Source organism: Desmodus rotundus, chromosome 5, assembly GCF_022682495.2.
Source record: "Desmodus rotundus isolate HL8 chromosome 5, HLdesRot8A.1, whole genome shotgun sequence".
Lineage (NCBI taxonomy): Eukaryota > Metazoa > Chordata > Mammalia > Chiroptera > Phyllostomidae > Desmodus > Desmodus rotundus.
The window spans coordinates 157,324,220-157,393,884 of record NC_071391.1 but is presented as its reverse complement, the minus strand read 5'-3'; the positions used below and the strand labels follow the sequence as shown (position 1 = coordinate 157,393,884).

The 69,665-nt window shown below is 56.3% G+C and overlaps 1 protein-coding gene and 2 long non-coding RNA genes across 4 annotated transcripts in view; 1 reads left to right on the top strand and 2 right to left on the bottom strand.

Annotated features, from left to right (window-relative positions):
- The window catches only part of LOC139440968 (uncharacterized), a 61,113-nt gene extending 54,780 nt beyond the window's left edge, over nucleotides 1–6,333 (bottom strand). Inside the window, exon 1 of the long non-coding RNA XR_011651301.1 lies at nucleotides 6,249–6,333. This is a non-coding gene — a long non-coding RNA (uncharacterized lncRNA). The remainder of the gene's footprint in view (nucleotides 1–6,248) is intronic.
- Nucleotides 6,334–26,279: 19,946 nt separating this feature from the next.
- Nucleotides 26,280–30,280, top strand: LOC123478976 (uncharacterized). The gene is made up of 2 exons (XR_006654411.2): nucleotides 26,280–26,513; nucleotides 29,940–30,280. It is a non-coding gene; the product is annotated as an uncharacterized lncRNA (long non-coding RNA).
- A 16,961-nt stretch (nucleotides 30,281–47,241) lies between these two features.
- On the bottom strand, nucleotides 47,242–68,516 carry SDC1 (syndecan 1). Of its 2 annotated transcripts, none has more exons than XM_024552488.4 (5): nucleotides 68,142–68,516; nucleotides 51,546–51,627; nucleotides 50,139–50,614; nucleotides 49,398–49,524; nucleotides 47,242–49,262 (listed from the first exon to the last, which is right to left on the bottom strand). In XM_024552488.4, exons 1-5 carry the CDS (start codon nucleotides 68,205–68,207, stop codon nucleotides 49,093–49,095), a joined length of 921 nt encoding a protein of 306 aa, XP_024408256.3. In that variant the 5' UTR covers nucleotides 68,208–68,516; the 3' UTR covers nucleotides 47,242–49,092. The 2 variants fall into 2 exon arrangements, with proteins under 2 accessions (XP_024408256.3, XP_053780810.1); XM_053924835.2 differs by lacking the exon at nucleotides 68,142–68,516 and adding an exon at nucleotides 56,978–57,001.
- Nucleotides 68,517–69,665: the final 1,149 nt, after the last annotated feature.

The following is a 69,665-nucleotide window of genomic DNA, read 5'->3' as shown; positions in this document are numbered from 1 at the left end:
CGATGTGAGTTCGCGTGCACGAACTCTAGAAAAGGCCAAACTAGCTGCAGGAGGCAGCTGAGTGGGTGCCGAAGGTGGGAAGCAGGAGTGTGGGTTGGCTGCAACCGGGCACGAGGGGGTTTTGTGGAGCAATAAAAGCAGTCAATATCTTATTTGCTAGTAAGTCTATGGCTGTTTTCATTTGGCGGAACTTATCCAACTATATGCTTAAAATGGGTGCATTTTACTGTATGTAGATGATACCTCAATAGAGCCTGGCAGGAAAAGATCTTCTAGTTTTACAACAGGATCTGAGATGCAACCCATATCTTGCTAGGTCATACTCTAATTAGAGAACACTTAACAAGTGCCCAGTACTGCCCTGGCTGGTGTGATTCAGTGGACTGAGTGCCAGCCTGCAAACCAAAGTGTCGCCGGTTCAATTCCCAGTCAGGGCACATGCCTGGATTGTAGGCCAGGTCCCCAGTAGGGGGCACGTGAAAGGCAACCACACGTTGATGTTTCTCTCCTTCTTTTTCTCCCTCCCTTCCCCTCTCTAAAAAGAAATAAAATCTTTAAAAAAAAAAAAAAGAAAAGAAGAAGTGTCGGTACTTAACAGAAATAAGACATTGAATGATGGGGGAAGATGAGGGTGGATTTGAAGAAATGCAACACCAGGGCATCAAGGAACAACTGGACTTAAGCAGACCCTGCAGATAAAGGGGCTCAAGTCTCAGTGCCTTTAAACTGCTTTTCCACCTGAAGTACCATACCACCTTGATCCCCCACCTGATCTCGTCACTCCCCCTTGCTCTACCTGAAAAAACCTCGTCCATCTTTCCTGAATAAGAAAAAGTAATCCTTTAATAAGATGATATTCTGTTTCCCCTGACGCAGCATGGGGAAGGTGCTGGCCCACAGGAGTCACCAGCCTAGGATGCGGAGGCATCCCTCTCCTCAGTCTGCTCCTGAGCCTTCACCAGACCATCAAGGACAAGGGAGTCCTTTTGCACTCTGGGTCTGGCCACCCTCTGCCGTCTGCGGCTGGCCACTCTATGCCCCGCCTCCTCTGCTGCCTTCCCTGTCCCTGATAGCATCTTGCGGCAACTTTCACTTTGGCGTGTTGGCTCCTGGACATGAGACCAACGCTGGAGAGCAGGAACTTTGTCCTAGCTACTACATTTTTCTCCTTCCTGCCGTCCCCTCCCACGAAAGCCCAGGATGGGATGGGCGTGGTGCACTGTACCAACGCTTCATTGATGCCTCTGTGCATTCTGCTGTTCACTCGCACTTTCGGAGAGGCTCAGCTCCATCCAGCTGCAGCCCAAAGAGAATGTCCTGGCCTTTTCAGCTACATTTAGACACAGCTAGATGCAAGCCCGGCCACCAGAGCCTCTCTAGAGCTCTCCTGTTCTCTTTCATGCTTGCTTTCTCCATCTTTCCTCTTTTTGCCTCTCTCTGCCCCTCCCCAGCTCAATGTGTCTCCTTCTGTCCCTCTCTTCCCTTCCCCTTCTCCCTCTACTGTCTCTAAGTAATATATATGTATATTACTTCACCCAGAAAACAAAAGAACAAAACATAAAAAGCCCTAATGCAGAGGACACCCTGGGCCGAGCAAGTCTAAGACTTCACAGCACAGACTAGCACTGCATCTGTTACTAGCAGTTGGGTTCAGATCCTGGTTTTCTGCTAGATTTACATCCTCACAGTGCCTGACCCAGGGCCAGGCCCATGGCAACCCCTAGAGGAAGGATGTGACCCTTGGACCCATGATGTCAGAGTGGGAAGGGGAAGAGGTCAAGGTCAGGGATGGGTCAAGGCCAGGGAGTGGCTGCAGGGAGGAGGACCCCTTGGGGCTGTTAATTCTCCGCATTCAAGAGCACGAATACACGGCACACACTCCCTGTCCTCCCCCCAGGCCCCTGCTCCCCAGTCTGCATCTGTCACAGAGGCTGGAACTGCGGTTGGTCAGGATGGGGTCCTGGTCAGCATCAGCCGGCTGATGCCAATTAAGGCCCAAGAATCCCCCGCCTCTCACCCTGGGCTCAGATCAAAGACCTTCCCCCAGATGACCATGAATCTGCAGGACCCAGGCCTGCAGCTAACGAGCTGCTCTGCCTCGGGCCAGCAGGGTCCTGGATCCTGTTTCATTCCAGGGAGCAGCCCGCCCAGAGTGAGGGGCCAGCGGGGCCTGGCACCCAGTGCACCCCGTCCACCACAGCACCCGGCTTCTCTCGGTGAACCCTGGGGTCACCGTCTGGAGGGGCCCCAGGATTCCCGCTGCATCGTGTGAGCTCCCGCCCCGCCAGCCCCCAGAGCTGCTCCCGGTGCCCATTGTCTGGCCGCACAAGAATTTTAACCGCTAACATCTGGGCTCAGGAGACTCCGGAAGAGCAAATGTCCTCACCTCCTTTGATTTCCTTCACACAGAGGGCTTTTTAAATTTTAATTTGAGGTGACCTCTGACCTGAGTTCCCATTCCCATAGATTCCAGATATTTCCTGTGCCCTCAGATAACCTCCCAAGCCAGCTCTCACCTGACCAGAAGCCCCTGCTAAGGGGGCACTGCCTCCCCCAACCATGGCCCAAACTGGGCTAGAAACACCCCCACCCCCACCTCTGGTTCCCTCCTAATACACCCCTCTCCTTCTCCAAGGGCCCCTGAAGCCCACCAAACCTCTCCCCAGGGCTGTGGGCCCAGCTCGGCCCAGCCCCCAGGAATCCAGGGAAGCAGGAGCCCTTGCTCCCCTGCTGTTAGGGTTCCTGGGATGACAGCAGAACTGTTGATGGAGCACCTGCCCTGCACAGGCAACCTGGCCACTCAAGAATAAGTGCTCCTACCTTACATGTGAAGAAAGCAACACTAGAAAAAAGAGGGCAGGGGACATCAATAGCACGGAGCTAGTGTGCGGGAGAGTGGGAACGATAAACAAGGTTGGTCAGCCATGAGCCGGGTGCCCTCTGGGAGGGAGGCACAGGCCTTGGGCACAGGGCTGCTCGGTGTTGAAGCTGCTGGAGCCTGGGTGGGCCCAAGAGGCTACAGGCCTTTCACCTGGGCATGGCCCACCTGTCTCAGCATGGCAACCAGCACTCGAAGCACCAAGCGTCTCAGCGCAAGCCCCGGAGGGCAGAGAAAGGGTGGGGTGGGGGCAAGCAGGGCCAGTCAGCCCCTCAGCCTCTGCCCCTCTTTCAGACAGTCTGTGGGCTAGGCTGGAGAGGTGCCTCCCTGTGGGTCCCCGCTGTGTCCCCTGACCATGCTACGCTAAGCTGTGCAGAGGGGCTACCATGGTGGGAGGCAGGGTGCCCTTGTCCCCGTCTACGAGGCAGTGACAGTCAGCAGAGAAGCCAGAACACACCGGTGTGATGTGGCCCCAGGACTGGAGCCCAGAGCTGAAGGGGTTGGGCAGGATCCTTGCCAGCGGGGACTTACCCCAGGGCCTTTCCCCATGCACACAGAGGCCTCCCATAGGCTGGTCACACAGCACTGGCACCGGGTCAGTACCCCAGCAGCCATCCCTGCAGCAAGGCCACCCGCAACAAACCGCTGCAGTCCTCCAGAACTGAGGGCCTTGACCATCCAGCCAGAGTCAAGGGCAGCCCGCTGGCCCTGCCCCCTCAGCCAGAGGCTAACTGGCATCATGGGGCAGCCTCACTGGCCCCAAAGCCGGGTCCCACTGCCAGCCCCAGCCTTCTCACCAGTGGTTTGACCACATGTCTCCCCATCACAGCCTCCCCTGGCTCCCATCCGCCCTCGTCATGCCCAGTGACTCAGCTGCCCTCCCGGGCCCAGCTCACCACAGCTGACATCAGCCTTGCCCTGCCCATTTCCAGCAAACCCTGAGTCTCCTCTTTCCTTTGATCCATCTTCCTCCTCAGAGTCAAGAGCTCTAGACCTGGAAGGATTCTGGGGAGCATTTGGGGTGACCTCACTTCACAGTTGGGGAAACTGAGGCCCTGAGAGGGCCGGGAGATGGCTTCAGTTCACAGGCTGTGGCATATTTAGAACTTGGTTCTTTGACAGAAAGGGGCTGATTTCAGGCTCCATCAGGATGTGGGGAACCATCGTTGCCCTGCCAGTAACTGAGTTCCGACCCATTACCCCTGCCCTGTGGGGCCTGGAAACCAGGACCCCAACTCCCTGGGTCTGTGGCTGCTCTTGGCCACTGACGCTCCAGGAGCAGCTGGAGGCCAAAAGATCGCCAAGCCCCTTCCTACTGCCCAAAGGAGATGTGGCCAGGTCTTCCCCAGGGAGATCATTTGTTTTGGAGACAGTGGTGAATAGCAGGAAGGGTGTAAATCCTACCAGGAAGAGGAAATTGTACCACAGAATCACAGAGGCCTGGAGGGGTGGTTGGGTGAAGGGGCCCTCCAAGGACCCAGAGCTGACAAAGAGGAGCAGCCAAGTGTTGGCCAGGCCCAGGAGAATGCCTGTGCTTCAGGTGTAGGAACAGCTCACGGGGCAGTGGTTTACAAAGTGTGGCTGCTGGTCCACCAGTGTCAGCACCACCTGGGAATTTGGTAGAGATTCAAAATGCCAATCTGCTATCCCCACCCCAGACCTGCTGAATCAGACACCCAGAGGTGGGGCCCAGCAAGCCCCCCAGAGGATTCGAATTCATGCTCAAAAATAAAGAATAGCCAAAGTAATTAGTAGGTCTGCTACCTGGTCAGGCCCTGCCCCTTCCGGCCCCCCAGTGGAGCTCACTGGGACTCCCACAAGCCCCCTTTGCTTGCCCTTGCTGTGATCCCCTCCCACCAAACCAGTCAGGACTTCTGTAGGCAGAACATCCCAGAGGGGTCTGGAATGAGTCTCATGGCCAGAGATGTGCCCTGTCCCATTTGCCCGCATTGTTGCCTCTGTATTACAAAGAAGATTCTGCCTTAGTTTCCCTGCCTCAGACTCCAGCTCACCATTGACCTTAGGACTCTTCCCGGGACCTTGGCCCATTCCAATGGGCCCTGTACCATGTTATGCACTGTGCTGGTCTCCTCACCGGGGCACCACATCCTGCTACTGTCCCTCCCAGTGCTACCTGGGTCATCTGTGGACAAACAACCACCCATAACTGTACCACGGCCACCCAGGGCCTCCATGCACAAACGCACAGGCTGTTTACGGGGAACAAGCGCAGCTGGCTGAAGGAGCCAGTGTGGGGTGAAAACCCAGCTCGCATTTCACTTACCCATGTGCCCTAGCGCAAGGTGGCATCCACCCGGCTGGGGCACCTTTCTGTGATTTGCACAGATGCATAACACGGTCTAGTGCTTGAGTGTCCCACTCCTCCTTCCCCGAGGCTCCTCTGCTTCTCAGCTGGGCCCTGCCCGCCCCTCCCCATGCATACACCAGCTGGACCTCCACTGAGGCCTCATTCTGCACCAACTGGAGCCCACCCTCCCAAACTGGCTGTGCCTGGTGGCCTCACATGTGCCCTGTCTTCTCTCTTTGGAGCCTCTTGGCTGGATGAGCTGTACCATCTTTCTCTCCTTACTGCTCATCCTCAGGGACTCTCCTGTCATGGACAAGATGACTTCATAACCAGCAGACCAAACATCCTCCTCGATTGAAGTTTGAGGTCATTTCATTACAGCATCTCCTAAGACATCCCATTCATGGAAGTGCTGGAAAGGCCTTCCTTACATGACCTGACTGGCGTGTTGTCCCTTGTAACTCCTGTGCATTGGGGCCCTGGGCCCCTCTGCCCCAGGCTCCAGGCCAGGCCCCGCCTGGGGCTGCTCTTCCCAGCTCCTCCCGCTAGTCCTCTCGAGGCTCAGCCTCTCCCGTCACTGCACGCCGAGCTCTGCTGGGCTGATTCTGCTCGGTGGCTTTTTTCCAGACAGCTGAACACACGCCAGTAGGCACCTAACTTTTCTACTTTAACCATTTGGGATTAAGGAAAGTCTTTCTAAAACATAAACATAATATATTCTCCACCTTCTGGAACAGATAAATGCAGGCATGATAAAGCCTTTTCTTGGGACCTCTAAATAACAGGTTTTAAAAAAAATAATTCCTTATTATCACTGTACAAAAATGAAAAATACAGATAAATGAAAAGAAAAAATTGTATCACCTGATACCTTATCAACCAGAGGCAATGACTGGTGATTTTTCATTGTAGAGCTAACTTTCTGGACTTTTTCCTAAGCAAACACACTTTCCAGTTTGGGACACAAATCCAGTGCCCCCCATTTATTGTGCTCACATGAACAGGAGGCCTCACCCCACATCCACCTCTACATACCCCGCCCCCCACAGAACAGGGGAGCACCTGGATCCCGGGCAGTGATTCTGATTGCAAATGGCAGCCGGAGAGAAGCTGGAACTCTCCGAGGCCCCGACACCCACTGCTCTGGCCCAGCACTGTGCTATCTCTATGGAGACGGTCTTGCAAAGCCTGCTGGGATCGTGCCTCTCGGGACCTGCCCCTTGCCAGAGTCAGGCTCCAAGGTTACCGCTCTTACATCTCACACTTCCAAGTTCAGCCACATTCTCCAGCTGAGTGTGACCATAGCAGAGGCAGCTGACTCCAGGGAGGCTTCTGTCCTCAGTCCCGCTGTGGGGCGGGCACATCGGGGCCCTGAGGTTAAGCCAGGTCATCAGCACTGACCCCCTTCTTCCTGGTGCCACCCCCTTGGGGGCTGGGGGCTGTCCGGACTGGGTCACTTCATCCCAAACTTCATCACAGGAATTCCACCTTCAACGTGAAGGGCCTTGTCCTCATCCCTTTCTTTCCTGATGTTCCTCAGCCCCAAGCAGATGAGCTCCCTGCGCCTCCACACAGGCACTCAGGGGAGCCTGCCTTTGTCAGGCCCCCAGAACCTGCTCCCTCCTTTCCCGGATAAATCAAGGTGCACTAGTCTAACCTGTGCGTGACCTAGAGGAGCCACTGAAGGAACGCTTCCCTGAACAAGCAACTCAGTTCTTATCAGTTGCCTAGATAAAAAACATCACTGACAGCATCTTGCATCAAAAAGAAGAAGAAGCTGTTTTGACCTCCCAGGCTGCTGTACACCCATTGTCTGGGTGAGGACATTGACAGCATGCACTTACTTCTGGACAGAACTCCGGCCTCCAGCTCTGAAGATCTTACCCCGAGCTGTCCTCGGGAATCCCTCTCTTTCGGGGAGGAACCGGCCCCCCTCAGCCCCCACCCCCGGGGCCAGGTAGCCACAGCTGACCCTCCAGCACTACTTCCTGGGCTCCAGGTGCAGCTTGATCACCCCTCAGCTCCGAGGAGGGGGGTTTTCTTTCCAGGCCAGCGATGACTGCACTCTGTCCCCCACTGCCTGGCAAGGGAGACATCTCGTCACCTCGGGGGCATGGCAGGAGCTGGGTTGGGACAGTCCCCGTAGTCAGAGCCCTCCTTGGCCACTGTGAACACAAAGGATGGGCAGTTGGCATGCACTTGTGTATTGATGTTCTGAGATTATTGGAGATGATTTAAAAAATGTTTTTCCCAGACTGGAAGGGGGCCAGGGGTGCTGGGAGCTGGTCCTTCTGCTCTCCAGCTTCTTTTCCTCTCCCCACTGTCCCGCCCCAGCTGCAGACCACGTGTTTGGCATCAGGGCACCCCTCTGCATGCTACTAGGAAGCAGAGCCAGTGCTGGGGGAGGAGGAGGTCTGCATCTTCCTTCCCCCGCTCCGTTTCTTGGGCCAGCACTTTGTGCTTTGGGGACCAGGGGTCATGGAAGGCAAAGACCTGGTGCCGCCTGCTCACCTAGCTTCTGGGAAGAAGAGTGCCCAAGCACAGAGGCTGGCCCAAATTCTCACGTTCAAAGCCAAACACATGCAATTTTGGGCCTTAGGCTGGGTGGGCCGGTATATATCCCACCTGACAAGCTCTTCGAGGCAGGAGGCAAAGTGAGAGAAAAGACATGTAGAGCAGCACCTCCCATGGGTCTGGAAGCTGGAGGAGGGCGGAGGATGGGGCCCCCCCCAAGTGGGAGAAACTCCCAGGGCGGCTGGGGCAGGGGCCCTGGGACACCTGCAGAAGCCATCCCCTCACGCCCCTCCCAGAAGGCTTCCTGGGGTTCTCACAGTTAGAGAACAAGCAGAGGGAACTGTGTAGACTTCTCACACTCTATCTGCCTCCTCATTTTCCCAGCTCAGGCCTCCCCAGATTCCTCTGCCTTCCGGCCCCCAGCCTCTCCCTGCCAATCTATCCGAGCCTGCTGCTTCCTTACTCTCCTCAAAACACCACTTTTATTAGGTGTCAGGGTTCTGCGCCCAGAACTGCACTGGCTCCCACTCTTGATGAGGTGGAGTTCAAATCCCATTGCCTGCATTTTAAGGTCTGTTTGTCTGGCACAGTCTAGTACATACCTGCTGCTCTGGCATAGTGAGTAATAGAACTCCTCTCATGCACAAACGTGTCCCAGTTTGGACAATACATGATATGCTCAACCTGTCTACCATCCACCCGCAGCCTGACACTCCAGGCTACTGTCACCTGTCTCTGCTTGAATCCTCCAAGTTCTTAACTCTGGCTGCTCTTTAGCATCACCTGGGAGTGTTTAATAACTGCTCCTGCCTGGGCTCACCCTAAAGCAATTTGAGTAAAACAGAGTCTCTAGGGATGGAGCCCAGGCTTTGGGTGGTTTTAAAAGACCTAGGTGACTCTGACGTGCAGCCAGGGTTGAAAACAATTGACCTAAGTCGAGCAGGTGTCCTGGAACTCTGTCCCTGAGCCTGTCTCAGACATTACTCTCCCTGACTTTTTCCAGAACTTGCTCACCATTTTTGAATCCTACCCAAGCCGCCAAGCCTAGTTCCAATGCTGCCTCCTCCTTCATCTCTCCCCTCCACCCTCTCTCCCCTCTCCCCCCACAGCTATGCTGTATTAAGCCATAATCGAGGTCCATGTGTTGCCTTCTCTGTAGTCTGTGAGTTCCTTGGGGTGGACCATATCTGATTCATCTCAGGGACTACAGGGCCCAGACCCAACTTGCAGTAACGGTCCCTATACTTGGCTGAGTGACTGTCACTACTGATCCTGAACTCGGGCAGCACCACCCACCACCCAGCCAGGAACCAGGTGCCTCTCCACGTTAACTTTCTTTTCCTGCGTGTGTGGCCTCCCACTCATTCATTCACTCATTTATTCTGCTTTGTGCCTGATGCCCTCTTCCCTATTCCCTCTTCTTGATTCCCTGCATGCTTGGAGAACTCACCGCCAACACCTGGGCAGCCCATCCGACTGTGTGGCACACAAATGGTACTCAGTATAGATTGATTGGTACCAACTGATTCATGGACAAACAAAACAAGACATATTCTTATAAGGGAATATTGTCCAACAAAAATGAAGCACTAATACATACCACAATGGAGATAAACCTTGAAAACATTATGCTGCGTGAAACAAGACAGACACAAAAGGCCATAAATTATACAATATCACTCATATCAAATGTGCAGAATAGACATAGAAACAGAAAACAGTTCAGGGGTTGCCAGAGGCTGGGAGAGGGAGAAGGTGGGACTGACTGTTAGCAGGTACGGGGCTTCCTTTCGGAGGTTAGAAATGCTCCGAAACTGGATCGTGGGGATGGTTGCACAACCTCATGACTGCCCTTTGTAAAAACCACTGAATTGTACGCTTTAAAATGATGAATTTTATGGTGTTTGAATTATATGGCAATTAAAGAGAAATATTGCCGGTGGTTTTTTTCCTCCTTGACCCTGTTCTCAAACTTTAATATTCACCAGAATCACCCGGACTGTTTGGTCAAAGCACAGCTTCCTGGGCCTCCCCTTGGAGCTGCAGACTTAGCAGGCGGGGGCAGGGCCCAGGAATCTGCATGTGGTGGTGAGATTCCAAGTGCTACTTCCCTGCGCCCCAAAGGACTTGGGTCAGAGCACTTAGGAGCCAACCTCAGAACCTCAGAAGACAAATAAAATTCTTGAACCTATTATTTCAGAAAAAAAAAAGAAAAAGCTGAAGATTTCAAACACAACCGAAACTTTGTTTTTCGTCTGCTTCTTATTAGAAACAGACTGGGACCCAAAGAAAGCCCATCAGGCCTAGGTAATGAAGTAATCAGGATCATAATAAAAGAACAGAATGGAAAAACTGCCTGGCCTCGAGCAAACCGCAGAAAAATTGTCTTCTGCCTCCAGTGCTCAGCCCAGCCGTTCAGATGAAAATATCCCACGAGCCACATGGAGAGCTTAATTTGGGAAAGGAGAGCGCAACCTTAGAAAGCGCCGCTCACCGCCCCTGCACAAATGCACACTTAGAGATAGCCACTCCTCCACAGCCAGGGCTCTAATCTTTGGTATGTGCTCCATGATTAGGGCTTTTTTTGGGGTTACAGGGAAGCAGAGCTGTAAATCGGTACAGAGCGTGATCAAAAGGGAGGCCTGCATGCAATTACTTTGTTGTGAGGCCGGCGTTCAGAGGCACCGGCCTTCAAGCTCTGACTTGGTCACGTGGTGCACTCTCGCGTACATACGTGCCCATGACTTTGGTCCCCACAAAAGAGGGAAGACAAAGGCTTGGGGTTTTATCATTGTTGCTCCTTTGTTCCAGAATGAAGTCTCACTCCAGTAGCTCACAAAGGACCCTCTCCACCATCTCTCCTGGCTGGTCCTGAACCATTGCAAGAGGAAGTCTTGCTAATAACCTTTTGCCCCGGAAACTAGCAGTTAATGTAATTTGAGAACAGACATCCCTTGCTTAACATAAATTCACTTAACAAAACTCCAAATTGAATAAGGGGTAAGTGAGCAGAAATAACATATGTGTTGATGCACATCTACCGAGTTCAGGCTACTCTGCTGGGCAATTTCACGTCCATGTTCACATTTCATTCAACAAGCCATCACCATAACCCCACCACGGAGGGGTCATGGTCCCCCCCAGGACTGCGAAGAAGTGCGGGCTGAGCGTGGTTATATGCATTTCTCACGGTCACAGGTTAGTAAGTGGCATTGTTAAATCAAGTGAACCACCTTCTCTCAAAGGAACAACACAGAAAAAAAATTCTGGGGAGCCCTGGCTGGCGTGGCTCAGTTGGTTGGAGAGTCATCCCATAACCAAAAGGTTGTGGGTTCGATTCCTGATGCTTCTCTCCCTCATCAATGTTTTTCTCTCTCCTGTCCTCTCTGTCTAAAAACAATGAAAAAATGTCCTCGGGCAAGGACAAAAAAAACTGCAGGTGTTCTATGGGCCCATCTTGTGGCGGCTGTCTTGCTCAGGCTGCGGTAAGTCGTGCACGCGTGGGGAAAGGAAACCCGGTCTGTCAGACGGTGTGGGAAGCATCCAGCGTTTTGCCAAGCCTGGCGTTCCGCCTTCACCAACGGGCTGTGTTTGGGAATGGAACTGTTAGCACAGATGTGACCTGGGGGTTGCATTATTGCCATTCTAAGTCACGAGGCTCTGGTCTGGGCCTCTGTCTACCGGTCCAGATTCATTCGTAGCTTCCTTTCCCTTCCTCTCTGGGTGCCAGCCGAATGGTATGTGGCTGTCCCTTGAGGGCACCATGTTACTTTCTGCCTCAGGGCCCTGGTGCAGAAGGGCCTCTGACTGCCCTTCTCCTGTCCCCAACTTCACTCATTACTTGAGACTAGAGGGAAGCTCCGCAAGGCCAGGAGCTCTAGCCGGCTTTTTCAGCTCTGCATCTCCACAGTCTAGCCTGGAGCGCAGTCAACGTTCAATAACTACCGTATTGTGCCAGCTATCATGCGCACTTTTCTCCCAGATCTTTGAGGGAAAATAAGGGTGTGCATTGCACATGGGTATGATGACTACGCACCATGGGTATAATAATCCCATGTATAATGCACACAAAAACATGGGTGCACATTATACATGGGTATGATGATTACACACCATGGGTATAATAATCCCGTGCATAATGCACACAAAAACATGGGTGCACATTATACATGGCAAAACATGGTACCTGTCGAGGATAAGAATGAATAACGAATAACATTTCCGACCTCTGCTCACAGCTTATTTCCTCAGTTTGGTCTCCTCTGCATCGCATCCCCCTTGTTAAATGCTCCGGTTTCTGGCCTACCTTTCTCTTTATCATGTACGTGCGTTTGTGGGATTAGCTGTCTGACGTCCGACTCTCCCACGAGACCTCCGTGACAGCAAGGACTACACCTGCCCCGCTCACCACGACGCCGTCAGCGACGGCTGTTTCGTAGGTGCTCTGTAAATGTGTGGTGGGTGAGTAAATGGCCCCGCAAATCTCAGGGAGGTCAAGTCCTTGTGAGCTAGTTGGATAATAAAGTACTCATAGGAGCTGAGGAAAAAGTGCTGAGGAATCAACAGAGGAAAAAAGCAGTAATCCGATTTTTAAATGGGCAAAGGAGCTGAATAGACATTTTTCAAAGAAGATCTACATGGCCAATAGATACATGAAAACGTGCTCAACATCACCAGTCAGTCGGGGTGATCAATGGGGATCATCAGCGTGGCTCTTATTCTTTAAAAAAAAAACAAGAAATGACAAATGTCGGCAAGGAGGTGGAGAAAAGAAACCCTGTACGCTGTTGGTGAGAATACAAATTGGCATGGCCATTAGGGAAAGTTGTATGAGATTCCCCCAGAAAACTAAAAATAGAACTACCACGTGATGCGGCAACCCTACTTCTGGGCGTGTATCGAGAGGAAACGAAATCAGGGTCTGGAAGAGGTTATCCGCACCCCTACGTCCATGGCAGTGCCGTTCACCGCAGCCAGGTATGGAATCGACCTGAGTGCCTGTTGACAGGTGAATAGAGAAAATGTGACATGTGATAATAATACAATACGTATATTTACAGTACCTAATATCTAGTCATAATGGAATATTAGTCTGACATCAAAAAGAGGACATTTGCAACACCGTAGGTGAAGCCGAAGGGCATAATGCTAAGTGCAATAAGCCAGGCAGAGAGGGACACATGCTGTGTGATGTAACACACGTGGAATCTTTTTTAAAAAAAATTTTATTGTTATTCAATTACAATTGTCTGCATTTTCTCCCCATCCTTCCACCCTACCCCAGCCGATCCCACCTCCCTCCCCTGCCTCCACCCTCCCCCTTAGTTTTGTCCATGTGTCCTTTATAGTAGTTCCTGTAAACCCCTCTCCCCCCTGTCCCCTCCCCACTCCCCTCTGGCTATTGTTAGATTGTTCTTAACTTCAATGTCTCTGGTTATATTTTGTTTGCTTTTTTCTTTCGTTGATTATGTTCCAGTTAAGTTGAGATCCTATGGTATTTGTCCCTCACCACCTGGCTTAATATGTGGAATCTTACTTGAAAAAAAAAAAAGTCAAACTCATTGAACCAGAGAACAGATAGGTGGGAGAAATGAAGAGATATATGGTCAAGAGAATAAACTTTCAGTTATAAAATGAATAAGTTCTGGGACCTAACATAGTTAACAATACTGTATTGTATACTTGAAATTTGCTAAGAAAGTAAGTCTTCAGCGTTCTCACCACCACCACCAAAAAAAAAGTGACTCTGAGGTGACAGATGTGTTAATTAACTTGATTGTGGTAATCATTTCACAACGTGTATTTATACCAAATCATCATATTGTACACTTTAAATATATACAATTGTATTTGTTAATTATACCCCAATAAAGCTGGGGGAGGGGAGAAATCATGTCTAAATGGCCAATTATTTTTCTCCAGAAGAACACATTCCTGATTTTAGAACAAAAACCAGTGGGAAAATGTTCATTTAAAAGTCCATCATCGTGTAGCCATGTTTTGAAGGAGTACACAAGCCCCATCAAGTTGGGGGACCCCCGTGAGATTAATTCTGTTTACTGCTCATACATTTCCTAAGGCGCCTGGTGGTGGGCAGAAGACCTGGGCTGTGAAAGCCTGGAGGAGTGTGTAAAATCTCCTCAGCGGCCAAAGCCTCTTTGGTGTTCCTGAGTTAGTTTGCAGGGCGTCCTGGCAGACCCTGATGGGAGCCTCAGCCGTGTGGCGCAGGCTTACAACAGGGACATGTGGCGGCCAGCGGCTGGGCCGGAACAAGCCATCAGTTGACAAATTCCCCCACAGACCACCCTGCCCCTTCCTCTTTGCTGGCAAAGGTCATGTCATCTGTGCCCCACATGGGGACCCCCTGGGTCCTGGGTGTGCTGATGGGCTCGGGGGCCCTGGGCCTCCTGCGGCTCAGGGTGCTGCACAGCTCCTGAAATGGGCTGACCCGCTGCAGCCCAGAGCAGCGGGTGCGCACTGTGGCGGGCCCAGGGCCCGTCACCCTGCCCAGTGTCGGGCTCCTAGGGCCAGATGTCTTATTTGTCACCTCTGTTTTGGGGCTGACTGGGAAGCGGGTATCTTTGCACACAGCCAGGGTTCGCTTGTTTGTTTTTAACCTGCCCTAGTAGACTAGGTGGGTCCTACTGTCAGCAGGAAAGACAGTGATAAAATTCCCTCGCTCTTGTGTGTGTGCAGGTGTGAGGGGGCAAAATACACAAACATCTTAGGCCTTTTTTATTTTACAATCCAGTGATGTTAAGCACTTATACAATATTGTGCAGCCATCACCGTCTTTGCATCCTTCCCAGTCAGAAACCCTCCACCCGTTAAACAGGAGCCCCCCCGTCCGCCTCTGCCGGCCCCCGGCAAGCCTCTGTTCTGCTGTCTGTCTCTGTGAGATCACCCATTCGAAGCACCTCACCTAAGTGGAGTCACACAATATTTGTCCTTTTGTGCCCGGCTTCTTTCATTTAGCAGAGTGTTTTTAAAGTTTATCCAGATTGTACCATGTGTCAAAATTTCATTCCTTTTTAAGGCGGAATAATATCTCATTATATGGAAACACTACACTTTGTTTAATCCATTCACCCGTTGGTGGATAATTGGGTTGTTCCAACCTTCCGGCTACTGTGAATAATGCTGCTGTGAACGGGATGTGCAAACATGCCTTCGAGACCTCATTTTCAATTCTTTTGGATGTGTACCCCGAAGAGGGATTCCTGGATCGTACAGTGATTCTATTTTTTTTTTTAAATTTTTTCAGTTGAAGGTTAAACAAAGGTATCAGCAGAATCTGAAATGGAGAGGGGATATGGGAGATGTAGGGGGAGAAAAGACACAAGATAATCGTTTTAGAAAGAGGATGTGCATTACCAGGGAAACATGTTAGGATGACTAGGTTGTGCTGCACGATCATTTGAGGTTTGTGGTGGTGAATTGAGAAGGAAATTGCTTACAGGAATGGTGTGTGTGTGTGTGTTTACATGGTTGGTATCTACCATTCTCTGTGTACTACTTAGCGACTTGCTCTTATGGCTTCCAACGTGCTGCGCGCAGTGTCCCATGGAACCGAGGCGCCGGATTTCAAGGGACCGTTCCTCTGGTGACAGGCTACCAGGTCCTGTCCGGTTTTTCACTGTGATAAGAGAAGCTGCAGTCAGGACTCCACCTGCTGCCTTGGGCACAGGAGACTCTCCAGGGACGTGCCAAGAAGCAGAGTTTTGGGTCATAAGGTAAATGCGCTTTCAAGTTCAATAGATTCTCCAACTGCTCTCCAAAGTAACTCTACCTGTTTAAACTCTCTCCAACAGAATCCGAGATGTTAATCTTTTCAGAGGCTTCTTGCCCATTTGGATTTCCCTTATGAACTGTCTTCTCATAACCTTTGCCCCGTTTCTTTGTACAATTTTATGTTCCATATTTAAGTTTGTATTTCGTGTTCAGTTAACTTTTGTACAAGGCATGAGGTCCAAGTCAAAGACCATTGTTTTTTGCTTAGGAAGGTCCAGTCATGCCGTCACCATTTATTTCAAAGGCTCTCCTTCCTCTCCAGAACTGCTTTGGCACCTTCCTTGGGCTCACGGGTGTGGGGCCCTGCTGGGGTCTCTGTCCTGTCCCATTCATCTGGGTGCCCGTCGCTCTGCCAACGTCACACAGCCTTACTTACTGTGACTGCATGATGTCTGGGAAACTGGGTGGGCTAATTTCCACTTAGTTTTTCTTTTATAAAATTATGTTAACTAGTTTCTTTACATTTCCGTGTACCTTTTAGAACAATTTGTCTATATCTATGAAAAAAGTATTTATTTCCCAAGCTTTCTCTATCACGGGACCATAAAAATAATCTCCTGTGTTTTCTAATTCTTTGGTATTTTTTAAAAAATGCTTTGCTTTTTAAGTCATCTATGGTTTTGTATTATGAATGGTGCAAAGTAGGGATCAAACTTGATTTTTGGTTTTGCCGTCATTTCTCCCATTTTTAATTGCATGTTTTTCCTCTTATCTGAAATACTAACTTCATTACACACTAAAGTTCCATGTATCCGAGAGTCTGCTTCTGAGCTCACTATTCTGTTCCATTGGTCTGTTGGTTTATTCCTATGTTGTTGGGGGTTTTAATTTTTTCCTTATTTGTTTACTTCTATTTGTACCAATGTTTGTTTATGCCAGTAGCACTTTTTTCCCATTTTTTTTCCCTATAGCTTTAAAATATGTTCTGCTATCTGGCAGGATATAAGCTCCCCTTCACTGTTCTTCTTTTTCAAAATAGTCTTTTCTTGTACATTTTTATGTGAATATTAATAAATTTTAGTTAGAAATACCAGCAAGATGGTCATTGGGATTGTACTGACTTGATAAATAATTTCCACAATGGATATCTTCTTAACATTGAGACTTCCCAGTATATAGCCCTTTGTTTGGGTCTATTTTTGTGTTTGTTATTATGTTGTAGGGTTCTCTTCGTGTAAGTTTCTCACATTCTTTTTAGGACTTGTCTAAAATATTTCATGAGTTTTAATTGTGTTGTGAAGAGGATTTTTTAAAAAGATTTTATTTATTTATTTTCAATAAATTAATTAAAAGAGAGGGGAAGTGAGGGAGGAAGAGGGGGAGATACACACATCGGTTGCCTCTCCCAGGTCCCCAGCTGGGGACCTGACCCGCAGCCCTGGCATGTACTTTGACCAGGAATGGAACCGGTGACCTTTAGGTTTGCAGGACAACACCGAACCCCCTGAGCCACACCATTCAGGGTGTAAAAAGGATGTATTTTCACATATATGTTCAAATTGGTCACTATCATATAGGAGCACAGCCTTTTCACAGGGGTGTTCCCATAGGATACTCACAAGGGCCTTTTCATGTAAGAAGGAAGGAGCTGAGAGAGCGAAGCCTGGGGCCAAGTGCAAGTCCCTGGTCCCCCCTCCTCAAAGTGCCAGACTCTTCCCAGAAAGCTTTGGAATGAGGTGGGGGGTGTGCAGCAGGGTTGCAGGGCTCTCCTTCTTAGTTGCTGAGCCCGTGCTCAGCACCTAGCAGACAGCTCTTGGCTTTGTGTACCTTGGCCTCCCTCTCAGTGAGGCTCCAAGAAGATTTAACTAAAGCACACGACCTCTCCACTCCCCACCCCATGTTCCCTATTGCTCTTCAGCTCGTCTCTCAGAAGCCGGTCCACCCCTACCTGACTCTGTGACCAAGCCCTGCCATACATGGGTCCTAGGGTCATTACACCATAGGATTGGTAACAGGAGGGAAGTCACTGACCAATACCTGAGGACAAGGTGAGCGGTGAGCATGGAGGAGCCTGATGGGCAGGGTCAGAACCCAATGCCTGGCTTGGGCAGCAAAGGGGTCCAGGAACAGAGGAGACTAGAACCTCACATACCAGGTCGCAGGATGACCCCCTGCAATGGGAGGCAGGACTGCAGCAGGAACTGAGGGCCTGGCCAGCAGCTTGGGAAGTAGCCACCATGTGAGGTGAGGGTGGGGTGGGTTGGCCCGGGAGCCTGGGAAGCAGGGATGTGTATCAGAAGTGGCTGGGGGAGCTTCATCCTGTGCATGTGCCTTGGCTTCTCTGCTTCCTTGTTTGTCTCGCTCAGGATTCATCATGGTGACACACACTCTCCCGCTTTCCCTGGAATGAGGACAAGCTGGGACACAGCTTGGGGGCCCTGGGATGTCACCTGGGCTGCCTAACCTCCACAAGGGGGTTGGGCTAAAGCTAATCAGGGAAGATGGAAGCTCCTGGGGAGGCTAGAGAACCCATGCCCAGGAGGAGCCTCACCTCTTCCCCACCCCAGGGATGGACTCTGCTTCCCCATCTCCCAGGGGCTCTGAAATGGGAGGAGCCCCCAGGGGCCTGGGCGGGAGTGCTGCTGGGGCAGTACATTACAGACAGAAAGACCTCTTGGACACACAGGAGTCTGCTAGTGACTTTAAAGGCTTGCCGCAGGGACCTGAGCCCATAAACACTCAGATGAAGAGGTTTTATGAGTGCTGAGGCTGAACCCCACCCTCCCTCATCATCACCCCTCTCCCTGTCTACACTGAGCCAGGCCAGGGAACCTGTCCTGTCCATAGAAGGGTTTGAGCCTGGCCCATGTACTCCTGAAGCATGGGGGACTCTGGATGTGTCACTTTTCCCTTTCATCACCCTCTCCAGCCATGCTGAGCAGGACTCAGACACACACACACACAGTGTCAACTCCAGCAAAGCATACCTCATCACTTCCACTGCTGACTCAGCTCTTTGGGGGAGGCAGGTGGATCTTCAAACCAAGAGTTCCAAGCAATCACCCACATCTCTAGGATGACAGAGCAGCTCATTGGTTGTTCCCAGAAACACACCCAGCAGCTCCAGGCAGGAAGACATTATCATAAGTACACAGGGCTGGGTACCTGATCCCCCCCCCTTGCCTGCAGCACCTCTGCACTTGTAGACCCCACTTCAACTTCCCAGACCTCTGGCTACACTGTGGGGGAGTTGAATTTAAAGGGCTCCCCTCTGGGCAGCAGGAGAATACCACAGTCTCCAGGGAGAAAGGCCTCAAAGCTCCGTGGTCGCTCCTGTCTGGAAAATGGCGGCTGTGATTCACACCACGCGGAGAAGAGAGAGATTCGCGAGCCCAGTGTGTCTTTCGTTTGTCCCATGGCGTTGTTCAGCCTCATGACTCACCCCACTGACCCGGGTGACACAGCCAGTGTCTAGTGCTTACTCAGACACCTCTTATCCTCTCAGTGTCTGGCCCAGACAGATGGAAGCCCCTCTGTGGAGACACGCCCTCTTCCTTCGGGGCTCCAGGGGATACAGTAAGTGCATAATGGTAGCTTCCTGCCCTGTCCAGAGCTTCTCCAGCACATCCCATTCTGACGGGGTGCGTGTGTACGAGTGAGGGGGAGGGTGCGCACAGGCACAGACACACCCACACCCCCTGTGGAGCCCCCACCTCTGCTCTGAATGGCCGTGCCATCACCGCACACCTTGCTGTCCGTGGTCAGGCACGCGCAGAGAGCCCCAAGGCCTCCCCCACAGCCCCTCTGTCTCCGCGCAGTGCCACCGCCCATGCCGAGGTCCAAGTGCAGTGCTTCTGCCATGGTGCCTCCTCTCCGTTCCTCCACCCGCCACTGGTTCGAGGGGGCCTCACGGACCCTCCCAGGTGGTCACTCGGGCTTCCCTCTTCTGTCCCCTTTCTCTTCTGGCCACTCAGACCCTTCGCTCCTATCCCTCTGGCAAGATGCTGACACGTGGTCCCTCGACCACTGGCTTGTGTTGTCAGCTGTTCTGCTTTGCCTGGTCCCTAAATGTGCCCAGAGGGAGGAGGTCGGACTTCAGGCCCCCCAGATATGGGTCACAGAGACGAGTGGTCCACTCCCATCAGTGTGATGGGCCACCTGGAGGCACAGATCCGCTGTGGGGCTCCACTCAGCATCTCTGTCTCCTTCACCTGAGTTCAGTGCTGCACGTACCGCCTTGGCATCACTCTGTGCCAGGGAAACAGGCACTTAGCAGGCCCCAGAAAGGGGGGTGTGGGCAATGTGGAAAGAAAGGAAATAACCAAGGGCTCAACACGGGGACGCCGGGTGCACCAGCAGCCCGCCCAGCTCGTCTTGCCTGGCCTTCTGGGTCTCAGCACAAGTCGTGTATTCCAACGGAAGGGGTGTGCCCCGGAGACTTGTCCCCAGCCCTTCGGAGGAAGGAGGGCACGGGAGCCCTGCGGCTGTGACCAGCATTATCTGACCAAGAAAAACCCCTCCCAGACTCTAATTCTTCCCCCACACCCAAACCTCCTCCTCCTGGAAGCACTGCAGACATTCCAGGCACAAGCTAGCCAGAGAGCCCCCTCAGAGCTGACCCCAACTCCCACCATCACATCCGTGCCCTCAGGGCCTGGTGCTCACCGCTTCGGGGCACAGCCATGTGAAGAAGGGCCTTGGGAGCTGTAAGCCACACGCAGCTGGGAACGCTGTCCTCCCCATTCTCTCATTTCCATTCCTGCCAAGAGGACCCCAGAGTGAACACCGGGGTCAGTCAACCAACTTGCACTCGGTTGCAGTAGCTTCAGGTCCCACCCCATTCCCACAAAGATGTGGCCCCTATCTCAGGAGCATATGACTTTAGGGCTTTTGGCATGGGCGTGGATACGTGGGCTGTGGACACTGAGGCATGGGCGTGGACACGTGGGCATGGACAGTGAGGCACGGGCGTGGACACTGAGGCATGGGCGTGGACACGTGGGTGTGGACACTGAGGCATGGACAGTGAGGCATGGCTGTGGACACTGAGGCATGGGCGTGCACACGTGGGTGTGGACAGTGAGGCATGGGCATGGACACGTGGGCGTGGACAGTGAGGCACGGGCGTGGACACTGAGGCATGGGCATGGACATGTGGGCAGTGAGGCATGGCTGTGGACACTGAGGCATGGGCATGGACACATGGGCGTGGACAGTGAGGCACAGGCGTGGACACTGAGGCATGGGCGTGGACACGTGGGTGTGGACACTGAGGCATGGACAGTGAGGCATGGCTGTGAACACTGAGGCATGGGCATGGACACGTGGGCAGTGAGGCATGGCTGTGGACACTGAGGCATGGGCGTGGACACGTGGGCATGGACAGTGAGGCACGGGCGTGGACAGTGAGGCATGGCTGTGGACACTGAGGCATGGGCGTGGACATGTGGGCATGGACAGTGAGGCATGGGCGTGGACACGTGGGCGTGGACAGTGAGGCATGGGCGTGGACACGTGGGTGTGGACAGTGAGGCATGGCTGTGGTCACTGAGGCATGGCCATGACACACAGCACAAGGCTTACCTGCCTTTTCATCAGGGTAGCTCCATGATATCAGGGGTCAGGTCATCTCACAGCGGGGTTGGAGGATGGAAGAAGGAGACGCATGGGTGTTATAGATAAGACCTCCACAGTGGGGCCTGACCCAGCTGCTGGATGCTCCACCAACAGCCCAGCCCGGGGTCTGACAAGAGGCTTTTATGCTGATAGTTAATGTTTTATAGATAGTTCTCCTGCAGCAAGTTAAATCGCATCTGCTCGGGCAGACATCCAGGCCCAGGGCAGGCGGGAGGGATGGAGCGCCAGCCGGGGGCTGTGGCGGGCAGGCCTTCCTGCTGTAAAGCTCTGTGTCTAATAGGAAATGCAGGCAGCGGGGGAAGGGTAGCCTGGGTTCCTTCCTTTACGGGCTCTGTCTAAGAGCCTCTGGTAACTCAACCTTTTATTCGGTAGCATCTTCAGGTGGATTCTGAGTTCTGGGTCTGAGCAAACCCCCTTCTCGGGAAACAGCAGTCAGAGGTGACATCAGACTGTGGCTTCTACAGCCAGGCAGGAAGATAGGGAATGTCACCACCAGCTGCCACAGGGCAGGGGGTGGAGGAGGCTGGCCTGACAGGCACCAGCAGTCCCAGGAGTGGACAGGGAACTATCGAGGAGCCCAGCCATGAGACCCCCATACCACAGGACTGGCAGTGCTAGGCGGGTTACTGCCCAAGGATTGGTCATGGACTACGGGGCACAAAGCAGGACAGACACCTCTAAGCAGGGCCTGAGATGACAATGCTTCCTCTCTAGATCTCCTGCCCCTGTGCAGAGGGTGGGAGAGGCTCCCACTCTGGTCCTTCAGCCACCAGCCCAGCAAGCTCTGGCAGGCCACTTCGCCTCATGGCCACCTTCTGCTGTGGTCCTGGGCTCCTTGATGAGATGCTCAGAAGCCTTCCACACACATCTATCGGATAGCTAACTCACGCTGGGGTGTGCGTGAAGTTTTGGTGTTACAAAATAAGTGCAATGCCATTCCTTCCCTGAAGGGCTTCCTGGTTGTGAGGGGTAGGAGCCTCGAATAGACAAAATAATCGTGCAAGGATAATGGGGTACATAGCCCATCCTTGGAGGCACAGAGGGGCTCCCCCAGTGCTGGGGTGAGGGCCCAGGGCACAGTTGCAGGTGGGCAGACTGTGCATCTGACAGGGACCTCCACCACCCAGCCCAGCCTCAGCCCACTGCTCCCAAACCCTGCTTGCCCTCCCCACCCGTTCCTGGGGAGCCTACAGTGGCCGACAGCCAACAGGAAACAGAACACCCTCGCTCTCAGTGTTTCCCCCACAGAGCTTGTTTCCGGTCTGAGGACACACCCCCTCTCCCAAAACCAGCCAGTTGGCTGGGTGGGGTGACAAACCCTTTGTGCCTCCAGATAACCCAGAGTGACTTAGCTAAACAGAACACCTGTCAGGGAGTAGCTGGGTTACCTTATCATGTGACCAACCATCACTCACCTGGGCCCCCTTTTCAGGTCACACGTATTCCATTTTATTGAGTGCCTACCATGTGGGAGGTATCCTGCTAGGTGAGGCTTACAACTCCCTGGATGGCAGGCAGGGTGTCGGGTTATTACCCGCTGCAGCATAACTAACTGCCCCAAAACTTAGTGGCTTAAAACAGCAGCCACATTTATTTTGCTTGTGCATGGGCAAAGGGGGCTGGCCTCAGCTGGGGTGGCTCAAAGGCTCGGAGCAATAGTCACCTGAAGACACTAGCTCCCATGCCTGACTCCTGGCTGGGACAGCCCAGAGGCTGAGGGCAAGAACAGCTGGGCCCCTCATGCACCTGTCTCTGTCTCCCTGTAGGTGCACCTGCTGTCTCTCTCTCCAGCACCCCAGCACCTGGGTGTCCAGAATGACTCCTGTTCCTGGGTGAGAAAAAGCCAGGCTGTATCCCCTTTTCTAACCTAGACTCTGGGGTCACACAGCATCATTCCTGCCTCTCTTAATGAAAAGTGCCCCATCAAAAGCTGGCCCAAATGAAGGACAGTTAGATTCTGCCTTTTGCTGGGAAGTGTGTCAAAGAAGGTGCGAACATGACTGTGAACGTGTTATAAACTCACCACAGAAGATAAGCGTTCTTGCCCTGCTGGACAGGGGCCTAGGATAAAGCGGCTTGTCCAGCTCATGCAGAAATTCAGAACCAGGTGAGAACACTAAGCCATGTCTCCTGGCGCAGAGCCCAGCCCCTCCTTCGGTCCACCACCTGAGCTCAGTGACAAAGGGCTCAGAGTCCCCTGGAGCATCTGATAAAGTCTATAGACATTTTCCCAGAAAGCAGCGCGCACATAAGAATCTGTGCCTGTGCGCTTGCGGGGGCGCTTCCTGTTTCTGGCCCAGTGTGCAAGTGCTGTGGGTCACTTTTTCACCCAAGCAAGGAAAAGCTGGGCAAACTGAAAAATCAACAACTCTTCTTAGATTGCTCAGAGAGAGGGGGTCACGAGCAAACCACTGCCCCCGCCCCCCACTAGAGAGAGCAACAGGTGAATGCAGAGAATCTCAGCTTGCCAGAGCAGAAACCCACAGGCACAAACCTCCGTGGGAACCAGGGCTGGGCTGGGAAACCTGAACTGCCACTGACAGACTGCTGGAGGCTCCGTGAGAACAAGGCTGAGAGAGAAAAACTACGGGGGACCGTCCCCAGGGGTTCCCACATCCTGTGAGTTTTCCCTCTAAGAACTCACGAGGTTCCCCAGCGCAAATAGCAGAGCAAAGCCCCTTTGTGCTTCTGGCGGGGGGAGGGAAAAAGGAACCATTTTTAAATGCCCAGAGCCCTCTATTCTTCCTAACAAGGTCTGTCTTCAGGAGAAACTAGTCAACCAGAGCCTAACTGACCCGGGAGGCTGGCAGTAGCCAACTCCCACCCACTCTAGCCGTCCTGTCCCACCAAAGGGGGAAAAACACCGAGAAGCACGTGTGAAGTTCAAGGTCCACAGACACAGACTCAGTGAAATACTGAGACCTGACCACAGAGCTAGGACACTTCCCTTTCCCACACATCTGACCGTCTTATCACCAAAGACCTAGTTACCGCAGTTCCTTCTACCTATGCATCATGTCTGCCAACCAAAAAAAATGACAAGGCCCCCTAAAAGGCAAAAACACAGCTTGAAGGGACAGAGCAAGTGTTAGAACCAAGCTCAGATATAGCTGGGGTGCTGCAGTTATCGGCCTGAAAGTTTAAAGCAACTGGGATTGATGCCAAGGGCTCTGACGGACAAGTAGACAGCATGCATCGACAGATGGATGATGTGAGCAGAGAGAGGCAAGTTCTGCTGATGACCAAAAGAAACGCTAGAGATTAGAAACACTGACAGAAATGAGGAATGCCTTCGATGGCCATATTAGTAGACCGAACGGGGCTGAGGAAAGAACCTCTGAGCTTGTGGATATCACAGTGCCTTTGTAAAGTCGCAGAACAGTATCACCAAACGCATAAGGCTGGGCTGATCAAGCCTGACCTCCAGCCGCACCCAGCACGGCCGCCACACCCAGGGCAGCCAGTGCACAGCCAGGAGCAGGTTCCTGTCCCCACACCTGCCTGGCAGCCCGGAGGCCTCTCTCCGGGCCAGGCTCAGGGTCTGGGGAAGGCCTTGCGTGTGGACACGTCTGTGTGCTGCTCTGTCAGCGTGGACTCCTCCCCATACACACCACACGGAGGAAAATATGAAGTTCCCCTCCTGCTCCTGACGTGGGCAGACTCCAGGGCCCCAGAAGGGGAGACCCAGAGCCTGGACTCCCTTCCCCACTGCCACCAGCCTTCTTCCACCCTGGAGCGGCTGGGCCAGGGCCCCAGGGCAGCCATACAGCAGACAAACAGGCCTCTCAGGAGAGGTCTGGGTTCTGCATTTGACACAGGAGGGGCAGTGCGGTGGGTGCCTGCCCTCCCTTCCTTCTGCTCGCACCTAAGAAAGAAACACACGCCTTAGACCCTGCAGACCATGGAGGATGTGATTGCATCCGGTCCCCGGCCCGTCCCCTGGGCTAGGTTTTGACGCTGTGTAGAGAGGGGTTATAGACAACACTAAAATAGCTTTGTTTCACTTCATTGTTTTGAAATGAAGAGCTTTATAAAGGCCCAGACATTAGCAACTTATTTGCTTTAAGGCCCAGCTGACAAGATAGAGACTGGAAAGAAAAAGGACCTTGGTGTGGCCTCAGTCCAGTGGGGTTTGAGGGAAGGCTGCCCTGGGCTGGTACCTCGGGTGTTTTGTCGCTTTGGAAGGCGAGAAGTGGAAGGAGCAGGTGACAAGGGTGCCAGCAGGTGTGGCTCATTCTTGAACACTCTCGAGACACTGAAGGGGTGAGTGTGCCCTGCACAAAAGTCCTTCAGTGGTGTGGCACGGGGTGCACGGGGCGGGGGGGGGGCAAGCGGTCATGCCCACGTGGCCTTCTGTGCACCCAGAGTGTGGTGGGAGCTGAGGACTTCCGTCTCACTAGGGACACCTGCTGAAGCTGGAACAGAGAGAGAGGCAACCCGCAAGTGAAGCTGGGAAGAGTGGGGTGCTAAGAACTCCCGTTCCACTGGGGAAGTTACACTGAAGGACTGGAAGTGCTGAGACACACAGATGGAAGTCAGGTCATTCCCAAGGAAGGGAACACCTGCTTTGGGGACATGGAAATGCTCTGGTCTGAGTACGGCCGTCATAAGGGTCCTGTGGGAACAATACAGGACTCTACAAGGGTGCCTTGCAGGCCTTCTCTGGGGTTGCTTATGGTGGCATTACTGCTGGGTTGAGGTTCTGGGTTACACTGGCCTTCTTCTGAGGACAGAAAATGTCCCCACAGACTGGCATAGACAGCCTGTGGAGTGTGACTTTGTTCCCAGTGTGAGAGATGGGAAGAGTTTGTCCTCAGACCCAACAGTGGCCCAGGGAGGGTCAGGTGGGCAGAAGGGAAGTCGTCCTTGGCCTGGACTGAAGGGTTGTCAAAGTGCCCAGCAGGGGGGACATCTGCCCATGGGAGATGGACCAGGGGCCTGGGAGGGTGTCGCAGCCCTGTGAGGGCGACAGTGGGCTCTCTGTCAGGCTGAGTGTGGCCTGGGCTGGCCTGGGAGCCCTGGGAGCAAGTTCAAGAGTTGGGAGCCCACCTGTGCCTACCAGTGCACCTGTGTTCAGTATGTTTGTGTCCCTGGGGTTCTCCCTCGGGGCTCAGTGAGAGCCTGGGTGTCTCAGCCTAACACTGCTTGTATGGAGAGCCAGAGGAAAGCCGAACACGCCTTCCTCAGGGTGCCAGGAGTCGGTGCCAGGGCGCCAGGGCACTGCTGCCAGTCAACCACACGTCTCACCGCCTTGGCGGGAGCGGCAGCACCAGGGCTTCTGCTTTCTAGAATGCATTTACTTGGCTGAATGGAATTTACCCGCCGAGCGCTAGCTGCAAGGGAGCCTGTTCATGAGGTCTTACCTTTCTCCCCTCAAGTGGGAAGCACATTTAGGAGGTAGAGATGGATGCTCACGGTCTATCAAACTGTCAGCACATCTGACACGTAAGTCTGCGTTTTACTGACGGTGACACTGGGGCTTGGGGCGGAGGAGCATTTGAAACAGAGCCTCCTGCCAGCACCTGGCAAAGGCAGGACTTAAAGCAGCAGGGTGCCGGCAAGTGTTTACAAACCGGTCTCCACATGCGGTTCTGCGGTCTTGCTCAAGCACAGACATAGGAGCCTGCCTATACCGTCTTTCCAGCTAAACATCTTTAAAACACTGCTTACTTCACCAGCGACCAATTCTCTGGAATACCTCTTATGCTCAGGAATGGGTTTTGAGGAGTAGATTTAGATAACTATGGTGGAAGCCCTCGTTAGCTACTCCTAGAGTGTGAATTCTTTTGTGCTAACTAATCACCCCTGCAGTACAAACCACGACGAACGCACACACAGACACACTCTGGGAGCCAGGTAGAATTATCCAGCAAACCTGGCCGCCTGACACCCAGGCACGAGTGCTCTGGGTGTGCTCCCATTGGGTTCTGGGTCCCCTTCTGGGCCTCAGCTACCCCCCAGCTCTGAGAGCAGACTCTGTCTCCTGGCCCAGCCAGAATGTGGGCTGGCCCTGCTGGCCTTGCTGGCAGAACAGAGGCTTATCTTGGGGGCAATAAACTTCCAGTCAGTGCTCATTGGCACACTTAGGGACAAAGAAGGGGATGCCCCCAAGCTTAGAGGAGAGGGCCAAGGGACAGTTCTTGTGCCTACTTGTTAGTGAGAGTGTCATCAGGGCAGTATCTGATCTGAAATTTGCTTTCATTGTCACCGACCTCCCTGTAGCAAGGCGTCACCTGAAGACTCATAGCCACCACCCCGTCCTGGAGGACACCAGTGTTACCTAAAAACCTGGTCATCATTTAAATGGCCAGGTTGGCTGAGACCAGGAGGATGATGCTGGTGGTGTGTGGGGAGGGGACATAAGAGAGCTTAGACCTTTTTTGTTTCCTCCAGGGTCACCCCAATGTCCTCCTCGTCCCTCCCTAGCCCCAGCACCATGGGTCACACCTCATCCCACCCTGCCAGGGTCTCACCCGTGTCTCCTAACACCAGCATCTGTGAACCTGAGGGAGAGCCCCATGGTGTGGGCTGGCCTCTGGGGCTGGCACTCATCATAGTGGCCAAGACTGGTCTCCAGCTTCCTCTCCTCGGCCTCCAGCTGCAGCCAGGCCGGAACAGGCTGCCTCTGTGTCCTAGAAAGCCAGGGGCCCTGGCTGCTCAGTGCCACACATCCTGTCAGGGCTAGGCTCCCTGTCGGAGGCTGTGGCCATGCACTTAGGGGCAGGAGGATGGCCAGTGGGCAGCAAGAACGTCCGGGAGGGGCCACGAAAGAAGCCTGATTTTCAGCCATCAACCACTCAGGGGAAGCGAGCTTGCCAGAGCATATCCCGAGGGCCTGTTTGGCTGGGGAGAAGTGAAGGGGGAAGCACTGTGCTTTGGGTGGGGGGAGGTAGGTATCACAGGGGAAGAATGCCAGCACCCTGAGGGCGGACCCAGACAGAGCTCTCTGTGTGATGAACCCCACTAACTTCACCTCTCTGAGGAGGAGTCCTGCTGCCCTGGTTAGTCCTCCACACGCTGCACAAGCGCTCACACACGCCTACACACGCAGAGGTCCCTGGGCCGCCTTAGCTGGCTTTGTGGCCCTTTCTTTCACACGGTCTCAGGTTACATGTCCGACAAGGATGACATGGGTTCTTCCCAGCTGCTCATCCCAGGGTGTGCTGACTCCCATGGGGTCCCCAAAATGCTCCTACCAGTCCAGGGGCAAGCTTCACACCTCCCAGAACTCTCCCACAAGGCACACCCCCAAAGGAGACAGAAGGCTCTGCAAAGCGTGGAGACCCTCCCTGGAGGCATGTGCTCCTCTGCCAGGTTATTCAGTGGCATCTGGGGCACAGTCCTGCTGTGGCCGTCTTTGCCTCCATCCCAACCGGTCACAGCACCACGGGAGGTTTGGGGTGGGAGGGAAAAGGGGTCCCGGGCTTCTGGCAATCTCTACAGCTCCCTTCCCCGAACTGTGACAAATAAACACACACTACAAACACTCCAGTGCTCGCCTCCAAGGATCTTTCCCACCAGCTGCCCCCAGGCCCAGCCTGCCCCAGGGTCCTGAGGCCCCCAGATCGCAGCCCATGGAGGCGTGAGCACAGCTCTTCCTGTCTGCTCCTCTGTCGGGGTTCTCTGGGCACGAGGACGGGCTGGGCACTGTTGGCCTCTGTCTCACAGCAGAGCTCAGCCCAGAAGCCCCTGGCCCCACCCCCACCCCCACGCTCAGTGGACGTCAGTGAGTGCGGGCAGAATGTAATTGCCTAACAAGTTCAGATTCGCATCTTTGATCTGAGAGCCTGGCTGAGCTGGGTAGTGGAGAGAACTCAGGCTTCTGGCGCAGATGGACCGGGCTTGTATCCCAGCTTTGTCACCTAAACGAGTGAGCTTGGACAGTTGCCTCACTCCCCTGAGCCTTGTGTCTTCTGGGAAATGGGGGCAGTCAGTCGTATCTAGCTCCCAAGGGACCGTGTGAGGCGGTGATTACATAACGTGCACAATCAGTGGTGGCCTGGTGGCGGCAAGTCTTCCACTAGGGGATTAGCTGAGCCCAGCAGTGAGTGGTTTAGTCTTGGTTCCGGGCACCCAGATGTCTGTGTTGTTGGCACTTTATGTATATCCTAATCCTCACCATGGTCCTTGGAGGAAAGTATCATCATCATTATCAACAACAACACCTTTTTATAGCCCAGGAAACTGAGGCCCAGAGGGATTAGGAGGCTGGGCCCAGATCACACGGCTGGTAGGTGGCAGAGCTGCTCTTCGAACCTACGCATTGGGGCATTGGTGCCGGTCCTCCAGCTGTGCCACCAGACCGCTTTGGGTTCACGCTAACAGAGGAAATCGACAATGAAATGTTCTTTAGTGCAATCAAAAATGTTTGCTGAGCTCCCACTAGAGAATTAGGAGAAGTGGGCTCAGCCCCACTGTCGGGTGCTGGGGGATGGCTCCAGCCCCTGGCCTGCTGGGCCTCTGTGCTGAGACCCGGCAGCAGGGCCCTGCCTGTCACGTCTTCCTCCCCAGCCCACTCGCCTGGCAGGACATTTGAACAATGATTAACTGCAGCGGACAGGCCGGTGCAGGCTGGGGCGGGCATGGCAGGTGAGCTCACCCCTTACACAATGGCTGCCACACCTGCCTGCCAGCTCGGGGGCGACTCAGGGGGGCAGGGCCAGGCAGCCTCCCAGAAGCTGGGGAAATGGCCCTGGGAAGGACAAGAGACAGCCTAGCTGGATGTGAATGTGATCACCACCGCATTCTGCGCACCCCAGCCTGGGCCTCCCAGTGCATGGAGCCTCTTCCTGGGGCTGCTGTGCGCTCTGGGAGGGGATGTCAGCCTCAGTGCTCGGTGGGACCAGCCTTACTGGAGATTTTTCCCCACAGGGCCACCGGAGGCTGCCCTGTCTGCTTCAGTCACACAGCGGCGTACCCCAGACTGGACTGGAAGAGGCAGGATCTCGCCCTTGGGGCCCCCACCCAAGACCCAGAGAGCTTGCTCCTCTGCACTCCCTCCGCTGGCCTTTGCATGTTGCAGGCAGAAGTGCCTCCCCACTCACCAGCCTGCCCTCCTGAGCAGCCCAGTCCCTGGAGGGGTGGTGGGGTGCAGTGACCTCACATTCGGACTGGGCCATGTCCCCACGCCCTTGTCCAAGGCTGGGCCTCTACTTGTTTGTGGAACAGAGCACTAAAGTCCTTTGTCCTAAATACACTCTACATCCATTTCACTTCTGGCTCCACTGCCCCAGAAGTCTGGAGAAGTTTGAGATGGGTGGATGGGAGGCAGTGTGGAAGGTGGACGATAACTTTCTCTGAAGGAGGGAGGGGTTGGCAGGTGCCACAGACGGGTTTGGCTCTCTGCCCACCCCCCACTCCCATTTCTCAATATTCCTGAAAGGCGCATTGCTGCTGGTCTGACGAGGGGTCTTAGCTCCTCTGAGGGGGACAGTCAGCCTCACTGGGTGCCCTTCAGAGACCTGCCCCCAACCTTGCTACAGGCGGGGCCCTAAGGAAAGCCTGGGCCCAGCAGGCCTAACAGGGTTGTCCAGCCCCTCCTCACAACCTAGGGACATTGTGACCCAAAGACTTTCCAGCAGTAAACAAAGGGTGGGTTTCTCTTGACCGACAAGTTGGGCCTTGTTTTGTCCTGGAGTCCCCTGCTCAAGTTTAAATGCCCCAAGTTCTGGGCCATGTACTCGGGCACCACATCCCGTTTATTTCTTAGCGGACCACCCCATCGGCCTGGACTGAGAAGGCTGGGGTCTCGTCCTCTCAGGACCATGTGACACCCCTGCCCTGACCCCTCCTGGGGCATGAAGAGAACAGAATGTGCTTGCCCCTCCCGCAGCAGCATGGCCTCACGGGGTGGGGATGGGGAGGGTTGGGGGGGTAGACGGGCATGTGACAGGGGAGGCCTCCCGGGATGTGGGCCTGTCCCAGCGGCCGGGGTGGTGAGCTCCGACTCCCACACGGCACCGTCTGTATCCCAGGTCCTGTCCTCAGCAGGCCACGTGTGTTTACTCATCTCTGTCACATGAGCTTCACCGCAAGACAGGAAGTAGGTGAAGCCGTGACCCCATTGCAGCTGAGGAGGGAGAAACCAAGTACCGAGACAGGGAGGAACTTTCCCAAGGATGTGTTAAGCCGAAGGACAGGGCACCTGTGCTCTTCGGCAGCCGCGCTGGGCTGCCTTTAAAGCCGCAGAGTTGAGAAGGGCAGTCGGGGGCAGTGTGCTAGACCACCTGGCCTGAGGTGTGAGCAGAAGGTTGTCAGAGGAGCTGTAAGGGACAACCTGGACAGAGGAAACAGGGTCTGCCAGGCCGGGGGCCGTTAACAGTGAGCGCCCCAGGGAGGAGATGGGGACAGGGGTTCCTGCACCCCCATCCCCTGCACAATTTGAACCTCCCACATTCATGTATTATAGGCGAAATTTAAGCACACACACAAACGCCATAAACACTAAGTAGTGGCCTGTCAAAGAGCAACCCCTGATGCAGGAGCTCGCTCACTGGCAAACTTTTTCTTTTTTTTAAACATCAGTGTGTGGTTGCCTCTCACACACCCCCCACTGGGCACCTGGCCTGCAACCCAGGCATGTGCCCTGACTGGGAATCAAACCAGCAACCCTTCGGTTCGCAAGCTGAAACTCAATCCACTGAGCTACACCAGCCAGGGCTCCCCCCAACCCCTCACCCCCCACCCCTACCCCACCCCCACCCCCCGCACTGGCAAACTTTTCCTTAAAGAGCCAGATGCTAAATATTTGAGGCTTTGCAGGCCATGCTTCCTCTGTCACAGCTACTCCACTCTGCCCTTGGAGCCCAAAGCAGCCACAGATGGTATGGGAACAAAGGGATGGGTACCAATGAAACCTTATTTGTGGACCTGGAAACGTTACATGACTTCCAAAATAATATTCTTTTAAAACGTTTAACCGTGTAACATGTAACAACTGTCTGTAGCTCACAGGCTGCGTACAAACAGGCAAGGGGAGGGATTTGGCCACAGGCCGCAGTTTGCCGACTGCGCCATGGAGGCTCGGGCGGTGAGAGTGCACGGGAGCCTCAGAGAACTAGTTATGAAGACGGACCAGAGCCCGGGAGCCCCAGGAGTGGGGAGCGGGCTTGGGGCCAGATTGGAGGAGGCTGGGGCCACCCCAGGGGCACTTTCAGGGCCCTGAGAGAGGGTGTTGTCACAGCAGGGCTAGCCCCAGGCTCAGAGAGTCCAGTGTCACCGGGCCGGCGGTGAGACCCAGGGGTCTGCCTCTCTGAGCTTCAGTGACCTTGCACGTCCTGCTAGAGGGGCAAGGTGCAGGGTGGGAAGGTAGGGGCCCTTGTTAATTCCTACAATTGTTTTGACATTTCTTAAGATTTTTAGGTGGGAGCTTGTTTGGACATGGGCTTTGGAAGCATCTCCCTGGGGACCATGTGGGGAATGGATTGGCATCTGAGTGACAGCAGTTGACCACCAGATGCCCCCTCCACCCTTCTCCCCTCTGGCCTGTGCTGGGAAAACAGACCTGTGCAGATGGCAGCAAGGGCCCCTGCCCTCCCACAGCCAGAGGGGCTCAGCGACTGGGAGACCTAGCAGGAGGTACAGGGGAGAGAAGAGTCAGGTTCAAGGCGTTATCTCCTGCTCCCTCCCTGCAGGTACCCCCAAGCTGGCCGCATCCCTTGGGGAAAGCCCCAGCACAGGGCAGGGGCAGACTTACCTCTCTAATTCTAGGGGTATTCCTAACCCTGGCCCGCATCTTCACAAACTCCTCACAACTTACCCTAACATGAGTGCCGCCTGGCTGATTGATTCAAAGAGCATGAGGCTGGAGAGAGAGACCAGTTAGGAGACCCTTGCCACAATCTTCGTGAAAAAAGATGAAGCAGTGACCCAGGATGTTGGTAGTGATGGGGAGGGAAGAGCTGGAACCAAGGCACAATTAGAAGAAAAAAAAGGCAGAATGGGGAGCTCGAGGAAAGAACCTCTGGATGCGGTGCATCCCTGGCTTGGGTATATGGGAGGGTGGGGATGCTGAGAGAGGATGCCCACGGGCAGAAGCAGGTGTTTGGAATGGAAATGCTGAGTTTAGGTGGTGCCTGTAGGAAGGGTATCCAGGTGGCAAATGCACAGGTGTACCTGCAGCCTTGATTTTCTAACCACCCACTTTCCCCAGAGGAGCCATAATGTCAGAAATGGCCTGGGGTGCCCTGGAGAGTAGTCCATGCATAAATGGCAGCTGGCCTTTTTCTTCCCTTGCAGATGCACGGAGAGGGCTCTCAGTTGCATGAACTTGGCCAGGAGGATGCATGGGGGCATGCTGGGGCCCCCAGGAAGGGTCCAGGAGGAACCCATCCCCAGAGGGGCCATGGGTTTCCTAAAACCAGAGCAGCCAGCCAATGACATTGACGGTGGATGCTCTGGCCCATCAGCCAGGGACGCTGAACAGGATGTGGTACCTCCATCTGGGGGACATTGGGTTTAAACCTTCCTTTTAACCACCTGTCTCTGGTGGCTTGCAGAAGACAGGAGGTCAGATCCAGGCCTTCCTCCAGAATAGTCCTTGTGTCACGGCAAAGCCACATGGGGGGCAGGGGAAGAAGGACCCCTCCAGAGGTCTCCAGGTCTTCATCTCCTCCCTCACTGGACTGCCTTCTGATGATTACCTTGTCCTTCCCAAAGCAAGCACTTGATTGAATAGTTCTCAGTTGAGTCACCGTTCCGTTTGCCTTCTCCCAGGAAATCAAACACTCCAGTTTCTGCCTCTTCACAGTTCTGACCACAGCCATGCTGTACCCAGCCCTGGGACGGCCATGCGGGCTCCTCTGCTCCCTCCCACCCATGGGCCACCAGGCAGTTCTAGGCTTATCTTATACTCACTGCCTTGGAGGGGGCGGGCATTGGCACATGCAGCTCTCCGTTTGCCTGCAGTGAATTACCACATCTCCTTCTCCCGAGAAGCCAGCCTGCCTTCAAGCCCGCCACCCCCCTCCTCTAGCCGCGGTCCACAGGTCTGGCATTCATTAATGTCTAGTCAAGGCCTGATTCAGCCAATTGCTTCCCAGGCAGCCCAGCGGGCAGACAGCTAGTGCTTTAGGCAACCCAGGTCTGACCAGCTGGCTGGTCAGACCAGACGGTCACCCAGCGTAGGAGGAGCCTCTGGGCAGACTTCGATTTGTGTAAGGAAGGGGACGCAGCCGTCCCCACAGAGTGTGGGCTTGCCCAAACATTCTCAGGGAACCCTGTGAGGCCCCCAGCAAGCCCTGAGTAGGGGACCTGGGCAGTTTCACACATGGGAGCCTTTAGGGCCTGGGCTCCCTGGGCTCTGCTCAGGATCCATTTCCCTGCGTGCCCTGAGAACGTGGCACTGCAACCACCTTCTCCTGAGAAGATCTGCTTTTGGTTGGGACTCCCCTGTTGACGTCCTGAGCCTCCAGGCCACCAAACAGCCTCCTAGGCAGCAACACACACAAGACCACGGGAGTCGGGGAGCCTGGGTTCTGGTGCCCCAGGGTGGACACAGCCTGAAAACAGCTCTGCTTAGAGAGTGGGGCTCCCAGGGCTCCCTCCAGCTGTGCCCAGGGCACTTTCCAAGGTCAGAAGCTCCAGGGCTGATTTGAACAGGAAGTCCTCAGGTCACATCACATGTTCCATGTCACAAGCCCCCCATTTAACCCCTTTTCAGGAAGTCATCAGTCTCACTGGCAGGGCGGGGGAGGAGCGTGGTGTTGGAACTGTCACAAGTCTGTGGCACCCAGCTGTCCCTCCCATCCCGTCCGTGCACCTGGCAAAAGTACTGGGCAGCCACACGGGACACCTGTGGCTGGATTCCCACCACTGCATGGCATGGGGAGAAGGCCCCTCTGAGGGTAGGCACCTCTAGGGCACCTCTAAACTCACCAGGGGCTCCAGGGAAAAGAAGGAGGGGTGCCTGGTGACAGAAAGCCCAAGGCTCTGCTGTGAGAGCCAGGAGGGCTCCTGTGTGCAGGGTGGCGAAGGCAGTGAGGAGCAATGGCCCCGCCCCCTTCTCTGTGCCCATCCCTGTCTCCTCTCCTCTGGGTTCCCAGGCAGTGGCCAGACCTGAGATCCCACCAGGCAGATGGAATCCTTTGTCCCACAGACAAGAGGGCTCCTCAATCTCATCCTGCCTTCTTCCCGTTGCTCAAACCGCAATCCCACTCCTACACACCCCAAGAAAACCTGGGGGTCAGAGTGATGGCAGGGATCGAAGGGCCAAGCTGCTTCCACTCACAGCCTCAGCCCTCGCCTGGAAGGCTCCTAGACACTCCTGAAAGTTTCTAGAGTCACAGACAGATTCTCTTGCACTCCAGGAGCCAGTTCAGTGACCACCTCTTCCTGGAAGCCCACCCTGCGACTGCTGACACTCTTAGAACCCAATGCTGAGAAAGGAATTAGGAAAAGCAGGGGCCAGAAGAGTACATGAGATGAGGAGGAGGGAGAGGGAGGAGAAGCTGCAAGGTCCTTCCTGGGGCTCTTGCTCCCCGCGAGGCTGGTGCCTTGTTGTGTGGCCCCAAATCCTGAGGACCCCTCTTCCAGGTGGCCGCCCATGGAACATGGGGAGCTATGGGGAGAGGCAGCAGTGAGAGGGGAGGCCCTCCTTAACAGGACAAAAGGAGCCACCGGAAGGCTCAAGGGAAGCTGCCCCTGCCCCCGAGGAGGAGGTCCCTGCTGGGTGGGTGGGGGACACATTAACTATGCAGTTCGAGCTCCCCACCTGGGGGCACCCAAAGAACTGACCAACCCTCACAGGAAGTCATGTTCAAGTGGGCAGGGTGTGCTGGGAGTCAGGACTCACTGGAGCCCATGTCATCACAGTCCCCTGAGCCCATCATGTCCTTGGGGTGGCCTGCTGTGGCCACTGAGTCAGCTGCTACAGGGAAATCGCTCCTGGAGAGCCTGCACCCACATTGGCACCACCCAGAGGGGCCAGGGGCCAGCCCACCCCGCCACCAACTCACTTCTCCCGCAGGACCTCCGAATCCTAGTTTCCTTTATAAATGTGTGTGTGTGTGTGTGTGTGTGTGTGTGTGTGTGTGTGTGTGTGTGGAGAGAGAGAGAGAGAGAGTGAGAGAGAGACTTTTCCCATGGGGAAATCCTTCTAGGCCAACCTGAGAGCCCCTCCCTAATGCCCACAGCCCTCAGCAGGCATCTCCCTCTTCCCCTCACTCCTGCAGGGCTTAGAGTCCAGCTCAGTGCCAAGTGCAGGAAATCTGATGTGTCTTACCAGCAGGATTGGGGACAGGGGACCCCTCAGTGCAGAGCACCTAGTCCAGAGGGGAGCCCAGGCTGGGCATCCTGTGGGTGCTCAGGGACGATTCAGTGGAAGACTGGTTCCTCAGCTCCAGCCCCTCTGCTGGCCACCCTCTCTGCACTCCCCACTCTGCTGGCCTGGGGAGCTGGCCCCTGAAGAGCCACTGGAATTCCCACTGTGGGCTCAGCCCTGACCTGGGCCGCACAGGCGGCAGCGTGCAGGCTGCACAACCCCAGGGCCTGGTCTTAGCAACTGACCTCCAGGGAGCTCTTGGCAACCTGGGGGGCACTGGCCACTGCAGCTTTCCCTTCGAGGAACTAACTGCTGTTATGTGAGTCAGTAATGGGGCAAAGGAGAGGTGGCCTCATGTGATAGCTACAGTCATGGAGGGAGGCGCCTCTTTTTCTCCGGGGGGACATTCTCCTTCCATGGAAAGGAGGTCCCCGCGGCCCATGTAGTGGCCTGCAGTCTAACCAAAGGCTTTCCAGACAGCCAGCCAGGGCAGCAGGAAGAGTGCTGGCCAGGGAGCAAAGAGACCCGGGAGTTCTCGGTTCCCCTCTTACTGGCAAATCACGCTCCTTCCCTGATCCTCAGTTTCAAGGGTGTAGTGTCAAGAACCCCAAGAATCCTCACAGTTTTGTGACTTCCAGAAATCCACGTATGTGGAGAAGGGCCAAGGCACAAGCTATGTCCCTTGAGTGGCGTGTTGCCTTGGCCCCGGCTGTCCGGCGGTGCAGGGGCCGGGTGGTGCTGGGAGGGAGACTGGAAGCCAGACAGCTCGAGTTCCGGCCCCAGCTCTGCCTCTCACTTTATGTAACTTTCTGACCCTGTGTGACTGATGAGGTGGCCCAGGAGGGAAGGAATGCACCCAAGCCCTGGGTCGAGTCCCTGGGCCCTCTGGCTCTAGCTCTGCGCTCGTCCCCTCTGTCGCCAGAGGACTCACCCTAAAGGGGCGATGGTCAGAGGAGGGCAGAGGTGCTGGGGAGGGTGCCAGCTTTCAAGAGCTGAGATGAACCACCCCTGCTAGCCCAGCTGGCAAGGCCCGTCCCTCTACCCAGGGGCATCTGTGGTACACCGTGTCCCCGGAGGTGAGGTGGGGTGGGGTGGGGGCCAGATGGGACTACTTGGCACCGGCAGGAATTCCCAGAGGGCCTCCCTAGTGGTGGCTGGGGCCTCCGCCCCGAGCCTTTCATCTCCAAATGCCTGGGCCTCCCCACGTGGTGCTCAGAAGGAGCGTGGGGCTGCCCCTCCTGGAAGTGGCCAGGCCACCCGCAGGATGTCAGCAGGAGTCGGGGTTAGAGTGGGGCTCCGAGTAGCTGTGCCTCCCATGGCCCTTTAAGTGTGCGAGGACTTCTGCCTTCACGGGGCTCACACCGCCCCGCCCTCCAAGCCCCTGCTACCCTTTTTAGGGCTGTTTATTAATGAGGGCTGGTGGATGGGGGAAGGGCAGAGGGAGGTTTGTGCGCAAATGGAGCCTTCTCCTCTGGCTGCTGGAGGAAGTGCTGGGCCAGTGGGGCCTCCGTGTACACTGGCCACCACACAAGGGCTGCAGCACCTGTTTGAAGGAAGTAGTTCTCCATTCTAATTGCAGTCAAGGCCATGTCTACTCACCACACCTGTGCCCACAGCGCTGGATCTGCCCAAAGGGGGCATGCTGCTTCTGGTGTGCACAGAGAAGCTCCCTGTGTCCCTGACACCCCAAGGCTATACCTGGCGTCACCTGTCCCTGAGCAGAATTTGGGTGGGAAGGAGGGCTTGGGAGGTGCACAACAGGGGGACTCAGCTCACAAACTGGCATTCCCTCAGAGCCGGGAGAGCCTTTTTTCCAATGTCTGACCACCCTGAGCAGTGACCACTGGCACGTGAATCCAGGAGCCCGAGGCCTCTACCAGTCAGTACAGGGCCTGGGAGTCCCGTGGCTGCTTCGGCACCAGCCCTGAACCATCTCGGGAAGCCAAAGAGAAATGCTGCCTGGTTGGGAGCGCCCTCCCACCCAAGGCAGGTCCTGCCCTGTCAGCGCATCCGTCAGGAGAAGGATGGGTGGAGGGCCCCGAGCCCAGCCACCCCACGGCCACTCCAAGTCTCCAGGCACTAAAGCCTATGGGCCAGTTCTGATCGGAAGGCCAGGCGGGCCAGGCCAAGCCCTGGTAGATGCTGGGATCAGCCAGGCCTCCCCTTTGGGGTCTCAGACACTCCCTTCCCCACGCATCCTGGGATGGGGGGTTGCAGTAGGAGGGGACTCAGCCTTCATCCTTCCAGCATGCTCACAGATCCATCCCACCCCCCACACAGGACTTTGGGACATGGAGACCCAGGACCTAACCTGGTTGTGGCTCTGACACTCTGTGACCTGTGTGTGACCAGAGCTTTACTAGATTAAGCCCCCACACAGTCAGCGTCTTGGCTCAGTGATCAGCAAAGGGCCCACATCCGGTGATTCCATCATTGTGTCTTCTCTCGCCCCTTTTCCTTCAGGGCCCATTCTCCTCACCCAGGCCCAGGGCGAGGAGCGAAACACTTAGAGGAGCGGATGAGCCAGCAGATGAATGGATGGAGTGCAAGCTCCTTTCTTCTCCATCTTCACTTCCAACCCTCCGATCGCCCCCCTTCCCCAGCTCACTGCCTGGCTGGGGCAGAGCCCAGGTGTTTTTCATTAAGGGTTTTACTGCAGATTCTCAGGCTCCGGCTGAGGAAGGCTGCAGGAGCTACCTAATCCTCCACCCCACCCCCAGGCTGAGCCAGCACAGCGGTCAGGTGACCAAGGGGCCTGTCCTCTCCCACTACCAGTCCTTCTGCGGCAGCCTCTCCGGTCACCCAAGACCCAGCTCCAGGCCCCAACCTCATTCCCTCCCACCCATCAGTCACACTGCAACAGCCAGAGCATCCTCCTGAGAAACAAAGCCAATTATTCCATGCCCTTCTTTAAAATCCACCAAAGGCTGGGGGGTGGGTATTCGTTCTGGGAGTGGGGGACGGGGTAGGGGAGTGCAATGGGGAAAAAGGCAGGACAATTGTAACTGAATAACAGTAAAAAATATCCACCGAAGGCTGCCCCTTTTTAACAAAACAAAACAAGCAAACAAACAAAAAACTGGCTCTGATGTGTAGTGCTTGCCAGTTCCCATGGTGTAAATATTCCCACCATGGCCAGTTCCAAACAACCAGCATGAGGTCCCAGAACTCAGTGCACAATCGGCTCTCACAGCCAGGAGAGTGGCTCCAGCTCAGTACCACCTATTTCCTTCACCCTTGACCTTGACCTACAAAGCCCTGCTTTCCTGGCCCCAGGTGTCCCTCCAGCCTTATCTCTCACTGCTTTCCTGTCCTCAACACAAACCCTGAACACTGGGTGGCACCAATGGGTCCCTGAGTGCACAGGCACTTACCCAAACACCCCTCTCCTGTCCCTGCCGGCCAGCTCCTTTGAAAATATTCTCTTCGGATGTGTCTCCCTCCGGGCCTTCCCTCTCACTCCTCCGGGTGGATTAGTGCCCTTCGTCGTGTCCCTGGAACCGCCCTGGACGCCTTGTGTTATTTAATAATCTGTGTCTGCCCTTGCCATGAAACTCTGGGCTATGCAGAGGCCGAGCCTGGGTCCTGGGGTCTCTGGGTCCCAGCCCCTGACCCAGAAGAGGCCTCAGTGAGGGTGCTGAGGGTGACATGTGTGGAGTGGTGAGCTCAGGGCCCAGGGCTGCAGGAGCAGAGCCACCTCAGGGCCCCAGTCCCTCTCTGGGGCCCTTCCTGGCAGAGGCCAGTGCCACCTTCTTGGCCCGCCTCCTAGGAGAGCTGAGGGACAGGAACCAAGGCACAGCCCACGCTCACCTCCCTCCTGGGGGAGGGACACCCCCAGATCCTGGATCTGTGCCGCACTGGTGTCACCTCCAGACTGCCCTCCAGCACAGAGGGGCACAGAGCTGCTCGGACTGGGGTGGGGGGCTGCAAGCTCCACCCTCTCCCAGTTGTTTGTGTCCGCGTGACCATGGTTTCCTGCAGGGCAGGTTATCATTGTTGACTTTGGCACTGACACCCAGGCATTTCAGGGAGGCCACCCGTTCCCATGCCTGGGAATTGCCTCGGGGCCTGCTGGGGCGGCCTGGGCCTCCGAGAGCCTCCCCCACATTCTGTCCAGGTGGTCCTTTGTGACCAGAACAGGTGAGGCAGGAAACAGCAGTGGTCCAGGGCAGTGCCATGGGCTTCCAAGGGACAAAGACCTGGGTTTGCATGTCCGCATGGCCACTTGGTGGTTGTACAAAGTAACAACTTAGGACCCCTATTTCCCCACCTGTAAAATGGGGTAGTGATACCTGCCTCTCAGGGGTTTTGTGAGCAGGAGAGTAACAGCACTATTTATGGAGTGCTTGCAAAGTGCCCACCGAAACATGCGGGTTTTGTGTGTGGTATACTCACATTATCTTCGGTGATCCTCCCTCAGCCCTATAACATTAGAGCTGTCAGCCCCATTTCACAGGTGAGAACACTGAGGTTCTGGGGCGTTTATAGTCACACAGCAAGCCTAACTCCAGAGCTCCTGCTCCTGCCACTATGCCGGTCTGTGTCCCTGAAGTCAGAGGGTAGCTGTGAGCAGGGCTTCTAGGTATGTAGTCCATGGTAGCTATTATTAGTAGTTATCCAAAATCCTACTGTCAGGCAAGTACTAGGAGATGGAAGTTTTAAAAATCTCGTTCAGAGTCTGCCCCTTTTTCCACTCGTTTTGGCTTTAGCATAAATTTGAATGTTCACAAACTTCAGAACTTCGTGGATAGTTCTGGAGCGCCACCTGTGTCCCAGGCCCTCTGCTCTGCACAGCGAAGGGAGCGGGACCCAGAGGCCTGGGCTCCCTCAGGTCCCCAGCGGCGTCCTCAGCCCACGCCTCGCCCACCTCCCATCCTGCATGCACAGGCCCCAAGCGGCCCTATTTCTCTTTCAGGTGGACTCTGGATTGCTTCAGCCTAACGCGGACTGATGTGGGTCAGTCGGCAACTATGTGCTGAAATACTGGAATTTCTGAGACGTTTCCAGCGTTTATGGGACCATAATATTTGAAGTGGGAACCTGGGAACCGTCCTTGACACCTCCCTCCTCTTGTCACCCCACCCCTCTCACACACACACACACACACCCCACCATCAGGGAAGGGGGTGGGGCACAAACTGCCAGGCAGGTGGCCCAATGGGGCTCAGGCCCAACTATGTGGCTTATGAATACAAACCCTGTGTCACAACTTTTGGAGAGGGCAGTCAGCAGGGGGTTTCTTTCACTGACCCAAGTGAGCCCTAGACTGTTGCGCAAAAAATCAGTCCACCAGCGGGTCCTGTCGGGCTTCCTTCCTGATGGTTTTCTCGGCACCCTCCCCCACGGTCACTGCTCGCTCCAAGCTGTGCTCCTTCCACAGGGGCCCCTGCTGGTCCCCTCATACCACAGCCAGAGTGACACTTCAGAGGCCAAAGCCACACCCTCAAAATCATTAGCAGGCTGTGAAGTCACGCCAATCTGTAAGGAACAGACAGAAGGCCCATTGGAAAAATGGACCCCAAACCATGCAAAACAGCTCCCCTATGAAATAATATCAAAGCAACCACATGATGTCATCTCCCTCCTCCACCACCATGGAAAAAAGCCATGGAACCATGTGGTGATACATGCGGTGAAAGGGTAGGGTGGTCCCTGGGACTTCCACGCGCACTCTGAGTGTGGTGACAGGGTGGCAAGTCGGTGAAACGTCCGGAGGGTGCTGGCCGAGGACACCCTCTTCGATGAGAACTCACTGCCAGAAAGGTGCAGACCCCTAAGCACTCGCTGTGTCTGAACCAGCCGCTGCGGTGCCACGGCTGCGTCATTCCCGCACGTTCACAACAGCAAAGCCTGCAAATAAGAGGGGCGCCCAGAGGGCCGCCCCGCCGGGAGGGCCAAGTCGGTCCCTCCGTCCGCACCACTAGTTGCTCCGCCGACGTTAGGAAGGATGGGGTAGGACCGAGCACGCGCGCTGACACAGAACCAGAACAGGAGCTGCGTACAGCACCGTCCCGCTTGTCCAGCGCCTTGAGGGCACAGCACAGACCTCTGCTCACGAGCACAGGTGTGGGAAAACGCCTGGAACCACACAACGGCGGCCTGCTCACTGGAATTGCCTTTGGCGAGAGAGACAGGCAGGGAGGCTTTCGCTTCTCACAGATGCGTTTCTGCCGGTTGGGACTTCTCATCATGTGCACCATGTTCTAATTTTTAAAATGGCATCAGGGACTGTCTGGGTGGTGGGATTTGAGGCCGATTTTGTTTTCTTCTTTATACTTTTCTATATCAAAGGAATCAAAATCAATGTGTTTAAATGTTGCAAAACGAAAACTTCCTCCGCCCCTGGTGGTAAAGTCCGCTTTCCTGAGCTGCTGCTGAGAGGGCTTGTGGGGCCAGCCAGCTGCTGGCTCCCCTCCTGACCCCTGGGTCTCCCACAGCCGACCCCACCCACTGTCCTCACCCCAAAGCCCCATGCTCTCCCGTGCCTCTGGGTCTTTGCTGGTGCGCCACGCGGTTCCATTTACCTGGAATACTCTGCCCCAATCGCCCCTTAACTTTGCCTTATTCATCCTTCGGCAGGAAGCCAGGCTCCCCACACCCAGGCCAATTCTCTTAGACGCCATCAATGGCCTTTCCACTGGTCAGCCCCCTCACTACCTCACAACAGCCTTGAAGGTACAGACTGCACCTAGGTCACCAAGGTCACCCAGGGCCCGGCACACAGCAGGCTCCATAAACATTTGCCCACTGAACCAACAGAAGCCTCCTGAACTGGAGGAACAAACAGCTGGCACCCCAGGCTCACCCCAACGCCAGCCTGTGTGCAGGGTGGGATTCCTGGGCCTGGCCCCAGGTGGCAGGCCTTGGGCCTCGGAGGCGATCTGGAGGGGCAGACAAAGCTACGAGGCTGCGCCGCCCGTTAGGCTCCAAGGTGGCTTTTATTTCCTCTTCTGCGGGTGCCAAGTCCCTGAACAAATATTTTCCTGGAGTGGAGGAGCGGCTTAGCTCCCCGCCTGAAGTGCTGGAAACACCGCTGGGTCGGGCAGGCTCCAGGAGCCAGAGGGAGAGCGGGGTCTGGCAGCAGCTGGAGGAGGGGTGGGCAGGGCTGCCCGCTGGGCGGTGCCCACCCTCCTGGCCCGCGAAGGAGGGGCCTGTTCCTAGGGCCCCGCAGGCCTGGGAAGCAGCGGCTGGCTCTGCTCAGCACGCAGCAGTGTGCAGGGCTCTTGCCCTGGGCCTCTCTGCCCATAAATTAGAATCCTCTGGGATGCTGCAGAAAACGTAGGCCATGTGGGCCGCCCTCCTTTCTGCTCAGAAAGCTACAGTGGAGTTTAAAGGAACTAATTAGAATCTCAGAAGTCCTTTTATAAGCTTCCCCCACCCCTTTAACTTTCTCATTACAAAGTAACACACACAGAGCAAACTCATCTCCGCTGTGTAACTTAATGATTTATTTACATATACATATGCTCTTGCAATCACCGCCTACATCAAGCCAGAGAATATTCCAGAGACCCTTTCAGAGAAGGTTCCTTTGAGTCGCTGCCTAGACAGCACCGCACCCCCAGCCGAGGTACCCCCGGCTTCTATGACCATCTGCCGTTTCGCCTGCTCCTGAACTTTATGTACGTGGACGTGTGCCATATGAGCTCTTTTGTGTCTGGCTTCTTGCCCTTAACATACTGCCTGTGATTCGCACCTGTGTTGTACGTGCAGCAATGGTGTGTCCTTTTTACTTGCTGAGTCGTATTCCATCACGTGAATGCACAATTTGTTTATCCATTCTCCTGCTGATGGACGTTTGGCTTGTTCCCACGTGTGGGCTCTGTCGAAGGAAGCTGCTGGGCACACGCTCACGCACGCCTTCCGGCAGACGCACGCTCTCCTTCTGCCTGGATCGTCGGGCAGGCAGATGTTGGGCGTTAGTTTCCAAAGTGCTGGAGTCGATTGGCACACTGTTTGGCCACACGGGACAGTGCCGGCTGCACCACACACCCTCCAACGATTGTCTTTCCCCAATATCAATCTTTTGTGGGGGGTGTCTTGCACCATTATTAAGCTTCTAAAGATGGCCTGACTTCCAGAGCACCAGGCGGCCACAGGGAGCACCCCAAAGGCAGATACTCCCATATTTGCAGCAAGCCCCTGCTTCTCACTGGTTCATAATAAAGCATCTGCCCTCAAAAAGCATCCAGGGTAGGTAGCAGGAGGCCAGTGTGGAAACAGACCCCTGCAGTGACGTGACAAGAGCTGCCGAGGGGTGACCCCGGAGTTACAATGGCACAGAGGACTCAGGGCCTCTCCCTCGAGAAGCTCAGAGTCCATCCTGGAAGCTGAGCAGGCAAGGGATACAGCCCAGCCGGCGCCCTGACTTGGGGGCCTGTCACCCTCATACCCGTCCATGCATCCTGAGCAGGTACGAGCTGGCATGGCCCAAGGATAGGCACTGGGTGGGGGTGCTGGGTGCTAGGGAAGGGGAGGGAGAGAGCCAGGCCAGGGCCGTGTCTGAGGCCAGGCACAGCTAACAGGCTCCCAGCCCAGGGCCCTCCCCGCGTGCATACTCCAGAACCTCAGAGCTCACCTACGGCCACCGGCCACCGGTGGGTTGAACAGAGAGAGGTGGACGGGGCGCCATCCTGGTGGGAACATGGCCCCAGAACTCCTATCTGAGGAGCTGTCCCCAGATGCATTTAAAAGACTTCTCTCCCTGATGCTGCTTTGAGGTCCACCTGCTGTCCTGGGAGGGGCCATGAAACACCCCCACGCCCAGCTCTAGGATGACTGTCCCTCCAGCCCCACCCCTGACTGCCAGCTCAGAGGACAGCCATATTCCAGGCACCTTTTCCCTCAGACTCCCCTCAGGGTACCTGTGGGAGGGCAGGGTGACACCCGGTGAGGTGGGGCAAGCAACCTTTACCTCTTAACTAGTTCTCAAACCCAGCGCACCCCTCACCACGCTGTCCCCCCACCCTCAGTGATTCCTCATCTTTCCCGTGGCGCCTGGTGGCTGCTGGCTCTGCTGAGGCTCTCAGAGAAGTTCCAGGCAGACGGACCTGCAGCTTTCTCCCTGCATCCCAGCCCATCTCTTCCCACACCCATTTTCGTTCACATCCCCTACGAAGCCTCTGGAGTTGCTGTTTTTGCCAAAGCTGTGCCTCCTGCCTGGAATGCCTTCTCGCCCCTGTTGGAGAGGCCAGTTTGGATCTCTCCTTCAGGACCCCACCCGTAGAAGCACCACTGTGACCTGGATGCCAAGCCAGGCGAGGTGCCCCTGCACCCCACCAGCCCACACTGAGCACCGTCACCGAAACTGCCCTCACCTGCCTGTCTGCCCAGGACCACAGACTCCCCGAGGGGTGGGCTGTGCATCTTTGTTTTGGATGTGAAACCCAGTGCTATCCCAAGCAAGCAGGAAATTCAGCGAGTCCCTCACCCCTACACAATGTGGAACACACACACCCAAGACACATAGCCACGATCCAGAGGGAAAAAATGAAATCGTGCTCAGTTGCTCCATTCCAGGCGTGGGGCAGAGAGAATCTTGGGAAAGCAGAAAAGAGAGGAAAAGAAGGAGGGGTCAAGGTCGTGGGAAGTGGGGCAGCAGATGAGGCCTGAGGAGAGATGGGCAGAGAAATTCCTTGAGATCAGGACCTGAAGACAAGTGTTTAATCTGCTTCACATTTTAGCTTCTTTACTGTTAGTCTCAGATACTCAGGGAAGCCTGTGTTACAGCCCCACGGGTCTGGGCGGTACCCTGGGGAAGGGCCTAGGTGTGACCGGGGAGGAGCAGGAAATGGGGAGGGAGGATCCAGCAGAAAGAACGGGGTGGGACAGGGGTGCGGCTTAGCCTATTGGGATATGACAGAAGCAGGTGGCCCAGAAGGCTGGGGTCTGGAAAACTTGCTGGTGGAGTAGACGTCCTCCACAGTCTAGCGCCAGCCTCAGTGTGTGCGTGGCCCATTGTGGCCGCAGGAGCCAGGCTGCCTTTGTCCAAACCCCAGGTCATGGCTCACTGGCACACGATCTTGGGCAAGACCCTTCCTCTCTGCACCACGGCCTCTGTCTGTAAAGTGGGGATCACTAACCGTAGTGCTGTCTTTTTGGTAGTGAACGAAATGGCCCAGGTTCCCTGTCTGGCAGCGTCTGGCCCGCGGTCAAGCTCAGTAAGAGCACTCAGTAAATCCAGGTAGCCTCTTCCACAGTTGTGCCCTCACCGTCCAGCCCAGGGACTGGCAGAAAACAAGCACTTGGTGTTTTCAGTGTTTGTGGAATGACCTGAGGATTTAGTCCCAGCCTCCAGCTGCTCAGAGCCTGCAGGCCCTGCCCCACCCACAGTGCACCTGGACGCACCTGGGGGCTGGCATCAGGGGCTGACTTCAGGTCAGGTGCCAAAGGCCCCACAGGTGGGGAGACCTGCCCTGAAGGGACAGCTGAGGGGCTGGGTAGGGGCCACAGACTATAACAGACTGAGTCAGGGGAGGGCCACCAGGTGTCCTGGGAACACTAGGGCCCCTGCAGTGTGCTGATGTTTTTCACCCCCCCCACACACACTCAATTCCCACTGCAGCTTTTCCCTAATGTACAGGCAATTTGAATTGACCTTTGGCACTTCAGACAGCTTGCTAGTGAGTTTTCAGGAGTCCCAGGGCAATGAGCAAACAGAAGGACCAGCACACATGAGTCAGGAGGAGCCTGGTGTGCTTGAGGGAGTGGCCCAGGAGGATGGAGTAAGGCGGAGCCTGGGAGGAGGGAAGATGGTGAGGGCTGACACAGGGAGGGGGTGGGAGGGCAGAAGATGGTGAGGGCTTCCCTTACAGCAGAGGGACCGGTGCTCTGCACAGCCCAGAGCCAGGCCACCCCCACCACGACAGGGAAGGACATCGCCAGGCCACGAAGACACAAAACCACCATTGCAGCCCGGAGTGACAAGTACCGTTTATTCAAGTGACACGAATGGGCCCAGCCACAGGCTCGGCACTGTCCCAGGGACCAGCAGAGATGAGCACGGTCACAGACCCCTTCCCCACCCCCAAGTCACGTCCAGTCATACGTTCCGGGCAGAAAGTCCCAGCATTGAACACGGGGCACAGGTTCCCTTCGTGTTGGCAATGCGTCTCTCTGAGTCACAGAAGTCCCCCCTTCTCGGAGCAGCCAACAGAAAAGCTGGAACGTTGTCAAATTAAATAAGGACAGGAGTTCCCAGAAGGCCCCAGGCCAGGGGCCTCTGCTCCTACAAAGGTGACTGAGAGGCCAGCCTTGGCTCCAGCCTCCGTGGGCCCTCAGCCTCAGGCCAGGCTGTGCTGGGGTCTCACAGATTCGCTAACCATTCGGGAGACAGTGCTTCGAGCTTGGTGACACAGACATTGGCATCAGGACTTGCACGACCTTGGCTGAACCTGCCAACCTCCTGAAGACCATTAACAGAGGCAAAAAACCAACCAACCTGAGAGACTCTGGCCCCAGAGTCCCTCCCCGCAGGAAAGAGGAAGGCCAGAGCTCCGAGTTTCCCCGATATCGTTGTGTTCAGAGAGAAGGCTGGTCACATCCACTCAGCTGGCAGAGAAGCAAAGGCAGCAGAGTTCACATGACTACTTTATATTAAAGTTTATTACATTTGAAGAAGCTACTGTACAGGGAAAAACCCATTGGATTAAGTAGAGTTTTGCCAAAAGCAAAAGACTATCACTCTTTGGAACATTCCTGATTCCAGCCCCGGACGGGGCCACAGGAGCTAATCAAAGGCGAGCCTGGTCCTTTGGGGAGCAGCTCAGCGCCAGGTGTGCCCAGAACCCCGCTCGCCACCTGCCAGGAGAAAGTGTCTCCAGAGGCGTCAAAGGAAGAACTTGGTCTGTGGAAGATTCTCTGGGCCCACTGCCACCTCTCACCCCACAGTCATCTGTCCCCAGCCTGAGGTTCCAGAATTCAATTCTCACGTGGGCTCCTCAACGTTGCAGCAGCCCAGCCCCCGGCCCCGGGTTCGTGGACACAGGCATGGCAGCTCAAAAGAAGTGACTGCCCATGGCAGCCGAGATCAGCTGGCCCACCGACAGGGCCACCGAGACACTCCATACCCTGTTGCACACGTGAGTGACAAACTCGAGAGACAACACACACACTAGGTTGGCTTCCAGATTTGGTTCTCCTAGTTTAACAAAAAAAAACACCCTGATGCTGCATCCTGACCGTAGATTAGGGAAGCAAGATGGGGGATTAACCAAATCAACTTAACTTACCTCAAAAGTAATAAAGTCTACTGGGCTATGAACAAAGAAACTAGAGGAAACATGTGCAAAAACAAGTGGATATCTAAATCAGACCTCCCCACAAAACAAAGTGGACTCGGGTGGAGCCCTAAACGCCTCTCCTCGCCACTCAGCCGTCCACGCCCCGAGACTGGTGGTCTCTACCAGGAAGTGCCACCAAGGTGTCAGCTCTCGGCCCCAGCATCTCCTAGCCACAGCGAGCTGGCCAGGGCCAAAGCAGTTGTTCCCAGGTGGAGAAACTGAGTCAGAATGGCGTGATGCCAGGTGCTGGCTGCAGTGGAAAGGTCAGATGCAGAAAGCCCTCATGCCCCAGTCTCCGGGAAGAAGTCAAAGAAGCAGAGGCAAGCCCCCCAGCCTGCCCCAGGACTCTGTGGGGAGTGGCCTGGAGGGTCTGGGAGTGTTGGGGAGGTGGCACGGTGCCAGGGGACGTGGGGCCTGCAGTTCTTCATGGAAGAGGCAAGTGGGGGCCTAGCGAGTGGCAGGGGGCGGGGGAGGACCGCTCCCGTCAGGCATAGAACTCCTCCTGCTTGCTGGGTTTCTGGTATGCCCCGCCGTTGGCTTGTTTCGGCTCCTCCAAGGAGTAGCTGCCCTCGTCCTTCTTCTTCATTCGGTACAGCATGAAGCCCACCAGGCACACGGCAAAGATGAGCCCCACCAGGCCTCCGGCAATGACCCCTGGGTGGGCAGACAAAGGCTGGCTCAGCTTGGCTGCTCCTGGGCAACCAGCCCCCAAGGGGGCCTTGTCTGTGGTCAGCCCCACACCAGGGCCAATAACAGCCCTCCACCCCACCCACCTGAGAGAAAACTCACCTCCCAACACTTCCTTCCTGTCCAGGAGGCCTTGGGAGGCCCCAGGATCTGGTGCGGGCGCGTTCCGCTGGTCAACTTCCAGAACAGACCCAGCTGTGATCTCCCTGGACACGTCAAAGGTGAAGTCCTACAGGAGGGCAGGGACAGGATCAGCGTGGAGTGAGCCACTGCCGGCAGCAGCACCGGGTCCATTTCCAAACCCAGAAGCAGATCAGGCCTCCAGGGTCAGAGCTGTCACCACTCTGTCCCTCCCAAAGCCAGGCCCCCTCAGCACAACACACTGGGCCCTGCCTGGATGCGGCAGAGATACATCAAGTGATCTAAAGCACACGTGTTCACGTGAAAATCAATAGGCCCACTTTAGTGTCCGGGGTAAAACGACCACGCCCGTAGAATGGAAACATAAGATGGTGAAACTTTACACTTGCAGCGGGAGCCCTGCCAAAGTGTGGTGAGTCCATTCTTGGTGATTTTGAAGGACCCTCTTGCTCTGGCCTCATTGCTTTCATCTCTCCCACCTGGGGTTCAGCCCTGGCCAAGGGGAGGTGGGACCTCATGACCCTGTCTCCATGGTGGGGAATAGGGCATGCTCACTGGGCACAGGGTGTTGGGTGTGCCAGTCAGCCTTCCTCTGTCCCTCGCCCCAAGGCACTGCGCTCAACCTGTCAATAGGGGCCACCAAGCCCACTGGTCGCCCACCATCCCAGGAAACGCAGAGGACTACAGTAAGCAGACATGTACCTGCTCCCCAGAGCCCTCTCCCATTGAGAAGTGGGTGACAGTTTCATCCTCAGCAGCTCTCTCAGTGGCAGAAGGACCTCCGTCCTCCACGCTGGGCGTGTGAGGGTCGAGCTGGCCAGCTCCTTCGGGAGCTGAAGTCTTAGGGTGGTCAGGCTGCATGTCTCGGTGGAGAAGGGAGGTGACAGGTGCCTGGGCAGTGGTGGCTCCTGTTGTTGACACCCGGTGGGTGGTTGGGTGTGGAGTGGTCTCACTGGGTGGGAGGGTCGTCTTCTCCCGGGGGGTAAAGTCAGGCTCCACCTTGTCCAGGAACACTGCATCTCCCTCCTTGTCCCCCTCAACGGCTGGCAGCGTGGAGGTGGAAGCAGCAACGAGACTGATGTCAGTGGGCTCTGGAACTGTGGGTGTGACTGTCAGGAGCCCCAGGTCCTTCCAGGTGGAGGGGGTCCGCTGGGACCAGAGGATGTCTGGCAGAGCACCTGCAGGGCCAGAGCAGCACTGATTGGGATTGGGAAGACCACAGAACTTCTAGATTTGCCACACTCAGGCAGCGAGGACGGCTCGGGGAGGACCCGTGGCCCCCATTCCCAGGCTGGCAGAGCAAACGCCTCCTCCCGTGACAGGCTCTGCCCCCAAGGTAAAGCTAGCTGGAGCTAAACTTGACTGTGGAAAATGAACAAGGAGAGCTGCCTTTCTCTCTGGAGCCAAAGACACGAACGAAGGCCATCTGGGAAGAAACCTTTCCTATAACCGTTGAAGTCCGCTCCCCAGCTAGGGTCATCCTCAGGGGCCTGAACACCTTATCACCAGTGCACACACCTCTCCGGGCCCCTCCCTGTCATACCTGCTCTCTCCCCAGAAGGGCCCAGGCTCTTACAGAACTGAGACCCAGGCCCTAGCAACCAGCTCCTGGGTCCCTCTGCCTAGGCCACTTTTCCCCATGGACAGCCATAGACTTCTTCTGAGGTCCAGCTCAAAAGCACCTCCTCTGGGAGGCTGCCCTGACTACCTCTGGCTCAGGGGTTTCATTTCCCCAGGGGACGGGGAAATGGGGATGATAATAGGCCATTTATAAAGACAGGCAGACCCCAGGCCCTATGCTGCCTCACAGCTAGTTCCAAACAACCTCATGAAGTCAAGATATTATTCCCATTTTACAGATGAGAAAACAGAGGCTTGGAGAAGTCAACAGGCTTCCAAAGGTTGCCCAGTGAGTAAAGAGGAGGGTGGAAGCCCAAGTGTGTCCACAGCAGGTGGCCTCAGGGCCTTCTGGACTCGCAGAAGCCACTCCTCACACGTGCATGTTCTATCCTTTCCCCCACATCGCCCTTCGGACCCAGCCAGGGGGACCCAGCAGTCCCATCCCGAGGCCTGCTGCCACCTGGGGGTGAGGCCCTCAGACCAGCTCACCTGCACCTGAACCAGAGAAGTTGTCAGAGTCGTCCCCGGAGCCATCCTGATCTTCAGGTGGCACATTCGTTGCCAAAATTTGCTGGAAAAGGGTCAGAGAAGGGTATGAGTGGAGGCTTGCCAGGGTGCTGCCACTCCAGGGTCCCTGTGCCCCCAGCACAGGGAAGAAGCCTTTGTGGGTGGCTCAGGACCCTCCGCTCTGGGCAGCCCTTTGGTCCCCCCCCTTGCCCCCACGCTATGACAACACAGGCCTGTGTCAGGTGCTGAGGGTGCAGAAACATACAAGAGGGGACAGGACCCTCGCCCCAGGAAGCTCTATTTGCTGACCCCCCCCCCCCCCCCCCCCCCCGGCCTATAGGCCGTGGCTCCCATAGGTCCCATTGGCCCGGTGGCAGGGAGCGTCAAGGTCTAAGGTCAAGAGCCGCAGCACCCTAGCTTCAGAAAGGCAGCCTCCAGGCACGCTCGGCACTGGGGTGTGCACACTAAGGACCTTGAGTGGGGAGGGGTGAGAGTGGGGAGGGGCACAGCCAAGTCCTCTGTGCTGAGGCAGGTCTCGCAGCAACGCTCCCCGCTGCTGGCCGGCTGTTGCATCCCCAGGAGGGACTGGGTCGAAGCTGACCTAGAAGGGGCCCTGCACCAAGGAGGAGCTGGCAAACGGGCTGTGGGCCTGGGACAGGCCCTGTGTGCAAACAGCCACCCCCGGGATACTGCCTGCCTGGCCCAGAGGCTGCAGGGCCAGTGCTCCCAAGGCGGGGGCCACATGGGCTGGGCCAGGGGCTGAGGGGCTGGAAGGAAGCTGGACGCACCACACGCCTCGGGGTGGGCGAGTGCAGAAATGCTGGCTTGGGGACAGCAGGTAGCAGGATGGGTATAGCCATGAGTGTCCTATTCGACAAGATTTTGACCCAAACAACCCTGTAATTCAGCCCATTTTGAGAGGGCCCCAATACCAGGAGCCTGACAGGCTTTAGAGAATCCCTGACCTCTGTCACTTATCAACTGAGTGGCCCTGGGGGCATTACTAACCCTCGTATGGCCTCAGTCTCCCTATCTGTAAAATGGGGCAATAATCCTACCTACGTTCCAGGGTTGGCATGAAATTTCAGTCAGGTTCTGCTCTGAAGGACCTCACAGAGCCTAGCCCGCAGAAGCACCCCAGTAACAGTGGTGGCTGCCGAACTTGGGGAGCAAGAGCCACTCAGCAGGGGGAGGGGGCCTCTGGGCCTGTATGGGAAAAGGTGAGGTGGAGATGGGTGGAGATTCTAGAGAAGAGGGGGCAGGAGGGAGCCAGTTCCCCGGAGGATCTGTGCAGACCTGTCAGAAGGCAGGCCCCACCCGAGGCTGGGCTCCAGGGAACAGGCCTCCTCAGCCGGGAGACCTCACCAGGTCCTGGCCACAGGCCACAGGACCTCACTCCTGAGTGGGGCAGTGCGGGGTGGGACAGACAAGCCCTGTGGCCCCGTGAGCTGGACCAAGTTGGGGCTTCCCATCCGGGGAAAGCTTCAGACATGCGTAGAAATGGCAAGGCTAGAAATACCACTGAGCTTTCTTTGAAGGTGCAAAACCCAAACTGCACCTCCCCCCAGCCCCTCGCAGGAAAAGGGCTTTGGCCCCAGAAGGATCTGTCTGAGCTGCCACGGCCCATCTACAACGCACACTGTCCCTGCCCTCCACCTGCACCCCAGGTCACATCCTACCCCTACCTACAGTCCCCCGCGATGCTTCAAATGCCTGCCCAGCCTCCCCCAGTCTGCCCCCTTCAGCAACAAAGACTACTGCCCACAGGGCAGGTGCAGAGCGGGCGCCCCCAGCCCAGCAAACTGCCACATCCGGGGCCAGGGCGGGCTGCACCCAACCATGCTTCACGCTTGCCCAGCACCACTGCTCACCCTCCCTGTCCCCCAGGCCGGCCCTGGGGGTGAGCCCCAATCCCCACGCACTGACTCCCCTCCTCAGAGAGAGAGCTGCACACGGAGCAGGGTCAGGGCCCCAACCAGAGCAGCCTCCACGACGCTGTAGAGAGCACCGAATCTGCCCCGGAAGCCGAAGCCAAGGGGCCAGGCCCTATTTCACGGCGCCCAGGGAGGCACCATCATGGCCCGGGACAGCACCAGGAAGGCCCAGCCTCTCACCTACATAGAGAAGCCCCAACAGGTTAGCAATTTCCCAAGAGCCGGGCCTCTCTCAAGGCTAGATAAGATTTTTTGGATCTGCCCTGTCCCTGAAAACAATTTGTCTCCTCAGCTCAGCTCAGCTTATCCCTCTGTGGATCTTGTTTACACAGCAAGCTCTTAAGCAAATACTTTCTCCCCTGAAACCAGCTCCCAGGCCTCAGGGCAGCCTCTCCCTCCAGGGCTGGGTCCCCACTGAGGAGGGGCTGGGCCTTAGTGACCTCCTAAATCCGCTGCACCTGAGCCTCCCATGATGCCCTCAGCCCCCTCCCTGGGGAGGGCATCAGCAGCAACTGCTGAGTTTGAACGTGGATCCCCAGGGCCAGCCGGTTCAAGTTTGGGGCAACACTTCAGGGTTCGCTCAGCTGTCCTGCTGGGCTGAGCATCTGTGGCCAGCTGGCACAAGGCCTCTAGTGGGGCTCTGCTCAGCACCGCCTCTGACCCTGGTCCTTCCAAGAGACCACTGGCCATGCCTTGGGGCTGCTCAGGGACAGGCTGGCCCAGCTTGGAACCTGCTGGGGATGGTAAAGGCAAGCCAGCCCAGGTCTTTAATGGAACCCTTTAACCTCTCCAAATCCCAGGAAAATCAGCTTTTCATACAACAAATCCAAGCCCTCGTGCTAAACTTTCCACATGTTCAGTTTGCTTAAAGCAAGGACCAATCCGCTCCTTCCCCATCCTCAGCACAGGGGAAGCCCACCCGTCTGAAAGGACAAGACCAGGTTTGGCTCTGGTGGGACTCTGGGGTTGGGAGGCAGACGTGTGGAGGCTGGGGGCCGGGGAGTGCGGGAGCCAGCCCATCTCTGTCTGAGCCACCCTGGTCTCCTGGCTACGCCCGAGGCTGCTGGGAGCAGGAAAGAACAGGAAAGGAGGGAGGCCTGCTCCAACTCTGGACACTTCCCACCTGCTCCCCTTCTGTTCCTACAGGTAAGACAGGCAAGGCTGAGGTTAACACCTCCCACAGATAAGAAACTAGGGGACAGACAGGGTAGGGACTTGGCCAAGGCCACTGGGCAGTGGCAATCAGTGTCTGCAGTCTCCCAGGGAGCACCTGCTCTCCTCACCTGCCATCTCTCTCCCTCTCCCCAGCCCCAAGGGACCACCTTCCCTGGCTGCCCCTTCTGTTTTAAAAGAAATTCTACTGGAACTTCTCAACACAAGAGAAGTGTTGAGAAATCACTAAGCATCACTAAGTGAGCATCACTAAGAATTCCTGATCTCTGCCCCAGCCAGAGGGGACAAAGGTGCCAGCCCATATTCCCAAGGTGGAGAGGGGATGGCATGGGCAAGCACGCAAGGTCTAGGCCACCAGGGGCTGGGTCTTCATCACTCAGCTGCCAGTCATTCCCAGGAGCAAGTCGAGAGTTTGAGGCTAACGGCTGGCAGAGAAGCTTCAAGAAGCAGCCTTCAGCCCACACTGGCCACAAAGAGGGCCACCCTCCTGGGGAACCGTCATCTGAGTAGAGCCCTTGCCCTGGCCAGCCAAGGGGACCTGGGGCTGTTCACCTTGGGCATCAAATCTCCTAGGTAGGGTCACAAAGCAGGACACCAAGTGCGTAGCTCAGAGAGGCTCAAGTAAGGAGCTTCTAACTCCCGGCTGACCGCTCCACCTACCTGCCCCCTCCTGCCACTGTATCAACGGCAGCCACCCGGCCCCAAGACCTGTGGTTTCCAGCCCACACCCTGAGTCACTAACATGTCACCTGCTGCTTGACTTGAGTGATGGATAAAACACAGATCCTTGAAAGGCATTAGCGGGTTCATAGGAGCATGGTTGTTTTCCAACCAACATGTGCTAAAACTACAATATCGTTCGATATTTAACCGGTCTTCAAATTCAAGACTTGGGGGATGACCATCCAAGGGCTTTGGGGAGAAAAGCAGGTAAGAGGTGGTCTGGTCTCAGCCCTGGGCAGGGCCCTCAGCCATGTGCCCCACTCCAGCAAGCTTCCAGAAAGGGGAGACATGGAGGCTAGGGCACAGAGAGCCACCACCCTACAGAGGACGCTAGGGCAGGGTCTTGAAGCCCCAGGTGGCCTGGAGGATAAGACCCCATTCGGCCCGAGTCACTAACTGGGGGCAGCACCCAGAGGAAAAGAGGGTTTAGGTATCTGTCAGCCATAACTGTCCTCACCGTGAAGCTAGGGGACCCCTAAACCCCAGAGGCAAGGACCCCAATTCTCAGCAGTTCAAGAAGCAGGAAACGAACATAAAAAGCCTCTGTCCTGATGCTAGGCGAGGGCTGAACACCATAGCCACGTCTTCCTCCTCTTCTTCCTCCTCATCCTCCTCCTTCCCCCTCCCCCACAGGTGTTCCAGCCAGCCGCCCGCCAGCCGCCTGGTCTGAAGCAGTAACCAGCCTAAAAACAACAGGAGCCATTGGAGGAGCAGGTGGAGCCAGGGCAGGGCTGGGGAGAGAAGCAAGGGTCTCTGGGAAGGGACCAGAGCCAGGGATGTCAGCAGGGAAAGAGCCCTAACCAGGTGGCTGCCCCAGGGTGAGGCCCCTTGCTGGGTGACCTGGCAGCACTCTGCCTCTCTCTCTGGACCTGTTTCCCACTGTGGCTGGAGAACCATAAACTCCCCTGGGCTCTGCTGGGCGAGGCTGGGATCTGGGAGCAGAGGCCACAGTGGTGTAGGTGGTGAGTTGGTGGCAGTCATGCTGGGGCAGGCTCACAGCCCAGGGCCCAGGAGGACACAGGGCCCTCTCCTGCCCGGGATATCCAGGTAGTAGTGGGTCAATCAATGGCTTCCTCTCCCAAGCCTTCTTTCCCAATTTAGGAGTTGCCAGGGAGGAAAGCTTAGGCCACTTGAGGAGGCACAGATGTCCGGCTTTGGCCTCCAGACCCTGAAATCTATCCCTTGCCAACACTCCCGGGAGGGAGGGCCCCACCGTGCCTCAGGGCAGCATCAGCATTTCCGGCTTGACAGGCACAGTGATTTATCAGCTCAGTGTCTCTTCACCGAGAACCTAGTCAAGCTGGGACCTGCAGAGGAGGGTGACGGGACTGGATCAGGGTGGGAGGGGCCCGGGGACACGGCAGGTAGGTAGGCTTCCACCCTCTCCCTGAGAATGTGCTTCCATAAGGGCACCAAAAAGGCCCTAACATCCCCATCAGCACTTCCACTGGGACCTCCTGGGCACCTGTCCCCCCCCCACACACCCCTTTCTGCGCAGTCCCCACACTAGCACCTGGGGACAGACCTCAAAGCTCTGGGGGATTCCAGGGCAGGGCGGGAGTGCAAGGGAGCACCTGTACTTACGTTTCTCATGGTACTGAATGCCAGGCTTTACAGATGGGAAGCCTAAAGTCAAGGTCACAGAGGCCTTTCCCTGCCCCATGTTGCCCACTTCAGGTAGCCCAAGAGGCCAGGGATGTGTGAGAGGGGATCCTGACCCACAGTGCCAGCCCTGATGCCCAAACCAGGTCAGAGCTGCCACCAGCACCCCCGACCCACTCTCGGCAGAGTGGTGCTGCCTCCAGCCCACGTGCAGGGACTTGTCTCCCAGCAGGCCCAGCAGAGGGCTGTGTGTAGGGCCAGGAGCTGGAAGACCAGTTCCTCTGCTTTCCCCCACCTGCCAGCGCCTGGGCCAGGTTAGAAAGGATTCCGCTCAGTGTGAGCGAGGCCGCCCGGCCGGTGCTGCCCTGGGAGCCAGACAGAAGTGGCAGGGAAGTGACCAGACCGAGTCCTGGAAAAACCTGGCAATGCCCTGGGCTCTGTCCCCAACTTACCAGGTGACCTTGGAGGAGACCCTGCCTCGGGTTGCCCAGGGGGCTCCCAGTTCCAGATCGGTGGCAGGGGAATCAAGCCCCACCCCGGAGAGGCAGCCAGATGCAGCAGCTACAACAGACTGCCACCTGCGGGGGGGTGGTTCCTGATCACAGTACTCTCAGCTTCCTAAAGGGGGTTATGGCCCAGGCAGAATGCTGGTGATGTCCCAAATCAAGGTGACTCTGGGGACAGTAACTGGAACCCACAGGGCCAGAGATATCGCTAAGGCCTCCAGAGCCTCATCCCTCCCCAGCCCTGGCTGTCCTAACAGGACAGCTGAGGCCAGCAGCCCAGTGCAAGACCCCCAGACAGCCCCCCACGAGGGCCCCTGGATCCGCTTTCTAGCTGATTAATCCCCAGACTCCACCAGACTGGGGGGCCTGTTGCCTCTGGCCCTCAGGCTTCTAGAGACATCCTCCCCCTGTTCTGGCCAAAATGTTCTTAAGTTTCACCCAAGACAGAAACGTGCTGCGTTTGACCCACCTGCAGCCAGCCAGGGAGCCCCCATCTGCGCGCACGCGGAGGGAGAGCCACACGCTCCATCACCTGCCCGCTGTCAGCGTCCCTGCAGTGGCGGAGCAACCCCTTTAAAATAAAAGTGCCTCTGGGAAGGCTCAGGGGCGCAGGCCACAGCAGGGCAGACACCTGCTCTCCATGGGACAGGGCTCCTTCGGTCCTGGGGAGCTAGGGGTGAGTCGGAGCTACGGAAGAGGGGAAGGACGCAAAAGGGACACTGGAAGATGCCAAGAACACATTTGTCACCTGTGTCAGACTGTGGTGGCCAGCCAACTCCATTCGCAAAAAAGAAAGACAGAGTTCCCTTTGCTCCGGCCTTGAGGCATGGAGTGTCTGGCTTTTCCTGTCCCACACGCAGAACAATGGGCTAGTCTGGGGGCTGGCCTCTGGAACCAAGCAGAGTTCAGGCCAGCCAACACACTGAGGCTGCTGGAAGCCCAGACAGACACGGGAAGGGCAGAGTATCCTTGAGGGGGTCCCATGGTGGAGGGGAGCTGGTACTTTCTGGCCTGAGTGACAGAAGGCAGAATTTTCTGGAGTGCACAAGAAAGGAGGTTCCTTGGGTCTGCAGTTCCAGACACAAGCCACTGTCCCCCACAGCCAGAGGCCCAGCTCGGCTCACCTGAGCCCCGACCCGGGTGCCCTGGTGTCTGGGTTCGGTGGGCCTCCTCCCACGCTGGCCAGCCCAGCCCACACCTGCCTGGGTCAGGAGCCAGCCCCTGGCAGAGGTCAGGTGGAGGTGAGCAAAGTCTGCCTGCTGGGGGAAGCTTGTATTTCTGAGAAGGGGCAAAAGCCATGTTTGCCGACCCTATGACGTCAGCACACGGGGGTAAGACCGGCCAGCCACTGACTGGAGTGGCTGCAGACCCAGGACCAGTCTGACGGTTCCTAGACCCCGGCCCCGGCCCGGCCACCGGGACCCTCCCTGAGGGCTCTCCAGGCGGAGTCAGCCCCAAAGCTCCCCGGGATTTGCTGCTCTGAACCCAGGAAGGGGCCCAAATCATGCCACTACATTTTCTCACTGGATCTTTTCAAAAGCCCTCTGAGGCAGGACATGAAAGACCCAGTTCACAGATGAGGAAACTGAGGCTTAGAGGCAGACGAAGAACCATGCCGGACTACACAGGGAGGAAGTGAGGGAGCAGGTAGTGATCTGGGTGAGCCAGACTCAGAGCCATAAGCTCCTCAGCCACCACCACCACAGCACCCACTCCGCTCCAGCCCCAGGGGGGCCTAACCAAGGCAGGACGGCCAGCCAGTTCTGGGTCCCATCCTGCCTGCCCAGCCCAAGGCTTCAAGACCCCGGTGTGTACCCCAATGGCAGGCAGACTGTAGATAGGGGTGCAGCAGAATGATCCTGTTCCACAGGGGGCAGAGGGAAAAGGGCATAGGTTGGGGGCTCTCTGCCCCTCACATAATTAATTCCCGGAGCCCAGGATGCCTCAGCCAGCGCTTCAGATTCACCGCAGAGACCTCGGCGCTGGCATCCTGGCTTGACCTTCCCAGGACTTATTATAACAACCAGGCCAGTCCCAGGGACACTGCACCTAGGCTCACTGCCCCAAGCCCTGGCCCCGCTAGAGTGCCTGGGACAATGGGAAGGGGCGGCCTTTGCTCAGCCCGAGTGGGCCCTGCCCCCTGGCCTGGCCCCCAGCATGGCAGGTCTTGCTGCCTGGCCTCCCCGCATGCCCATCCCAGAGATGTGGTCAGGGCAGCTGTGCCGCACCCCCAAGATCCTCCCTGGGAGAAGCTGGAGTGACGTCAGAGGCTCCTCAAACACCCCGTTGCCTGGGGCCCTGCAAGCCCCAACGGGACTGCATGTCCGCCTGGGACACTCCCTGGAGACGGGACACCAAAGCCTCAAATACTGTCCTGGGCAGCAGGGGTGCCGAGGAGCTCTGGGGAGAACAGCCAGTGCTGGCCCTGAGCCCCTGCCATGCGGCTGTTACAGTCAAGCCCCCAAGCAGGCCAGGCGGGGTCCCGGGCGTCCGAGGCCATGGAGGTGGCGTGGAAACAGCAGTCCAAGTCCTCACGCCCTCCAGAGGCCTCCTGGGGCCCAGCACGAGCTAGGGTCCGGGAATGGATGAGCTAACCTCAGCCCTCTAGAAACCCCTCCCAGGGCCCCAGGGTCCATCTTCCTGCTGGGGGCACAGAAGGTGCCCAGCAAAGGCCAACGGGGCCACAGCAAGTGCCGGTAGCCCCAAATAAGAAGGATGGTGAATTCAACACTATTGTAGTTCTCAACGGCCCTAGAGATCAATGGCACCCAAGAGTGGTCCCAGCACGAGGCTGGCAGCCTCTGCTGCCCCTGCTGTCTCCATCAATGAACACTCCCCAGCCCCTAAGACTTCCCATGGCCAGAAAAAGCTCTGCCTCACAGCCTGAGCGCCTGATCTAAAACGGCTCTGGGACTCCGGGACGAACCCTTTTTCTCAGGCTGAATATGAATGACCTCCAGCCATCACCGCCCCTCAGGTCTGTCTGCCCAGACTGACCCTCTTATCTGGTCCCCGTTATGGCCACCCCCTCTTACATGTACCCCTGGACCAGCAAGGACCCCTCCACATCTGCACAGGGCTTTCAGATCTGGACCAGCCAGGCAGGGCTCATGACCCTCAGCCCTGAGGCAGAACTGTGCCGGGGCAGCAGGGGCAGAGGCAGGCCCCGCCCAGGCTGCCACCCGTCCTGTGTCACGTGGAGACTCGACGAACGCCCAAATGCATGATCTCCCCTTAGCCTCTCAGGCTGCTCCCACCACATCACAGATGGGCTCACTGAGGCCGAAAGAGGCCCATGCTCCAAGCCACTCAGCAGTGAAGAGGGCCAGGGCTGGATGTGAGGCCTCCAAGTCCTGGTCTGCCTCACTGTGCTCCCCCCACCCTGTGGCCCGCACACAGTGGGCTCCTGGCACCATGACTCAGCTGATGAGTGGAGTGATAAACACATCCACCTTCCCCACTGCCCCAACCTGCCCAACGTGGCTTCCGTTCCTGCTAATGAGCGGACCTGGGGCAGGTGGCCAGGATGCCTGGGTGTGTGTGGAGAATATCGCCTGGCCCCCACCCCAGCCTGCCCTCGCCCAGGGGCCTCTGTCCACCTCTGGCTCCCACACTGAGCTCTGAATTCACCTCCTCCAAGCAGCTGGCCCTCACCCCACTCCTCCGGTACCCAGTGCCACCCCCAGGAACAATGAGCCCACCCCTCGTCTCCCCAGGGACACCTTCTCCCTTCCCAGAACGAGGTCTCCCTGCAACCACACGGCTGTCAGAGCTGAAGAAGGGAAGGGAGGCCCTGAGCAGATGGGGGACTGGGGCACAGAGTAGCAAGGACCCACCCCAGCCCCAGTCAGGGGTCACACTGGGACTTGGAAGGCTGGGTGTCTTGGCTGCCCTTCTCAGTAGGAGTATCTTCTGCAGACTTCTAAAGCCAGGGACAGAGGGGTGTCAGAGTGACAGTTAAAAAGGGAAAAGACAGTCAGAAAGGGAGGGAAAGAGGAAGACCGCTTCCTGAGGAGGAAGTTGCAGACAGGTGATAACCAGGTTTCCCTAAAACTTAGACTGCAGCCTACCAGCAGGGAAGCCCGAGGGCAGCCATCACTGCATCCCGTGCTGTGGACCGGGCCCCCCAACCCCTGAGTGTACTCACACACGCACGCGCACACACACACGAAACTCTCTTGGGGCTGCAACCCCCAGGTGACTCACTGGGAATCGTTTTTCCCAGGGCTGAAGGCCAGAGGAAGAGCAGCCCCCATGTGTAATTAGGCAGCCCACGCAGCGGGCATAATGCCAGGAGGGAAGAGACCCTCCAGGGGCTCCAGAGGCATGGGGGACGCACCGGGAAGCCTCTTGAGTCAACAGGAAGCATGACTAGGCAGAGGACTGGGTCCCGGGAGAAGGTCCTGCCAGCAGCCTCCCTCCCAGGCCCAGCGGCCCCCAACCCCGAGACTGCCTGCTGTGCTGTTCTTTCCCCCCAAAGGCCTGCCTCCTAACACTTTCAGTCCCCAAACCTGCACAGCCTTCCAGGCAGCGGGACACTTTCCAGAGGAAGCTTAGGCCACACCACGCCACCCTGGCTCCGGAGCCCCCAGCACCAAGCCCAGGGAAGCTGATTCAGTGCCCCTGCCTGGGGCCTGGAACTGCAGCGGAACTTGTAGTGCCAACTCCCCGCCAAATGCAGGCTTCCGGAGGACAGGCCGAGGAGGTCATATCACACAGGTACAGCTAGGCCTTCCTGGGACTACGGAGAGGGTTTCCCCCCGGTCACCCAGAGCTGGAAGGTGTAGTTGCTAAAGTGACCCCGAGCACTACGTCTTGCCTCTGTAGCCTCAAGCTCTACAGCCTGCGCCCCAAACAAGACTCCTGCATCACGGGAGGGATACAGGCCCGCATGCCCTCGGCACTGTCGGGGCGCTCCTGGCCCGCTCAGAGACGTCCAGAATGCACGCTCCCACCCAAAACCCAACCGCTGCTAGAACAGCTGAAAGGGAAATGAAATGACACCGTGCTGAACGGGGTCCAGGGTGCGGGATCCTGGTGCCAAAAGCCCTCTTCCCAGACTCCCTTAATCCCAGTCCCACTCCTTCTCTCTAGATGCACTTCGGCAGGTCCTTGGGGGTGCTGGGGAGGGGGACTCTCAACCCGAGACTCCAAAATTGGTTGTTGAAAGGAGGAGAAAATCAGGAAATAGTTTGTTCTGTAAAACTACCAGGGTTCTGGGACTAGAAATCATTTATGGACCAATTCCTCACATGGCTGGTCCCGCAGCAGGACCTGGAATTGGAGGGGCCAGGAGGGGGAACCCAGCACGGGAGCCGGGAGTCCTGGGTCCTGGGATCCCAGCTCTGTGCCATGGCACCTGGCTCCCAGGCTTGAAAAAGAATCAACTAATGCTGCAAAGGCCTCCCCGGCCCCATGTCCGGGATGAAAGACACGGCATGCCAGCAAGACTGAGGGTGCCATCCAAACAGGGGAACGGTATGCACCCCCACTGGGCCTCGGGGGCACACTCCCCTACCTGCTCTCGTGGGTCCCACTGTTTCCTGACCTAAATTCCCCAGGATGAGCTCTTGCCTATCCCTAAGTGACCATCAGACGAACCCAGCCGAAGCCCAGGATGTTGCTTAAATCCTGGGTTTGCCTAAAAGGACTGTTCAGGCCAGCTCAGGTCACCCCAACGACCCCTCCATTCAAACACACACATATATGGTTCTTCAGAGTGGAACAGCAAACACCTACGAGGGCCCTGCAGGGTCAGCCAGCCCTGCAGGCTGGGCCGTGTGGGGAGGATGTGACAGTCCGTCAGTGTTTTCATGCCACGCACATTCGCACGCACCCACGCTCACCCTGGTTCTGCCCCTTGGAGCGGCTCAGCGTGACAGGCTGTATCCACAAAACGGGGCGATGCTTTCGACTGCAGAGGTTTGGGGTAAAGACTAAATAAGGGAGGAAAAGCACTGAGCACTCAATGGCAGGCACTCAATTAAGAGTAGCTCTAATTACACTGACAGCTAACTTTCCTCGGGCATGTTCAAGCATTCGTTACGAAATGCACACGCAAGTGACAGAATGAGGACAGCGAGAACAGGTATGTTATCCGCTTTGCACAGGACATCAAGGTTTGGAAGTGAAGTGACTCACCCGAGATTACGTGCTAAATCAGTGGCCAAGTTGAGACTCGGTCCTGGGGCTCTGCTTGACCTCAAGCTGTATCTGCCCTGCCCAACAGTGTGGTGCACAGAGACAGGACCCAAGCTAAGAACGAGGCCTTTGCCAATCAAAACTTACAGCGAGTTAGCCTCCCTAGGTCCAGGTTAGCTGTCATTGGCAAGTCACAACTGAAGCCAGGTGGAGGGACATGGCGTCATCAGGAGCTCCCACCCAGAGGCCATTCATGTCTGTTGTCTGTTCATTGGGGAGCCTGCAAGAAACACCCTTGACAGCCTCTCTGTCACTCTAGGTCCCAGCAGGGACACCGCTGAGGTCCCAGCTGAAGCCCTCGAAGAAACAAGATCCACATGTCACAGATCAGGAACACTGATCGGAGGCGAGACCCTCACTCAGAGCAGAAACCTCCTGTCTTAGAAATCGTCCCACCACGTCTGATTCGTTTCTTAGAATGGAAAAAGGTGAACCCTGCTTGCTGTGTCTCAGTGGACTGAGCGCTGGCCTACGAACCAAAAGGTCATCAGCTCAATTCCCAGTCAGGCATGTGCCTGGGTTGCGGGCCAGGCCCCCAGTTATGGGTGTGCAAGTGCAAGAGGCAACGGATCAGTGTTTCTCTTGCTCGTCGATTTTTCTCTCCCTCTCTTTCTCCCTCCTTTCCCTTCTCTCTAAAATAAATAAATAAATCAAATCTTTTTTTTTTTTTTTTAAAGAGTGGAAAAAATTGCCGTTTAAAACCAAACCGAAAAGCTAACTACACTTAGGCACACCCATGTCACTTTTGGCTGCTACCAGACAGGGATGGAAGAAGGCAAAAAATAAAATAAAATAAAATAAAAATAATAAAACCTAAACAATTCAGAATTCAAAATGGAGCAACCTGGGGGCACCAGGCACAGGGGCAAAGTACGCTTGGGCGCTCAATAAACCCAGGAGGCACATGGTCACCGAACACACTGACAATGGTGAGGATGCTGGCATCCAGAGTCGGTTATGGTCAGTGTTCTTCTGTTAATAAAGGAAGGGAAATAAATATTTCAGAGAGCCCTGCCCTCGGAGGGTGATGTGGATTCTTAGCTCCCTGAAAAAATCTGTATACTTCATTCCCGAGGGCTTCCAGAATCCCAAATTCCGCTGCAACAGAAGAGATTCTTCTATAAAATATTCCACAATCCAAGCTTCTCACTAATTCTTTCCAGGCCACTCTCCTTTCCCATCCCTTCTCCTCCCCACCAATCTGGGTTAATGAGGTTTTATTGGAACCCACCATGAGCCACAGGTAGAGACTTAAACCAGCTCCACCCTCCCTGTGGAGCCGAAGCCAGGAGTGACATCAGCTCTGGAAGGCTCTGAGCCCGGGCAGAGGCAGTGAGCGCCTCCCCCACCCCCCACCCACTCGGGCAGGCGGTGGGGAAATGTCTCTACTAGCCCCCATAATTAAGGCAAAAAGGAATTTTATGCCTTTCAAGAAAGAGAGGAGAGAAAAACAGCAAATAACTATTCCAGAACAAGCCATTTTCCTTGCGTGGCAAAAACAAAAGACCACAGGAAACACACACACACACACACAGAGACCTTTTTAGACAAACCTGTTCTTTTCTATCAGGAGAGCTTTTGAGCAGCCTGCAGCCCTAGCAGCCCTCCCTTGCCTGTTCAAGGTCAGGTGCCCAGGGAGCACACCCTACCTCATCAGTCCCCCGGGGGGCTCTGACCTGCTTCCCCCGGGGACCAAGGTGAACCCTCAGAGACACAGATCTGTGTGACCCGAGGACATCTCCCATGGGGAGACCTATGAAGGCATTTTATGGCACTTTGTATCTCCACTCTTAAATCAGATCCGGGGAGGGAGAGGGCAGGGTGGGGAAAGAGAAAACTAAACTTTATTTTTAAAAAAAGAAGAAGGAAGAAAAGGGAAAAGAAAAGAAAGAAAGAACACCCAAGTTCCAATCCAGAGCCTACCCCAAAGCTTAGTACTGAAAGGCTCAGCTCAACCACCCCCACCAGGAATCCCTCCCACCATCTCAGCTCTAAGGAACCCCCTTCCCTCCTTCTTTACCCCCTTGAGACTCAGCTGGCTCCTGGGCTGTGTCTCCATCACGCATCAAAGTTTCTAGGGGAGAAGAAAAATGCCCCCATACTGCAGCATCTGCCCCTTCCCAACACAAAAGAACACAGAAATGTGGTCCACAGAGAATCGCAAATGCCATCTGCCTGCGCCTGCTAACGGTCGCTGGGGGTCTGAGCTCACAGGCCCACCAGCCTCACCCAAGTCAGTCAAAGAAACCACCGCTCCTGCCCTGGCAGGGTGGCTCAGCTGGTTGGAGTGTAGTCCCGTATCCCGAAAAGCTTTGGAGTGACCCCTGGTCGGGGGGTGTGTGGAAGGTAACCAACTGAGGTTTCTCTCTCACATCGATGTTTCTCTCTCCCTTCCTCTCTCTCTAAAAATCAATGAACATATCCTCAGGTAAGGACTTAAAAGTTTTTTAAATTAAAAAAAAAAAACGAAAAGAAACCACCACTCCTCCCGATTCTGGTGAAAATAGGCTGATAGAAAACAGGCAGAGAACCCCACCTCAGCATCCCTGCTGAGGCCCCATCTTGGGCCTGGAGCGAGTGGAGCAGCCAGGTAAGGCCAGGTGGGTGAGGGAAGGAAGCCAAGCACCTCCACTCTCTTCTCCAGGATATTAACTATGACTCAAGGCCCAAGATGAGTCCCACAGAAGCCACAACGCCAAAGAGCAAAGGAGAATACAGACGCCAAATTCTTCCATCTGAAATCCAGAACTGCGCTGAAGACGGTGCTCAGAAACCCTATCTGTCCCCCATGACTCCCCAAGTAGGACACCCCACACACACTCCAACCCATCAGCAATTCGAGAGACATCAGGGACCCTCTCCTGGACTTCCAAATGCTTCCAAGCACAACAGTCACCTGAGAAGCGCGGGGGAGGGGGGTGCTTCATAAATCCTCCTGGAAAACACCTCACTTGGGCTAGACCCTGTAAAATACCCAAAGCTCTCAATAACTGGGGGCTACTATTATTCTAGAGGGACGAGCTTACAAAGGATCGGCGTAGCTGAGACACTAGTTCAGATCCACATTACGAACGGAGGACCCACCCCCGGCCGGCGCTCCTTCCCTGCCCACGTGCCTCCCTGTGCCCGAGCCCGGGAAGTCGAGCCGTCCAGATGTGGCCACTTCCGGAAGGGGAAGAGCCCCTCTCCATCCCAGGGGATGGCCGATTCGCACGGCGGAGAGGACCTCGGGACTCTAGCACCGGGTGTTGGGATGGGGGGTGGCCGTGGGCAACCGGTGGCCAGCGCTGACACCTGGCGGCCGCCCGGGCCCCAGCCCACGTCAGGGCCAGCGCTGCGGGGCGGTTCCCAGGAATGGGTTACAGGGGCCGAGAACAAAGCGCCCCCATTGGGGAAGGCGGGCTAGCGGCCGGCGGCCAGGGCGGGACTTCACTTTCTGGGGACCCTCGGGATACTCTTTGTCGGCCAGGACCCTCTTTAGAGGGGAGCCACCCCTCGTCAATGTTGGATGCTGGATCCTACCTAAAAGCCTCCTTCAGTCTCGATCTCCACATTTGTCCCTCTTTCCCCCAGCTCCACTGGGCGGGCCAAGGAACCCGCCTTCCCAACGCGCGGCTCCAGCACAAAGCCGGGCCGGGGGAGGGGAAGGGCCAGTCGGGGTCCACTCGCGTGGAAGCCGCGCGCCCACCCGGCAGTCCCCAGCGCGGGCACGCGCTTCTTCGCGGGCAGCACAACTTCAGCCCAAAAGTTGGGCTCCTGCGGTTCTCTAGTGCTCTGGGGCCAACTTCCCGGAACCTCCTGCTGCCAGCTCGGCCCTGCTCCCTTCAAACAGCCAACGGAAAGCCGGAGGGCCCCACCTCCGCCCGCAGACCCGCGTCCCCGCGTCCACGCGCTGGCCCGGCCCCCGCTCCTTGGCAAAAGCGCCCGCCAGCTCCCGCGCGGGCTCCGCTGCGCCCAAACTTGCCTCCGCCAAAGGGGCCAGGCGCCCAGTCTCGGCGGGTCTGGTTTGAATTAGGGTCTGCGAGAGGGGCGTTGTGGCTGTGGTCACCGCATCCTCCCGGGTCACCGGCGGGGGGCCCGGCCACCGCAATGCCCGGGTTGACGGGGTGCGAGCCGGAGACCCCAGATGCTGCCGGAGGCTGGCGGGCTCAGACGCCTGTGGAGCCGTTTTACATAATTGAACGCTGGGCCCTGGCACAGGCTCCATTCTGCGGGCGCCCCAGTCCCCAGCCCGGAGCGGCGGGACCCTCCCGGCGTCCATAGACGGCGGAGGCAATTGGGGCTGGATCCCGGGTTTCGGGGTTCACCTTCACGGGGCTAGCGCGGGAAGAAGGTTAAGTCTTAGGTTCCCCTCCCCCTCCACGTGCTGCGGTCTGAATCTGCGGGTCTGCAAGCCCCGGCTTCCCGCCGCCTCCCAGCCCGGCCCCGGCCGCACTCACCGGGAGGACTGGCTGCAGGCGCAGCGCCAGAGCGCAGAGCCAGAAGCAGAGCGCCGCGCGCCTCATGCTGTCCTGACCGGCGGCGGGGCGCGGCGAGCTGCGCGGGTCGGGGCTGCGCGGACTGCTCGGGGGCTCGGGGCCGGCACCTCCGGGTGCGCAGCGCTCGACTCCCTTGGACGATGCCCCGCGTGCGGCTGTCCTGGGATAGGGCTGTGGGGTCCGCCGGCCGTAGTCCGCTCTCTACGACTGGATTCCTTCCGACTCAGCTGCGATCCCGCCCGCACCTCTCCCGCCGAGCTCCGCCTTATAATAAACCCACAGGCCCTTAGCCGTTGCAAAAACTAGCCCCCAACCCCCAGCTCGCCAGGTCTCCGGGCCAGCCCCAGTCCCCACCTCCCCCGGACCCCGCCCCCCGAGCCACCCAGCCCTGCCTCTCCGATCGCCCCACCCCGGAGCCCGGGCCCCGCCCCGCCCCCTCGCGCACCGCGGGGTTAGAGTCTCGCTGGTCTCCTGAGCCGTGGGCCGTGCGGGTAGTGGTTCCCGGCGCTTCAGATCCGCCGCTCCCGGGTGGTGGGGACCCGGGTGCACCCGCTTCCGCCCTGGCCCAGGGCATTGAGGAGCTGTCCGGGAGACGGGCTGGAGGGGAGGTAGTTGATCCTCGACTGTGGCCGCCAGTCTGCAGCGCCCTCTGGGCGTGGACCCGGAGCTTCCTCCAGGTGCGTTGGACCTGCGGGAAGGTTCCCAGCGGGAAGACTTTGGGCGTCTCTGCGGCCACTGACGTGGCAGGGCCTTAAACGGATGGATGCCTCCCCCGCCTGTCCTCCGACTGCTGATGGGGCTCCTACACCCGCCCTTCCCCAGCACGGGTCCCCCGATGCACTCGCGTTCTGCCGGCACTTCACAACGTGCTGGAAACTCCGGGCCTTACTTTAAACATTTGATCATGCTCAGGAAGGTAGTGTTTTGTTGGGTTTTTTGGTTTTTGGTTTTTTTAGTGAATTTTCGGCATCTTTCAACGGAAGACAATGCCCTGTCTCTTCATCCTTTGAGCTAAAAATTAAAATAAACGGCTTCGTTTCCAGATGGTCCCCTCTGGCCTGCATATCTGAGAAGCATTCCTTGGAGTTTCCTCCTCCTTCACGATTCCTTGAGCAGCCCTGGGCCATGTTTCCCTGCCAGTCAAGCACCTCAGTGCAGAAGGCTATGGAAGGCCTATGGGCGGAGCGCAAACGGCCTTGAGAGAAGGGGAAGTACTGCCTGGCAGTACCTGCAACCTCATAGGCAGAAGAGATGGTGCCAAATGACCTACGGACCTGGACACCAAAGATGGTGCCGTCCCCTCCCCACCTCCCCAGACAGAGGAGAGGCTGGCCTCTGGTGGCCTCTCAGACTGTCTCCAGTGTTTTGCTATAAACAGGTTAAACATTCCTGGGTCCTGGGTTATGCAGACGGGACACTTGGCCTGGGCCCCACCCATCCAGTTGCCTCCTGCATCCCCATCTCAAGCCACCGCCCTGCTCCAGT

Bases quoted from the DNA above. Each gene is read 5' to 3' on its own strand.
- SDC1 (XM_024552488.4), bottom strand. From the start codon at position 68,207: ATGAGGCGCGCGGCGCTCTGCTTCTGGCTCTGCGCTCTGGCGCTGCGC. The intron at 51,628-68,141 runs GTGAGTGCGGCC...ACCCTTTTCCAG, and splicing joins GCCTGCAGCCAGTCCTCCCG to CAAATTTTGGCAACGAATGT. The intron at 49,263-49,397 runs GTGAGTTTTCTC...CTGCCCACCCAG, and splicing joins CAGGAAGGAAGTGTTGGGAG to GGGTCATTGCCGGAGGCCTG.